This window comes from Lactuca virosa, chromosome 1 (genome assembly GCF_052849685.1).
Source record: "Lactuca virosa cultivar CGN04683 chromosome 1, Lactuca_virosa_CGN04683_v6, whole genome shotgun sequence".
In the NCBI taxonomy this organism is placed as follows: Eukaryota; Viridiplantae; Streptophyta; class Magnoliopsida; order Asterales; family Asteraceae; genus Lactuca; species Lactuca virosa.
Window position 1 is genome coordinate 72,610,677 of NC_136426.1, and position 65,435 is coordinate 72,676,111.

At 40.5% G+C, this 65,435-nt stretch overlaps 2 protein-coding genes across 3 annotated transcripts; one reads left to right on the top strand and one right to left on the bottom strand.

The window, feature by feature from the left end:
- Positions 1-24,418: 24,418 nt before the first annotated feature.
- LOC145105163 (dormancy-associated protein homolog 4-like) lies at positions 24,419-25,714 on the bottom strand. Its single transcript, XM_079042298.1, has 3 exons — positions 25,160-25,714; positions 24,961-25,054; positions 24,419-24,872 (listed from the first exon to the last, which is right to left on the bottom strand). Exons 1-3 carry the CDS (start codon positions 25,404-25,406, stop codon positions 24,845-24,847), a joined length of 369 nt encoding a protein of 122 aa, XP_078898424.1. The 5' UTR covers positions 25,407-25,714; the 3' UTR covers positions 24,419-24,844.
- A 32,606-nt stretch (positions 25,715-58,320) lies between these two features.
- Positions 58,321-60,387, top strand: LOC145145753 (uncharacterized). 2 transcript variants are annotated; one of them, XM_079074957.1, is made up of 6 exons: positions 58,321-58,613; positions 58,706-58,799; positions 58,958-59,025; positions 59,267-59,323; positions 59,793-60,014; positions 60,115-60,387. In XM_079074957.1, exons 1-6 carry the CDS (start codon positions 58,509-58,511, stop codon positions 60,199-60,201), a joined length of 633 nt encoding a protein of 210 aa, XP_078931083.1. In that variant the 5' UTR covers positions 58,321-58,508; the 3' UTR covers positions 60,202-60,387. The 2 variants fall into 2 exon arrangements, with proteins under 2 accessions (XP_078931083.1, XP_078931084.1); XM_079074958.1 differs by having other exon boundaries at positions 58,361-58,613; positions 60,119-60,387.
- Positions 60,388-65,435: the final 5,048 nt, after the last annotated feature.

Genomic DNA, 65,435 nt, shown 5'->3' on the forward strand with positions numbered 1-65,435 from the left:
AGAGTTTCTGTCTCTCAAGCAGAAGACAGAATTAGTGACTGAGATTTTGAGGATGTTCCATGAGAGGGCAATGTTTTGCCCTGAACACGTGTCCACTGAGCAGGCACGTGTGAGCCGATATTTGAGCATATTGAGGAGGGACATACGAGAGTTCGTGGCGAACTCGTCGTACCGGACATTGGCCGAGCTTCAGTCCAATGCCAGGAGGAGGGAGATTGAGCTTGAGTTGCAGACCAGGGAGGATGAGGAGGAGTCCCAGGGTAAGGACCGGAAACCAGTGCAGTCGCAGCCGGCGACGAAGCGGGCCAAGCCCGCTGATTCCAGAGTTGGGGGCCAGAAGGGCCGCACTTGTGGCAAGTGCGGAAAGAGTCATGAGGGTTCTTGTCGTTCGGGGATTTGCTACAAATGCGGCAAGGAGTGGCACATGGCGAAGGATTGCCCCAAGGGATTCTCGGTTTGCTTTCATTGCAACCAGACCGGCCACCGGAAGGCCGAGTGCCCTCAGCTCGTGCGGGGATCAGCCCAGGGATCTGCACCTACTTCTGTGCGTGCTACTGAGATTCGGCCAGCGAAGGCCGAGACACCGAGGGTTCGTGGGAGAGCCTTTCAGCTGCCAGCAGAGGAGGTCCGCGCAGCACCTGATGTTGTGGCTGGTACGTGTTCTTATTATATTCCTTTGTGATATTTTGCGCTTATATTGTGATTGTGTATAGGTGCTTTTCTTGTGAGTTTTGTGCCTGCCTTGGTGTTATTTGACTCGGGTGCGAGTTGATCCTTTGTATCATTAGCATTTAGTCGTCATATCAGTATCTGACGAGAGACGTTGAGCCGACCTCTAAGAGTCTCCATAGCCGATGAGCATGCGATATTTGCAACTGATGTGATTCGTGGATGTGTGCTTGAGATCTTCGGAGTTGAGTTTCCGATAGATCTGGTACCGATCGCGATGAAGGACGTCTGTGTCATCGTGGGCATGGACTGGTTAAGTCGATTTGGAGATATGATCGACTGTGAGCGTCAGCTGGTGACCATACGAGACCCTAGTGGGGGAGTGCTTACAGCATATGGCGAGTGTACCCGATCTGGGTCGACATTTTGTTCAGCCGCCAGAGCGAGACAGAGTCTACAGCAGGGTTGTATGGGATTTTTGGCGTATGTGATGGATACGCGGGCTACTGCAGAGAGATCGAGTTCTATCTCCGAGGTTCCGATAGTGCATGAGTTTCCAGATGTTTTTCTCGAGGAGTTGTCGGGAGTTCCTCCCGAGAGGCAGGTAGAGTTTCGGATCGATTTGGTGCCGGGGGCGGCGCCTATTGCCAAGGCACCTTATCGCCTTGCGCCTCCGGAGATGCAGCAGTTATCCTCACAGCTGCAGGAGCTGCTGGGGAAAGGGTTTATCAGGCCGAGTAGCTCGCCGTGGGGATCCCCGATCCTTTTTGTCAAGAAAAAGGATGGTTCACACCGGATGTGCATTGATTACCGGGAGTTGAACAAGTTGACGGTCAAGAATCCTTACCCACTTCCGAGGATCGACGATTTGTTCGATCAATTGCAGGGGGCATCTTGGTTTTCCAAGATCGATCTGAGGTCTGGGTATCATCAGATGAGAGTCCGCGAGGAGGATATCCAGAAGACGGCCTTCGGGACACGTTATGGGCACTATGAGTTTGTGGTGATGCCTTTCGGGCTCACCAACACACCAGCAGCGTTCATGGATCTCATGAACCGGGTGTGTAGGCCCATGTTGGATCGTTCGGTGATTGTGTTCATCGACGATATTTTGGTGTATTCGAGATCCAGAGAGCAACATAAGGAGCACCTGAGAGAGGTTCTGGGTATACTGAGATCGGAGAGGCTCTATGCCAAGTTCTCCAAGTGTGATTTCTGGTTACGAGAGGTCCAGTTCCTGGGACACATCGTTAACCAGAATTATATTTTGGTCGATCCGGCCAAGATTGAGGCAATTATGAGATGGGAGGTGCCGAGATCCCCCACCGAGATCAGGAGTTTTCTAGGACTGGTCGGATACTATCGGAGATTTCTCCAAGATTTCTCCAAGATTGCTGTCCCTCTCACCAGTTTGACCCGGAAGGGCATTGCGTTTACTTGGGCCCCCGAGCAGTAGACCTCATTTGAGACCCTTCGCCATAGATTGTGCGAGGCTCCTGTGTTGGCCCTTCCGGAGGGAATGGAGGATTTTGTGGTTTATTGCGATGCATCTATTAGAGGCATGGGTGCGGTACTGATGCAGAGAGGGCACGTGATAGCGTACGCATCGAGGCAGTTGAAGCCTCATGAGACGAGATATCCCACCCACGATCTGGAGCTAGGGGCAGTGGTGTTTACCCTCAAGATCTGGCGCCACTATCTGTACGGGGTTCGGTGTACCATATACACGGACCACAAGAGTTTGAAGTATCTTATGGATCATCCCAACCTTAACATGAGACAGAGGAGATGGTTGGATGTGGTGAAAGATTACGACTGTGAGATCCTGTACCATCCGGGCAAGGCTAATGTGGTAGCCGACACCCTGAGCCGTAGAGCAGAGAGTACCCCGATCCGAGACGTGTGTATGAGGATGAAAATGATGACTCCAGTCTTAGATATCATTCAAGAGGCCCAGGCGGAAGCCGTGAGACCGGAGAACCGCAAGAGGGAGCGGGTGATTGGGCAGGTGTCCGAGTTTGTGACGGACAGCCGAGGACTTATGACCTCTCAGGGGAGGATTTGGGTGCCCTATACGGGCGGAGCTCGACATACACTGATGGAGGAGGCGCATAAATTGAGATTCTCGATCCACCCCGGGGCCACTAAGATGTATTTGGACCTGAAGAGAGATTATTGGTGGCCCTGTATGAAGAGGGACGTTGCGTGGGTAGTCGAGAGGTACTTGACCTGTCGCCGGGTTAAGGCCGAGCACCAGCGTCCTCATGGTATGTTGCAGCCACTGGAGGTTCCCCAGTGGAAGTGGGAACAAATTTCTATGGATTTTATCACCAAGTTGTCGAGGACCGTGCGGGGTGTCGACGCGATTTGGGTGATTGTGGACCGGTTGACGAAGAGCGCTCACTTTTTTGCTATTAGTGAGAGCTCTTCTGCAGAGAAGCTGGTAGAGATATATGTGAGAGAGGTGGTAGCTCGACATGGGGTGTCGATATCTATAGTGTCAGATCGGGATGTGCGATTTACTTCCAGCTTCTGGAAGAAGTTCCATGAGGAGTTGGGTACGCGATTGCATTTTAGCACAGCCTACCACCCACAGACAGACGGACAGAGTGAGCGGACGATTCAGACGCTCGAGGACATGCTTCGAGCATGTGTTATGGACTTCGGTGGAAGTTGGGACACATACCTACCCTTGGCTGAGTTTTCTTACAACAACAGCCACCATTCCAGTATCGGCATGCCTCTTTTTGAGCTTGTTTATGGGAGGAGGTGTCGAACCCCCATCTGTTGGGGAGAGGTAGGGCAGCGAGTGATGGGTGGCACTGAGATAGTGCTCAAGACAACTGAGCAGATTCAGTAGGTCAGACAGAGGTTACTGACAGCTCAGAGTCGCCAGAAGAGTTACACGGACAGGCGACGATCCGAACTCGAGTTTCAGGTTGGAGATTTCGTTCTCCTGAGGGTATCCCCGTGGAAAGGGGTAATACGGTTCAGGAAGAGGGGCAAGTTGGGGCCCCGATACATCGGTCCTTTCAGGGTGACCGCTAGAGTGGGTAAGGTAGCATACCGCTTGGAGCTACCTGCAGAGTTGAGCCAGATCCATAACACCTTCCACGTGTCTCAGTTGAGGAAGTGTGTGGCCGATGAGACGGCAGTAGTACCACTAGAGGACATTCAGGTGGATGTGAGCCTGAATTATATCGAGAGACCGATCGCGATTATGGATCGAAATGAGAAGGTTTTGAGGAACAAAAAGGTGCCCCTAGTTCAGGTTTAGTGGCAACATCGGAAATGGTCCGAGATGACTTGGGAGCCGGAGTCCGAAATGTGGGAGCTGTTGGATTAGTGTCTAAGTCCATAACTATTTTGGTATGTACTTGACCCGATTATGAGCATGATCCTTTTGGGTTGCCTTCATCATAGCAATATGTAGGATGAATTAAGGAGAGAAAGGTTTAATTATGATTTATTAATATATTATGAGAATAATATATTAAAGGAGAAATCATATAGTTTAATTAATATTAGTCAAGAATTAATTAAGAATTAATTTTGTGGCTAAAAGAGATTAATTAAATTAAGGGGACTGATATTGTAATTATAAGATAGTTACAAAGTTGGGTTTTGGATCCATTAGATGGCAATGGACGAATTCTATATGGAGGTCCATAAAGAAATCGTCCAAGGGCCTTCTGGAATGGTCCATTGGATTGCTTAAGGCCTAAGCAGTCAGATTAGGGTTTCCTAGTTGTAAACCCTAATAGCCTACATGTATATAAAGGACCCTTAAGCCCCAAAAACGTGGACAAGTAATCCTTTAGGGTTTCCAGCCGTTTTGGTGCCTCCTCTCTCCTCCCTCTTCATCCAAGTTGCTTAGAGGTGTTTTGTGACTCCATTAGAGGTGCAACACTTGAGGCACTAAGCTTTCTGAAGCCAATCAAAGCAAGGATTGATTGTTATTGCTATATAACAATCAAAGGTAATTACTAAACCCTTATTCCAGTTCTTATTTGATAGATCTAGGGTTTGTAAGTCTTGGATTCATTGCATGTACAATAGAGAAACCTAGATCCAAGCATTAAGGTTTGTATGAGCACATAGGATTGTTCTTATGCTTAAAACCCATCAGTAGTATCAGAGACTTGATTGGTTTCTGTTGTATGTGATGCAATTGTCGTTTTTCTGCTGAAAATCAATTTTTTGCCTCTGCCCGACTCAACTCGGCGAGTCAGTATCTGGACTCGGCGAGTTGGCCCTACTCGGCGAGTTCAGGACTGACTCGGCGAGTCCGGGATTCTGACAGAGTATATTTCGGGATTTACTTGCTGTTTTGCTGTAGGATTGATGCCAAAATCGTTTTTTGATAATAAAATCCGAATTTTATTGTATGTAAATGATTATCCTTACCAAAACAAAAGATAATTTCAAATCTTTTGAATAATAGTTTCTTTATATGATAAATATAGATTATTCAAATTATTTGGTAATTATCTTGTGACTAAAATTGGATTAGGTCAAATATAGATAATCACTAAATTAATTGTTTGATTTATATTATTTGTTATTTGATCCCTAGTAAGTTTGAATAGTTTCAAATTACTCCCTTTAGGTTTTATAGTTTAAATTTGAACTTAAAAGTTTTGTTTTTGAAATTTAAATAGTTAAACCCTAATGTTTTGAAAAGTTTCAAAACTTGCCCTCAAGTTTTGGAATTTAAAATTTTGATTAAAAGTTTAATGTTGAAATATTTAAATTCTAAAAACCTAATGTTTTGAAATGTTTCAAAACTTGCCCTCAAGTTTTGGAATTTAAAATTTTGATTAATAGTTTAATTATGTAATATTTAAATTCTAAAACTCTAGTATTTTGAAAAGTTCAAATTACACCCTCATGGTTTTGTTAAGTTAATTAAAAGTTTAATTAAAAGAGAAAGTTAATAAAACCACCTAGTATTTTAAAAGTGTAAAATACACCCTATACTATATATATGTAACATTAAAAGTCTAATATTATATATATGAGTAAAGAGTCAGTCTTACCGTTAGTAGGCCTCATTCACGAAGCTGGTCTATAAGGGGTGTTTAAGGAAATTGCCTAAAAAATGGCGATTGAATGGGTATCCACTCTTACCCACCGCACTCTTGACTAGTGGAGGGTCGTTAGCCGAACGGGTAGGATAGGACGAAACCTTCCATTATAAGTATAATGAAGTACAAAGTAACTAAATGCTTTTATAAATTCTCTAATCATAGTTACTTTAGGAAATATGTGAAATTGTATGCTAATCCATGGAATTACACTTCACACCCTTTCCAAACGTTAGTGAAGCGTGCGTGGTTAACCGGAACACTAATTTGGGGTTGACATTGGTTGTGAAGGGTGGATCGATGTTTATCATAGATCAATGGAGCGTGTGTGGTTAACCAGCACATTGATTAGGTGATAGTAGCAATTGGGTGCACCACGTGATTCGTATGGTTATTCACACCTTGTTTGTGATCCTCGGCATCCCAGTCACAACAGAAGGGCATAATCGAGATTAAACATGCCATTGAAAAGTTCAATGAATCTCAAAAGATCTAGGAGTTTCAATTCATTTAAAACTTAAATTTCTTTTTCGTTTTTCATGGTGGGAATTGGTAAATCGTCATTTACCTACCTTCAAATATTCTGCAGCTAGATTACGGCATCCCTCTTCTAGGTTGTAGAATGTTGTGTTGGATCCTAGCCTTGATGTTTCATGTGGGTGTTACATCAAGGATTCTTATCAACTAACTTGAGTTTTCTCCCGTTTTGTAGATGTCTAAATCTTACAATGATCTTCCCAAGTCCTTTGGAACAAGCTTTCCAAATGAAGATGACGTTCCACGATACGATCAAGGAAATGAGAGTCATGATTCACTTCCTCCACCTCCTCCAATTATTCTCCCTAACCCACAAGTTCAAAGTCTTGAAAAGTTCAAGCTCACTCAAGCCCTTTTGGCAAGTAAACACGAAGATGGGAAACCTGTGTGTGCACACGTCTTAGAGATGAAGTCACACATTGATAGGTTAAGGATGATGGGTGTCGATATCTCAGAAATATTGGCTGTTGACTGGGTTCTTCAGTCACTTCCTAAATCATATAGTGAGTTTGTTAGAGAGTACTATATGATGGACCATGACGCGACCCTCATTGATTTGACCTATTTGCTTATAGCTGCTGAATCAGAAATGATTTGGCGTGTTGATCAAGCAAATTTGTCTGGCAAATCAAACTCCGAAACTTCAATGGACATTGAAAATGGTGACATTGGAAATCCGGAAAAGGTAAATTCTGAGAAAGTTCCTTGTGCCATTCCAAAAGAGTCCATCTGCTTCTACTGCCAAGAGAAGGGGCATTGGAGACGAAGCTGCCCTGTTTACCTGAGAGATCTGAGAGATGGGAGAGTCAAGACGTATGGCTCTACTTCAAGTAAAATCTATTAACTAACTCTATAAGTTCCTATTCGTTGATTCTTAATACATGATGTGATAAGATTACATTTTGATGTTTTTGCAGGATCGAAGAAAAGAGAGGAAGCTTAAGGAAGAAGCATGCTGAATCTGATCATGAAGAAATGGATTTCGATCGCATGGACTCGAGGATCAGATTTTTGAGCTGCTACTCTAGAGTTAGGATAGAATGATAAGAAATATGAAATAGCATAGTTTTTCAGTTGAATTGCATTCTAAGGACAAATTTTTCCGCAATAAAATAAATTTTGATTTTGTCTTATTTATTTATCCTTGCAATGGTGTGTATGAAAAATTGATGTTTGATTGTTTCTGTTATTAGCAATAATGGATTCTTAATTATTTTGTTTGTGGAAATGTCGAGAATTTGCCAAATAAGGGAAGATTCTCATCGCCCAAGTTTCAGTTGGACAGAAACTTGGAATCATACAACTAGGTTGCGTGATGAATGAGAAACTTCATATTTGGAAATTAGACTAATTTTGACAAAGTGTCAAGAGAAGGACTAGAAGATCAAGTACACTAGGTTGTGCGTTGATCAAGTCCACCATAAGAGTAATAAAGATATTCATCATGATTTACTAAAGTTTAGTAAATATGGTTATACTTATAAGATTAAGTATAATTCTAAGTTGATTGAAAGAATTTCAATCAATAGCAGAACGAATAAGAAGAATCAAGTAGGCAGAAAGATAAAAGTTTCTCCATTCTAAGAAGAAGGGAGAGTACCTTTTATTGTGTTTTATGATAAGTCTTAATGATTAAGAACCATATCTCAATTGATCCTCCAAGTGAGTCTTAGTGCATTTGTATGTCTAAGAAGAGGAATCGAGAATTGTAGAAATGGTTAAAATCAAGAAGTCAATCATACTTCGTTCCAATATCAAGTCTTAGAATTATATTCCAAGATTGTGAATTGAGTGACAAGTCTTAAGTAGGTTTATAACACTCATCAAATGTGGAGTTTGGAAAAGGTTTTCTTATTCTTGCACATTTGAAATCGGTAAGTTATGCTGTCTTGGATAAGACAAAGACCAACTAGGACCAATTATGTGAAGTGTTTTGTCTTGATAAGAACTACACTAACTCTTGAATATTTGTTTTGTCAAGGAATGTTTCTTGACAATTGAACCCTATATGTCAAGGAGTCAGTGGGAGTCTTAATGGTCTTGAAAAGTTTCAAGAACAAATCAAAAGTAAACCTAGTTAATCATCATTAGCGCATGACTTGAAGTTTATAACCTATCGTGTTGACATTATTTGTTTCTGTGCCATTCCAATTAAGCTAAATATGTATGTGAGTTCTATGAGTTCTCATTTGAATGCATAAAGACAAAGCACCTTGATCAATGGAAAGTACATTGATATGTAAGGATGAGTTGCTAAACCACTTGGAAGACATGGTGGGCACTCGTGTTACCATGAGGCAAGAAATCAAGATTGAACAAGTTCAGTCCATATGGTTTTGGATTTGTCGCAAACTTTCGTTTTGACAAATTCACATGGATAGGAACACATACATCATAAAATCTAAGTGTCATAAGGTTTTCCTCCTTCATGAAAATGATTGTGAGGAAATGCTTTCACTAAGAGAGATTTTAAGAAGATAGCAATTGTGAAAATTGTATTCTCAAATTCGATTATGATTACGGCATCCCTTTTCATAGTTCGAATTGTGAGTTTTGGAAATTGATCTGAACATTTGGGACTTAGTAACATAAATTCTGAATTGTTTAGACACACATGTGACCTATCTAAGGCAAAGGTGTATGAGCTTAAAAAGCTTAGATAAAGGCTTATCAAAGCATTAGGTATTAGAAATATGAACTTAAGGAATTCAATAAGCATTGTTTCTAGAAGTTCAGTTGTTTTCTGAATACATGTCAAAGCTAGTGGGAACATAAGTGTTATGCTGGTAAGAAAATAATCATCATGTTAGTGGGAGCATGATTATTACGGTAAGTATTGCAAGTTAGCAATATTAATTATAGAAAACAAAGATTCATTTTGCAAAGTTGCAGGGGTTGAAAAGTTGTTTTTCTATAATTAAGGGAGAGAATATTATACTTCGTTTCAAAATTCTAAAGCTTAGATCGAGAAATGTTAATAAATTTAGTCAAGGATACATAGTGCATTCTCAAAATTCGATTATGATTACGGCATCCCTCTTCATAGTTCGAATTGTGGGAACAGGGCACATAAAATATTATGGCAGAAGGATGATGAAGTATCATGTCTTTATGTGAGACATTATGCATCGTGTCCAATACGCTTCGGGTATAGGATCGATTGCATATACTATAATATTTGACCATTCTAAAATTTTCCAAATGCCTAGGGCATTAAGAGGGAAAAGGGACTAGAACTGGTTTTGACTAAAATAATTAAACAACTATCAAAGGACGATCTGAGGTTCACTGAGGATTTGTCGCTTGTGAGTAGTTGGAAGTATAGTACTGGATGGACTATATTGACATTATTATGAATATATAAGATTTTATTAAGAATGAGTTGTCATATGACAAATATGGAAATGTTTCCATTAATGGGAGTTGGATATTAAAAAATATGTCTAGATTAGAAACTTTTATGCGAGAAGGATGTTCAAAGGAATGTACTTTGAATGTGAGACTTCACGTCTATGGAATTGTCTTGTAACAATTTCCGATAGAATACCTTGTAATTTCATTAGCCGGGTCTTGGTGACTTTTGTGCTATGACATTACGAAAGAATCATTGCATAAAATGTTAGAATCTGACATATTCTAAAAGTGGCAAGAATTTGGTATTCTTATACTAATAATAAGGATTGGGGATTGTGAAATGAGTTTCATTGGAAAAGTTTTCAATTGATCTATTTCACAAAGTATGGACCATAGGAAACCAAAGTGTGTATGCTTGGAGCATGGGACAATTGTGGTTATAATTCGAGTAATAAGTTGATTTTCTGAAACAGTAAGCAATGAATAATGAGTAATCAATATGGTGTTTAAATAAAAGTGTTTTTATTTACGCTCAAAAGTTTTGGGACCATATAGGATTAATATTATTATTGCGTTTCATTTTGCATGTTTTGACTTCCAGAATAACTAGGTTATTCGAACCTCCACAGTCGGCCATACGTTGGAAGTAGGTATGAAGGAAGACTGTCATGAATCTGTCTGTAGATTGTCTAAAGTGTTTAGACATAGCACAAGTTTGATGCAGAGTTCATGAGTGCTTTGATAAGATTAAAGTGTTGGATTAAACCCACGCTCACTTGAATCACTTCATGGTTTTATCACGAGTGATTGGTGAGACGATAACATTGTATATTCTTGAAACCGAGACGTGTGAGTTGTTATTTGATGGTCGGTTGCACATTGATGATAAGGTGGTTTGGGCATAAATAATCCTTTCTCCAATAATTCCTTCTTGGGTTATATTGGTACCCGAAATTTGTTTTTCTTTAGAACCTTTTTTCTGGGTTTCAAGAAAACTTGGTTTTCCTTTACTAAAGGCTTCAGTAACCTTTTTTACAATTACCATATCGTTGTTAAGATGAAAGGCAATTCTATCTATCCATTGTATAAATGGTCCATAGACTTGGCAGAAGTTGTTGCCAATTCAATCTTCTGGGAGTCTTTTGAGCTACCTAAGTCTGGGTTTCCAATACTAGGATTGGGAGGTGAGTATTTCTTAAGTCCTGAGTATTTTCCCGGTTTGGTTTTTTGCTCTATAATGGAAATATTCTTGATGTGTTCAAGAATGTCTTTATTACAAGGGCAAGAATCAATCTTTTCAGACAACTCTTTAGTAATGGCTGCAATAATTTACAAACTGGTATCAGAGCCTTGTTAAAAATGGCATTACATTATAATAAAACACTTTACAGTGAAGTGTTTGAAGAAATTCAAAATATCGAGGATGAAATTTCTCATCATAAAGAAATGATTTTCAATAATAAGAAAAATTTAGTGCATATAAATTTCAGAATTCTACAAGCACAAAATAAACATACTCACGAATATATACCAACCATGGTTACTATACGTAAGTATCTCCTTCACAGGCAAAAAACATATCAAGAACACCTTGATAGAGCTTTAAACTCAGTTTCAGAACTCAGAAAGAGGATTTTGACTTGCTAAGCATCTCTTAAAATGAATAAAGAAATTTTCAACAATTCTGAAGAAAATAATTCAGAAGAAAAACAAATCTTAACTTATGTTGAGGATGAAGACGGCTTTCATGCAAATCTCTTAATAAAACAAGACCTTCTCTCTCGAGTTAAGAAAACAGATTTAAAAATAAAGAAAGAAAACATTTTCAAGAATGTTCCTTCTAAACTTAGTATTTTAAACCCTCTCAAGAGGAAAAATGAAATTTTCTACTTTGTTAGTACTAAAGAAATGTCTGTAGACATAAAAGATATAATAGGAGCTGTTTTCCTACCCCTTTTAACTAAGGAACAAATAAACAATAACTTGAAAAATATTCCAGTTGAGATTAGATCAAAAATAAGAATGGTCCATATCGGAGCTGTAAAAATTTTGATAAAATCCCAATTCCAAGCAGGAATAAATTCTCCCATAAAAATGGCCTTAATTGACAACAGAATCACTGACCGACATGACTGCATCTTAGGTGCTGCCAAAGGAAACCTTGCTTACCAAAAGTTTGTGTTTTCAGTCTATCCAAAGTTTGCTCTGGATTTAAAATCTGCAAATATAGATAAAACTTTATCTTTTATACATCACTTTGAGAGAAGTGACCTTATGAGTCCAGGTGATAAACCATTCACAATAACCTATCTCATAGGATATGCCCTGACCAATAGTCACCATAGCATAGACTACAAGAAAGACGAGTATATTGAACTTGACGACGTCTTCTCAGAAATCGGTCATGTCAAAGATAAGCAATTCTGCGACATAAATCCTCAAGAAAACTCTTGGGTTTTAAACATAGCTAGAAACAAAAAAGCTCTAGGAGAAACTCTTAGACCAAGAATTTCTATGGATTCACTTCACATAGGAAAAAGCTCAGAAAGAAAATATAGTAACTTAATAAGAAACATGTCTTTAAAAATTGATAGCCTACGTCAAAATATCAAACAAATCACTGAGATTGTAAATGAGTAATAAAATAGATTTTCCTCATTTTTATAAAAAAGGTAAAACAGTCAAAATTAAAACTCTTGACGACAATACTGAAAAGAAAGAATACGTTTTCTCTACTTCTGGAAAAGCTGGTATTCAAACAATTGTAAATCATTGCAATAATCTCAACCAGATCATTGCAAGATGTCTTTTAAAGGCTTCAAAAATAAGCCATTACCTTGGTGTTTCAAAAGATATTTCTACAAATATTTCAAAAAATAAAATACCTTTTAACCAATTTAAAAGTGATTTAGCTTTCCTTAAAAATAATCTTGACAAAAAAGATTTTGAAAAATTATTCGAAACAATCGAAAAACAAAATAGGTTGACTATTAAATTAACCCAATCTATTGATAAACATTCTATCCTCCTAGAAAACTCTTTAAAAAATAATCAGTTTGTGGAAGAAGTTGCCAGAAAAGCAAATATTGAAGGCACTCTTAAGGAAACCAACCTTAAGATCACTAGTATACAAGACCAGTTAAAACAACTGATAGGATGAGCTTAACCGAGCTCAATAGATCGATCAACCTCCTTGAAGAAAAAATAGCTGGGCTGATCATAAACCTCGACTTAACAGTCAATAAATACGTAACCACTAACCAGTTAGAAGTTGCATCTGCAAAAATTATTGCAGACATTACTAAAGAGTTGTCCGAAAAGATTGATTCTTGCACTTGTAATAAAGACATTCTTGAACACATCAAGAATATTTCCATTATAGAGCAAAAAACCAAACCGGGAAAATACTCAGGACTTAAGAAATACTCACCTCCCAATCCTAGTATTGGAAACCCAGACTTAGGTAGCTCAAAAGACTCCCAGAAGATTGATATCTTTAGGAAGGAGAAACAATGAAAGAAAAAGTCTCCGAGCAGCTCGAGAAATATTTCTTTAATCTTCAGTATGAAGACTATGATAAACCTGACCAAAAACTCATTCAGCTTCTATCCTTGGAAACTGAAGAATGCGAAGAACTATATCAAAAAGAGCCACAACTTTTTGATCAATACTTTAAAGTAGCTAAAGCAAATGAACCTGATACCGAATCAGAACAGGAAGACAATCCTAACATAAACGCTGTCAAGTTCGAATACTCAGATAGCAACGAAGAAATGGAAGCAGAATCTTCATATATGGCCGCAAACAGAGGCGAGATAAAGAAGAAAAAGAACTATGAGTTCAAAATGCCTGTCCATAACGGTATTCCAAATAGTGGTAAAGGACCCAATATGATCAATGTCCTCAATATTGATTGTATCCAGGACTTAAAACTCAGAGAAAGAGTTATAGAAAAATGGGTTACTGAGATTTGACTAATCTTACAAACAAACCCAGATGAATTTGGAAATGCAAAAAATGTTCTCCTACTTTTAGAACACAAGACTGATGGAATTGTGCAAAAATTCCTTAGAAATAATAATTGGAATGAAGAATTACATGGATTAGACCTTTTTGATAATCTTATAAATGTCATTTACACTACCTTCTTAGGACTAGATTATGTCTCCAATAAAGACTTCACTATAAATAAGAAAGTCGACATAGCAAGAGTCTCAATGACAAAACTCCAGTTACATGATATTTGTCTCCTTGACAAATACACATGTAGATATGAATCATATCTTTATGATATTCCACAGAGATGTGAATATTCACAATGGATATCTGCTTATCTTATGAAAATACCAATCATTGGAGAAATCTGTACTGAAAGATGGAAAAAAGAAGCCATTGGAGAAATTCAGCAAACCAGTCTTTCTTATGCAACAAAAATTGCAAAAGAAGAAATTGACAGAATATGTCAAGACAGGTATAAACAACAAAAGCTTAAAACTATAAGCAAGGATTGTTGTAACATTCTGTCTGATTTCAAAGATTTTGATATCGGAAGAAAAACTTATACTAAGAAAAAGTATAAAGATAAAAACAAAAAGAAATACAAATCTTTTTGGAAGAAGAAAAAGAGAAGATATTCTCCAGGAAAATACTTCAAAAAATCTTCGAAAGAAACACCTAAAAAGAATACTTCCTACCCACAAGGAAAGAAAAAATGCAGGTGTTGGATTTGCAACGAAGAAGGACACTACGCTAATGAATGTCCAAATAGGAAAAAGTACCCTGACAAGGTCAAAGTATTACAAGCCGCTAATAACGGAGGCTATGAAGCTCTTGAAGAAGAATACGACGGTATACAACGTGTTTTCATTCTACATGTTGATACTAATTCCTCGTCATCCTCAGAAGAAGATGAAACAACTACTGATGACTCAGAATAGCCTTAAACAGACTCCGGCTTTTAAGACGGGTGAGGTTAACCAAATTTTGTGCAAACCTCCAGAAAAATAATGATTCTCTCATGAATCTCACTAATCCAAACTCTATTTATGTTTCTACTTTCCTTAACTTCAAAGGATATAAGAAATTTAGGGTACACTGTTTTGTAGACACAGGTGCATCCTTATGTCTTGCAAGCAAGTTCATCATTCCTGAAGAACTATGGGAAAATGCTCCCAAAGAAATTGTCGCTACTATTGCAAATGGTGACACTATAAAAATTAATAAAGTTTGCAGAAACATTAATCTCGAGCTTTCAGGAGAATATTTCAACGTTCCCACTATTTATCAACAAGACTCAGGAATTGATGTTGTAATTGGCAACAACTTCTGCCAAGTCTATGGACCATTTATACAATGGATAGATAGAATTGCCTTTCATCTTAACAACGATATGGTAATTGTAAAAAAGGTTACTGAAGCCTTTAGTAAAGGAAAACCAAGTTTTCTTGAAACCTAGAAAAAGGGTTCTAAAGAAAAACAAATTTCGGGTACCAATATAACCCAAGAAGGAATTATTGGAGAAAGGATTATTTCTGCCCAAACCACCTTTTTCAAACAGATAGAAGATCTTCTTGAAAAAGTTTGTTCTGAAAATCCTATTGATCCAGAAAAAACCAAAGGATGGATGAAGGCTTCAATCAAGCTCATTAATCCTAAAACACTTATCATAGAAAAACCTATGGTTTACTCTCCACAAGATAGAGAAGAATTCTCCAAACAAATCAAAGAACTACTTGATATAAGATTAATCAAAGAATCAAAATCTCCTCATATGTCCCCTGCTTTTCTTGTTAACAATGATGCTGAGAAAAGAAGAGGAAAGAAACGCATGGTTGTCAACTACAAAGCAATCAATGATGCAACCATTGGAGATTCCCATAATCTCCCTAATATGCATGAGCTCTTAAACCTGTTACGGGGAAAAAATATTTATTCAAGTTTCGACTGCAAATCTGGTTTCTGGCAGGTCCTACTTGATGAAGAATCGCAGCTACTCACTGCTTTTACATGTCCTGATGGACTCTTTCAATGGAAGGTACTACCCTTTGGGCTTAAACAAGCTCCTAGTATTTTTCAAAGACACATGCAGAACGCCCTACGAGGTCTTGAAAGTTTCTGTACGGTATACGTTGTTGATATCATGGTCTTCAGCAAAAATGAACAAGAACACTATGTTCATGTTACCCAGGTTCTCAGAACCATTTTAAAATACGGAATAATACTTTCAAAAAAGAAAGCTCATCTTTTCAAAACAAAAATTAATTTTTTGGGTTTAGAAATAAATGAAGGCACTCATTGTCCCCAAAAACATATTCTTGAACATTTACATGATTTTCCAAATGTTTTAGAAGATAAAAAACAACTGCAAAGATTTCTTGGTGTTTTAACTTATGTTGAAACATATATTGAAAAACTTGTAGCCATGAGAAAGCTCTTACAGGCAAAATTAAAAAAAGATGTCATTTGGAATTGGTCAAATACCGATACAGATTATATCAAAATGATAAAGAAAATTTTAATCAATTTTCCAAAGCTTTAGCTTCCGAATATTGAAGACAGTTTAATTATTGAAACTGATGCTTCTGATGAATTTTGGGGAGGAGTTTTAAAAGCCAAAAATTCCAAAAACGAAGAACAAATTTGCAGATACACCTCTGGCAGTTTCAAAACAGCCGAGATAAACTATCATAGCAATGAAAAAGAATTACTTGCTGTAAAAAGAGTTATTACAAAATTCTCTGTATATTTAACACCGGTAAAATTCCTGGTCCGTACAGATAATAAAAATTTTACTTATTTTCTCCGAACTAAGATCGCAGGAGACAACAAATTAGGCCGACTAATACGTTGGCAATAGTGGTTCTCTCGATATACTTTTACTGTAGAATATCTTGCAGGAGATAAAAATGTGCTGGCAGACTGTCTCACCCGTGACTTCAGGTATGTCTTACATCATCCATGATCTCACTTGCTCCTCTCGAGCCCTATAAAAGGATATGATCCCCACGACATATTCCTTACAAACTTCACTCACAAAAAGAGAGGGGAAGGATAAAGAGTAAATTTACAAAATGGAAGACCTCAAATCCCTGAGGATGAAGTAACAAATGCTCCTCATAGAGCTATCAGCAATCGAACAAAAAATCAACTTGTATGAACAAGTAACAACGGTCACCGATGTACCGGAAAGCGAAAGCTTAAAAACAAAGGCTATTCCAGTGCAAACGACATCTGGTAAAGAAACAACAAATCCGTTGAAAGCTGATGCTTTGCTTAAAAGCATAATAAAGGAGACAGCTACTCCTCTTCCAGAAGGAAAAACTAGCTTGTTGGTTAATTCCAATCCTTGTACTGAAGGAATCAGTAAAATGACAATTTTGTCACCCACTAACGAATCTGTGCAGGAGCTTAAACCAGATTACAAAAAGGCTCTTAACAAAGAAGCTGAAAGATTCTATGTAATCTACAAAGGGCCACACGCCGGAATACATACAGACTGGGGAATTACAGAGACCTTCTGAAAGGTCGATAAAGTAACATGCAAAAAGTTCAGAAATGAAACAAGTGCACGACTTAGTTTTGCCACCTTCAATGACGAAGCCAATCAAACCAAAAAACCTCTTCTAAAGCCGAAAGTCCGAAAGATCAAAGAAGAACACAGAGACCAAAGATTTGACATCCCAAATGACGTCGAATATGAAGCCAACAACCCTGCAATCTCCTTTGAAGATTTCAGAATAATCTGGAGTAAAGCTAGAGCAGCATGCCCAGAAGATCTTATCCACGAGAGATTTTTCACAACAGATAAGAAAACCAAAAGTCTGTACAACTTCCTTGAAGGAGCAGATCCAAGATTAATCCAACAAGCCTTTTCAGCAGGATTAATAGACAACATCTATCCAAGCTGCAATTTGCAAGAACTAAAGTTCTTCCCATCCAGCATGATAGAAACCATTAAGAACTTCCGAAAGAAAGTTCTCAAAGCAAGAGATGATCCAATTTATATCAGAGTCATCTCCTCTCTTCCAGATTAGATTCAAGGAGCAACACTTGCCCCTTATCACTATCTAGAAATTGGCTTAGCAAAAGCCAAAAAAGACATCGAACAATCTCGACCAACGGAAGACAAAGATCTCCCGTTCGAAGAAATCCTTCATCAAAATCGTATCTACGGCCTTAGAAGAATTTCTGAAAAGATCATTGAGATAATCTCAGGATCAAAGAAAAAAGTTAATTATACAAATTCACACTGTATAATCACCAGCTGGAGCTATGGCAACACCAGCAACGAAGACCTTGAACGAGCATCCAAATTCGGAGAATAGTTCATGAACAACAACTTTGATGCATCTACCACTACAAGACAAATTTTCTGTAAGCATGCGGAGCAGTTGTTTGAAGACCATCATTGCAACTACTGCAATTGCAGTGATTCCACGACAAAGGAGGGTCCCTTCTCTGAAGATGACAAATCTTCATCATCTTAAAGAAAGATGCTTCACGCGTCAAATGGCACCCGCCACTCAAGAAAATAATGCCTCCTACATTATTAGAAGCTTTCCAGCTGTCCATAATAATGTAATCGTTAGTGGATAGAAACGTCATGCCTGACATAATAGGCAATTATCAGACCCTCTCAATGTATCTATAAATTGAGAGTTATGTTTTCATTTTAGGATATCGCAAGAACGAGGGCAAGAAAAACACTCCCTATTCTGTAAATTTTTAATGTCTTGTGAGTAAAATCTCCCTTAGAAGGGAGAAGATGTAAAATATTGTAAGAGTACTTCCATTTCGGGAGCTCTTTTATCAATAAATCCATGTTTTGTTATACTTGAGTGTTCATACAAAATAGATTCATGAAACCTATAAGTGACAGAGTGTCAGGTCGACGATGGTCAACAGTACCGCAGGCATAAGGCCAACTGGGAAAGCAACCACACAGACCAACGGATGACACAGGCTGACTTGAATAGTTTCCATCTATGTAAGTAATACTCCTACTCCAAAACACTTATTGATTAATGAGTTTTCTCTTTACAATTTTTATATCTATTCCCTTCTTAAAATCCCACATACATACATTTCAAATCCAAACAAACCCACTTTACAAATCCTAACTGGTATAGTAAACGCACCAGTAACTTGGTGTTATAAAACTTATTGTTGTGTGTGATTCGATTAGTAGGTGCAAGCAAGCATTTGAGCCAAAGTTTATCCATTCCTTTTACCCAAGGTGGGATAAAAGCGATATTTGTGGGCCCCTCGATGATTTAGTGATGACAAAGGAAAGTGCTCGGCCGGGCCAGGACTGATTTGATTTGTTCAATTAGTCAGTCGTCATAAATCGGAAATTGGGAAACGACACATAGACTGAGAGAATGATTTCAATCCATGTCTCATGTCTATACGATATCTTGTAGAATGGAGGAATATATGATCCCTTATCTAAAGGACACGCGTATCTGATAAGATCAGAGTTGACAGCGGCTTTTGGAAGCTACGATTGCTGATCAGGTTCTGAAGTCATACGCAGAATAGTTATTAGACTTATCCAAGTGGGAGACTGTTGGATTAGTGTCTAAGTCCATAACTATTTTGGTATGTACTTGACCCGATTATGAGCATGGTCCTTTTGGGTTGCCTTCACCATAGCAATATGTAGGATGAATTAAGGAGAGAAAGGTTTAATTATGATTTATTAATATATTATGAGAATAATATATTAAAGGAGAAATCATATAGTTTAATTAATATTAGTCAAGAATTAATTAAGAATTAATTTTGTGGCTAAAAGAGATTAATTAAATTAAGGGGACTGATATTGTAATTATAAGATAGTTACAAAGTTGGGTTTTGGATTCATTAGATGGCAATGGACGAATTCTATATGGAGGTCCATAAAGAAATCGTCCAAGGGCCTTCTGGAATGGTCCATTGGATTGCTTAAGGCCTAAGCAGTCAGATTAGGGTTTCCTAGTTGTAAACCCTAATAGCCTACATGTATATAAAGGACCCTTAAGCCCCAAATCTAGGGTTTGTAAGTCTTGGATTTATTGCATGAACAATAGAGAAACCTAGATCCAAGCATTAAGGTTTGTATGAGCACATAGGATTGTTCTTATGCTTAAAACCCATCAGGAGCAGCATCCAGAGCTATTTGAGGAGCATGACTTCGAGGGTGAAGTCTGATTCTAGTGGGGGAGAATTGTCACATCCCGAGTCCAGGTATACTTCGAGAACCTTGATCTATTGAGCTATTGTCATTTTTGGTCCTTATTATAAAAAGAGTGAAAAACGAGTACGCGGGGCATACATGAGGTGTACACTTAGCGTAATCGTCAGCGTGCTTGTGACGCGGAGGCCACCTAGTACGCTGGGTGTACCCGTGAGTATGCCGGGCGTACTAGGCCCAGAGTGCAACCCTAATTTGGGGTGAGTCCCCTATATAAGGGATATGATGGCCTCATTTCTGGCCACCATTCCCAGAGAGAAAACCCTAAGAGTGCCCTAACCTCTGTTCTAGAGCTTGTGTGTGTGTTTGATCCTTGAGAGTGTTTGTGTGGTTTTGAAGAGAAGATACAGTCTTGAAGAAGGAGGAGTTGGAGTCCAAGCTTCTAGATCCGAGCAAATCTGAGTGGGAAGCTTCTTATTGAGGTATAAAGCTTCAGACTTTGCATTTCCTTTGTTATGAGCATGTTATTTGAGCATTTTAGGGTTTTGTCCCATAAAGGTGGAGTCTTGATGAGATCTTGAACTCCAGAGTCTAGGACCAACCCCTTTTGAGTGTATGAGTAGTGTTATGTCATAAAAATCCAATCTTGGTTGGTGAAATCACTCCATGCATGAGTTATGAGATCCTTGAGATAAAAGAGTGTATATTTTGGAGGATGGTGCCGAATCAGCCATGCAAAGGCTTAAAGTCGATGACTTTATGGATTAAGAGACATTAGAGAGTCTAGATCTGAGATATGAGCCTATGTCTTAACTGATTAAGACCAAAATCGTGAGAAGGGTGAATCTGGGGCGTACGCTGGGCGTAACCCCAGTACGCGCAGCGTAGGGGTCGAGCATCCCCGATTTCTGTATCGCAGCCGAGTACGCCCAGCGTAGGGAGGTGGAACGCGCAGCGTACTCCCAGCCTTGACTTTTGTTGACTTTTAGGGTTTGGTCAATTTGTGAACTATTGAGCCTTTGGAGGGGTAAAATGGTCTTTTACCCTTCTGTGAGTGTAGAAGGATGAGTCTAGCTTCTTGAGGACCAATATTAATTAGGGATAATTATTATGTGATAGGCGGAGGCTAGACCGGTGGGTAAAGTTCTGGATTTCCGAGTACGAGGTTTTCACTTGTTAGCTTACGAGGTGAGTCTTCTCACTATACTTACCTTGAGTGGTAATTTTATGTGTGACCAGAGGGTATTATGTGAATGAGATGTGTATTGAGATATCCTGCTATTTGTTATGTGATATGTTTACTGTGTATTATATTAAGCTGCTGTGTTGAGGGACCAGAGGGTCCATCTGAGTTGTGGTACCGGAGGGTCCCACTGAGACACATTGACCGGAGGGTCTTATTGAGTTATAACCTCGAGTGGATGATGTGTTGTGTGTGGTATTTTGGGGAACTCACTAAGCTTTATGCTTACCGTGTTATGTGTTATGTGTTTTAGGTAGTTCCGAGGATCGCGGCAAGGCACCGTTATGATTGTACACACTAGCGAGAGATTGTTTTATGATTCTGGGATTTACGTTTTATTTGTTGACATTTGAGACATATGTGATTTTGAGAATTATGAAATGAGTTATATTATGTTTTTAAAATGAGAAAAATTGTTTAAAAATTTACGTCGTTACACCACCGCTGAGAGAAAGTATGAACGTCAGATTGGTAAGAGGAGTTAAAATATTACTTGAAAGCCTAGAACTGGGGAAACACTCCCAGGGTTCGACAGGCTATTTCGAAACCCACTATATTGTTGACGGCGTTCGGAGTCAGATCATCCACAAAGAAGCCGTATTGCCGCATGATCTCGTCAAAAAAGTCGGCTGTCGGTAGCCTTAGACCTGCCTCGATGATCGGAATGGGGACTCCAACCTTACCCTCCAGCGGGCAAGAAATGATCGCTCCCTTTCTAGGATATTGCACCTCGTGCTCAAGCAAAAAGCTAAATCGAGCCTGTAAGGCCTCGAATTCACTTGATGCTAGCTCAATCGCGGTATTCGGTGTTGCCATTACTTCCCGATAACAAACGTGAGATGGGAGAGAAAATAAGTGAAGAGAAGGAAGAGGCAGTTGAAGAATAGGAAGCGTAAAAAAGAAAACCGTCCATGATAAGGAAAGTTTTAAATACAAAGTAGGAAAACCGAACAGTTACAATGATGAAACCGTCTGCGCAGACGGCTTCATCACATCAGTGGGCGTCAGAGCCATCTCCGTCGAACATGTGTCTTGATCTAAGCTAGAGCAACTCTGCTAGACAGGCTAATGTTGACGTTTACTAACCTAGGGGACTTGTTGACGTATCCCTTTAGGAATACGTTAAAGATAACAGAACAGTTATCCAAAGGACGACCTAGCTAATGGTCGCTACCCAACTCAAGTGTCAGGTCTGGGCTCTCGCCCTCGCGACCTCGCACCTAGACCTCGGCGCCCTAGCGCTAAGGTCCAACTCAGAACGAGAAACTTCGGTATATACCAAGCCAAAACAGTACTAACTGCTTCCAAGAGCGACAAGTGTAGCGCTCAGAGCATTGTCCTTTGGTAGTTCTGCACCAATAACAGATGACCGATAGTGGTGCATAATCCGCCGATGGGACGCCTCCACGTCCTGTCGGCCCAGATAAGACAAAAGGTATTGTCGGGGACATGCTCCTACGACAACAGGTATGAAAGAAACCCTTCCTCTTCAGAAGGAGGGATCGCTTAATTCTCTATCTTAGTCCTAAACCTAATTCTCTCATACAACCACTAACTAGACCGTCGGAGCTTCGTTCCGGTACCACCTCCCGGACGATGATTGACGTCGGTTCTTTCTTTGTTGTGATTCTCAGGCTTAACACAAACGAAGCCATTCCTAGACGGCGTTAAGCTCGGAGCACATATCACAACAATGGACATGATAAAGCTTTCAATTACACTTACCCATCTGTTCGAACAAGCCCTGAACTTTTTCTCTGGATTATCCTCCCTTCTAAATGTCCAAATTCGTGAAGGGCTTCCACATCCACATTGATTTGCATCGTCAAATATCGTCTTTGTAGATCTTGAGTTGGATATCAACGATTAAGAGGAAGAAGAAGAAGAAGTAGTCATTATAAGAGATCAAATACAGACGTCGTTTGTTTTTCTCTTCTCCAAGCGCTAAATCGATATATAAAGGGCAATTCTAATATGTTTATTCCATATCATTAAATATAATGTCATGTTATTTGTCAACTAATTGTAGACCTAATGAATCTGATTGCCTCTAATGAGAATTGAACAAAAGCATAAGTTCGCTGGATTTTTCTGAACAGACAAAACATGATTGAGATTTTTTGAACGGTTTCGAAACTTCTTTGGTCTTACAAGTCGTTTTCCCGATATTTAATTCAACGTCATAACCAATGTCATTTGTTGATTTTCATTAGCTGGTTGACCCTAATAAGAATTGAACAAAAATTTAAGTTAGTTGGGTTTTTTAGACAAAATGTTAAGTTCGTTAGATTTTCTTCAACAGACAAAACATAATTGGGTTTGTTAGATTTTCTTGAACAGACCGGGTTTTTTTAAGGGTTTGAAAACTTAGTTGTACCAAGTCATTTTCCATATTATATAATATATATGTACATGGTTTTGACCGCCCAAAAGATACTGCCTATATATTTGTGCATGAATGACACATCAATCGATCTTTGCGTCAACGGACTAAGGAAGCCAGTTCATTCATCTAGCTTCTTCTCGACTTCCATCAATGGCGTCCCTTTTTACAACTTCAGTCACCCATCTTCCATCTAGGCTCACTTCCACCCAATTCACCATGGTAATATATATGTCCATAGACATAGTCTCCGTAATTTTCTGGGTATGAAACAAAATAACCATAGTAATTGTTTCTGAATTCTGATGCAGGGTGGACAGAAAGTCGTGATCTTCAAATCACAAAGAAGATCATTGCAGATCTCCCACTGATTCAAGACCACATTTTCATGCTCAGCCGTAAGAATTTAATCACGTTCAAGTGCTCCGTTCAATCTTCACTGTAATTGTAGCAAATTCTACATCGTTATCTTATGTTCTACAGGCTGAACCAGAGACTCTGAAGATAGTGCAGACCACCATTGCCAAGCAATTGTCAATCGATGACGATGAGACTACTGTTGCCCCAGCAACCAAATTCGTTGATCTTGGTGCAGATTCCCTTGACACCGTAAGTTTTTTTTTTCCTTAAGTTTTCTTATGATGATGATGATGATGATTATTATCATGGAAGTATGGTTGCTTATTTTATTGATTCGTTCAAACAGGTTGAGATTTTAATGGCTTTGGAAGAACAGTTTGGTGTGTCGATCGGAGAAAGTGGAGCTGAGAACATCTCCACAGTTCAAGACGCTGCTGACCAAATTCAGAAAGTAAAAGCAGCTGATGCTTAATTAACATAATTTCGTTGGAATTTTCTGATTATTTTTCTGGGTGTCCATCTAGACCTCCCAAATAAATGCAGTTAGTTCAAATCTTAAAAATTAAAATGTCACAAGTTAATTAATAACAGATATCGAATCTCATGGTTAATTATCATACAAAGATGGAAGCTTCATTGACATTATCAAAATTGTAATATTTTACAAGATCACATCGGAGGTGTTCAAGAACCATGTCCAGTAGATGCCTGGATCATCTATCTACGTGAAACAAAATAATAACATAAAAAGATCCAAACATAAGCAGCTAGAAGCTATATGGTTTTCGTCTTTCTAAAACTTGAAGCAGCAATGTCTCCATTGATCTGCAACTTCTGAAGCATCTCATCTTATTAAATACTACTATACTACATTACCTTACGCCACATATATTATACAAATCACGGGCTGCATATTATACACAGATGTTATTTTTATATATGTCTGTATAAATACATATATATACATATACACATATACACACACAAAATTGAAAGATGTTACTGAGAACGCATTGGTCGTCTGATTGGGTCTTCATTTAACGATCCAAAGAACTCAAAACGATCCTAACCAAAATTAACGTTTTTTTCGTAAACATAGTAACGATTAAAGGTATTTGTAATAAAAGAAATCAGAGAGAGAAAGAGAACAAACCAATCATAACCAGTAGGACTTTTGGACTCCCTACGGGCTTCGGTAGTAGATTTCCTCCGTGTTAATTTCCTGAAATCCCCGCCGGGCGACGTCGCTGAACACCGTTAATTAATTTCCAAACACACACACACAAATTATATGTCGACGTCGTCGATCGTATGTATGTTTAAGAATTAAGAAGAAGTGTATAATGAACTACCTGAGAAAGGGGAACCAGCAGCGCTGGATCCAGCCGGAGACGACGGGGTAGAAGGGGAAGACGAGAGGCTGTTGGTCCGGAGAATAGTGATGCTGCGGGATACGGGTGTGGTTTCGTCGGCGTGTGCGGCGGAGGGAGGAATGTTTGAACGGGAGAGGAGAGAGTTATATCTGCGAAGCTTGCTGAGGCCGGAGTCGGAGGTAGAGCCGGAGAGGGCGTCGTCCCAGAGGTTACGAAAGAAACCCATGATTGTTATTAGTAATAATAATAGTGGCTAATTAATTAATTAAAAAACTAGTTGTTAATTTCGTTTCTTTCCTGTAACAACCGGAATTAGGTGGGTTAAGCAAAAAAAAAAAATAAGTCCGGCGGTGGCGCCACCCGAATGCGACTGTTACGAATAGAAGGAGAAGCGTTAACTTATTGAAACAAAAACTGGAGGAGAAGTTCTTACGCGAGTAATTGGGAGTCATGGGGGATTTATATAGGTTTGATGATGAGATTTGATGGTGGCCGTTGGATTTGCTAGGTGTGTAGATAATATCGCAGGGATTAACGAATGAAAAGCAAACCCACCAAATGGCCCATGCTCACTTGCTCAGGCTGTGATAGTTGTCACTCCTTTGTGTATGCACGTGGATAGGCAGATGAGTCATGTCCACCTCTTTCATTAATGTTGAGTTTTTAATTAAACATATCGAAAGATTTCGTATATAACCTGGAGCTTGCAAAAATCGATTCAACCCGTCAATCCAACCCAAACCCAACCCAAAATTAACGAGTTGGGTTGAGATTTTCAACTCATTTAAGTTAAATGGGTCAACCTGTCTAACCCATTTAATTAAAGAGGTTGGGTTGGATAAAAGTTATCAACCCGTTTTCAACCCACCAACCCATTTAACTTTAATATATGTTTAATTTAATATTATTTGAATATTATCATGTATTAATCGAAGTATTAATTTATAAATAAAAATGTTGTATTATTATTTGTGTTTTAAAAAAAATGTAATCTTAATTCCCATCTTTTCTCTTATCTCCAAAAATACTAGTCACTCTCCAAAATCTCTTTGAAATTAATATTTTTTATGTTATTTGATCAATTTATTCAAATTTGTAAATTGTAATTGTGTTTTTGTTATACTTTGAAATTTTATTTATGTTTGAAACTGATTTATAGTATAATCTTTAGTTAATGTATATAATTATTTGATTATAAATAAGTAAACCTAAGTTTAACTCATTTATTTAATATGTTGGATCGATAAATACATAAATTGGTCAACCCGCTGGTAACTCATTTATCTATAAGGTTAGGTTGGGTTGGAAATATCAACTCATTTAAATAAATAGGTTGGGTTGGGTTGATATCTTCAACCCAATTAATAAATGGGTTGAACCCGAACCCAACCCAGGTCGACGCATTGTCAGCTCTAATATAACTTTGCTAAATATTTAAATATCGTATTTGTCCGGTCTAAATTCTAAATATCGGATTTGTCATTCTTAATGTTTTTTAATATCATATATACCAAATCTATTTTTTTTATAATTTTTATTAATTTATAATTCTTTTTCATAATCTTAAATCACTATAATTAAAAAAACATTTTAAATGGACAATATTGCCCTTAATTCTAAATTTCAATACAATACAACATATCACGTTTTATTAATTACAAAATTCCGCTTTTTGTTAATTACGATTTACGATTGCATGCTTCTTCCCAATAGAGGCGTAAATCCCCTTCATTCTTCACACTTTTCCCATTCTTTCTTCTCTCTACACTCTTTTCTAACCTCCCCCCCCCCAAAGCCTAGGGTACCCCCTAGCACTAGAAGGAAGCCCCAGTGCTCCCGAAGGCTCCGAGAAAAAGAGATTTTCGGCTCGGAAACGCTGATTCAGCGAAATCCAGTTTTTGATAAAACCCGCTGTAAATGAACTACGCCTACACTATTTTTAATATAACTTTTATTTGAATATAATAATGTTATTAGGACCTTATAATAAATAATTGGGCTATTATTATGAGTTATATAAGTGTCGTTATAATATATTTTTTAACCACTCGCGGTACGGGGAATCTGGTTTATAGGGCCGCATAGGGTTGTTGGATTTCAGAAGTGCTATATTCCAAAATGGTCCTGCCCTCCGGTGTTTTATGTGTAACACCCCGAATTCAGAAGACCTTGAAAGGGAAGAAAACCTCAAAATGAGGAAGCGACTCGTCGAGTAGATGGAGTGACTCGACGAGTAGGATCGCGAATTGGGTCGCAGGTTAAGTGACCTACTCGACGAGTCAGAAGACTGACTCGGCGAGTTGGTCAGGTTTGGGGAAAACCCTAAATGCGGGCCTTGTACCCTATTTAAAGAACATTATAACATTCCCTCAGCCTCCTTACTACCCCTCAAGTCCAGAACGAAAACCCTAGAGCCTCCCTTAAGTTGTGAGTCATTTTGAGAGTTTTGGAGCATTCTTGAAGCTTGGAGGAACAAGTAGAAGGTTGGAGGTTCAAGGAGGAAGAAGTAGATCCAGAAGATTCATTCCATTAGCTGCTCATTTTGGTAATCAAGTTCCCTCCTTGACTTCTAGTTTGATAGATCTCTTTATAACCCTATTTATGAAGTTTATAGACCAAGAATGATTTCTTGTGGGATTTGGACGTCCCCAAGATAGATCCTTTCAGATCTGGGAATATTTAGAGTAGTAAAGGCATAAAGGTGGAAGCTTTATGCCAATAGAACTCCCCATGCAAAGTTTAAGTGGTTATTATGGCCTTTTGAGCAAAAAGGGCAATGCAAGGGTGCAAAGGTAGCAGCTTTATGTGATGTCCCGACTCTAGGAGGCCAGATCTGGGTCTTGGATGCCTTGAGCTTGTATGAAATCGTCTAATTAGTGTTGGACATAGAGAGACTCGGCGAGTCAGTTGTGGCACTCGGCGAGTCTGGCCAGTTCTTGCCCCAAAACCCTTCTGTTAAGGGTATGAGTTGAGATTGGAAAGGGACTCAGCCAGTCTGAGTCCATAATGGTCATGAAGTTCATCGTACTCGACGAGTTCAAGGAAGAACTCGGCGAGTCTAAGGCAATCTCCTTAGTTATGAATATGGACTCGACGAGTTGCTCATACAACTCGGCGAGTCACAGACTAGACACATTCATATGTGGATGATGAACTCGACGAGTTCAAGGATGAACTCGACGAGTCGGTTGAAGATGGCCCCGATATATGGTTGAAGGAGGACCCATCGAGTTCTTGCTAGACTCGACGAGTTGAGTCGAGGGATGTATTGGGTTGTAGGGGTATGGACTCGACGAGTTGGTAGACCAACTCGGCGAGTCAGGTCAACTGGATGTTGACTTTGACCGTTGACTTTGACTTTGTCCCGAGTTGACTTGGTTTGACTTCTGGAGGACATTTTGGGACTAAGTGTTATGTTGGTATTGGTAGCTCGGGGAGCTGGAGGAGCAGCAGTTCGGGGAGTTGTCAGATAGTTGTCAGAAGGGTATCAGCAAGAACTTCAGCAGTGCAAGGTGAGTCTCCTCACTGTGTGCATGGGTCTACGGCCACAATGTCGGCCCATTATGTTTATGCTTATGGTTATGTGTAGCAGGAAGACCCGGGGGTTAGCCCTAGGCACTTATTGGGATATGTTCGGATTTAGATCCGTTACCGGGGTTAGCCCGATGCAGTTTATATGTTCCGGATTTCGGTCCGATGTCGGGTGGTACCCGAGGCAGTAGTGTAGGTGTAGTTATACTTGTTGTCTTTGTGATACTTGTATGTGCCTGGTAGGGAGGTGAGTCGGGCGAGGTCCCGTATCTCATCACTAGCCGAGTATGGATGGGGTTTCGTATCTCATTAGTAGCAGAGTAGGGGCGAGGCCCGAGTTAGTAGGGAGGTGAGTCTGGGCGGGGGCCTGTATCTCACTATCAGCAGGAGCGTGGACGGGGTTCCATGACTCACCAGTAGCAGGACAGGGGCGGGGCCCAAGATAGGCGAGGCCTTAGATCAGTAGTACAGTAGAGTATGTTTAGCTTTATGATATGTGTTATGTTATATGCTTGTATTTGTTGGTAGCGGGCGAGGCCCAGAGACAGGCGGGGCCTAAGAGAACAGATCTGTATACCGAGCGGGGCTCAATGCCAGGCGGGGCCCGATGCAGTGGGCGGGGACCAAGTTAGTCCGGACTTTGGTCTGATGTCGGGCAGGGCCTGATGCAGTAGGCAAGGCCCAGTATGTGGTTATGTATGTGGTATGTGGTAGGTTGGGGAACTCACTAAACTTCGTGCTTACGGTTTTCAGTTTTGGTTTCAGGTACTTCCGGTAGCGGAGGGAAGAACTCGGGGTGATCGCATGGCACACACACACACCAAAGAAGTTTAGCCTGGGATGCTTACTCTGGTAAAATGGACAAGTGTTTTGAAAAGATACTCTGATTTGTTATATAACCCTTCTAGTATGTTTGAAATGATTTGATTCTATGGTTTATTAATGTTTTAAAAAGAAATTTTTGGTCATGATTTTTGGGATGTTACAAGTTGGTATCAGAGCCTTGGTTTGAGGGATTCAGATACACTCTTGGGCGTGTCTGAACTCAAACTGAGGACTTGGTATGAAAGTTTTCAAATGGAAATCATTTTTGTAAAAGAGCTTTGAGAAAAAGAAAAAAGATTTTGAAAAGAGAAAAGAACTTTGAAAAAGAGCTAAAGGGTGTAGTGCATGCAATCAGCCGAGCTCAAGTAATTACCCCAAAATACCCGTACAAGTTATGTTATGCTATGTTTATTAGAACTGCATGCTAGATTAGGACTAAGGATCTAGGAATATGTCTTATGTGCCTGCTTTATGTGTATGAGCTTTATGAATTGCATGCTAGTACAGATTCCTGATTTGAGGAGAGAACAGCTTGATTGGATTATGTGGTTAGCTTTCCCAATGCCCGAATGTTGAATGCTTTGTGCTATTAGGAGTTCTAGTTATGTCTAATTAACTAGTAAACAAATATGCTAAGTTACATATTGCAAGGACTAAATAATTTCAGAAGGTTAGGTCTAGCCCTATTTCGCAACTCTCGTTTGAGTCTAACTGTTATAGGGTAGGACCTCTCATTCGAAGAATTATCTAGTCTAAGAAATATGTAATGGCATTCGCGAGTTAGTTAAGGGGAGATAACAGGGACTTCTTATGCAGCTGATGGCAGATAGTGAGTTGGATGTTACCCTAGGGCAAGCCTAGGATGAGATTAGTGATGGGAGCAGTGTTAGTAGAAGGGACTTGGAGGAGTCGAGGCAATTCTTGAGGAAAGTACGGATAGATGTGGAAGGTAGTAGGGGCCCATACTACTGAAAGCAGAGGATCCGTACTCGATTCAAGAAGGGCTGAGATAAAACCGGGGAACTTGTAATAGGGGTGTGATCCCTCAGTAGAGATGTGTATTCTGATGGTAGTTATGATATGTTGTAGAATGGTGACACTACGGGGTAGACCAGTTGGTGGATCAGGCGCCGGAGAGGGATCAGGCTCGGGTTCAGGGACCGAGCAGCTCGAGGAGAGGATGAGGGAGTTCGTAGCAGCCGAGGTTACGCGCAGTATTCTAGATCAGACTCCTGTGATCTTTGGCACGGTCAAGGAGGGCATACTGGAGGTATTGGATGAGAGGCTGAGAGCCTTCCGCGCGGAGATGGTGGCCATGATGGGAGCGTGTACTTTGACGTTTAGAGAGTTCAGAGCTTGTGGAGCTCTAGATTACCATGGGGCTCGTGACCCCATCACTAGCAGCAGGTGGTTGGCCGATGTTGCCAACGCTTTTCGTACGAGCCGATGTCCCGAGGGGGACAAGGTCCAACTTGCCTCCTGTCTTCTGAAGGACAGAGCACGAGATTGGTGGGAGGAGGTTGGACATGCCATTGGAGATGATGTCGCGTTGGACGCGATGACATGGACTGACTTCTCGACCCGATTCAGGGCCGAGTTTGCACCAGTGATCGAGGTGCAGCAGCTAGCACGAGAGTTTCAGGATTTGAAGCAGACGACTGAGACTGTGGCGGAGATTACCGCCAAGTTCAGGGAGAGGGCTCTTCTTGTTCCGTAGTATGTGGCGGACGAGGAGATGAAGAAGGCCCGATATCACGAGATGCTGAGATGTGACATCAGGCAGTTTGTAAGCAGGTCCATCTGCAAGACACTGGAGGATATGATTGCTTGTGCCAGAGAGAGAGATATTGATTTGGAGTTAGAGAGGAAGAGGAAACTGGATGAGAATCAGGTAGCCACAGGTTTAGGCAAGAGACCCAAAGGGTCAGACTCGAGATCGAGGGATTTCCAGAGCCGCAGCCATTGTGGCAAGTGTGGCAGGACGCACGAGGGTGCGTGCAGGAGTGACAGTGGTGGTGATTCGGGCTGCATCAAGTGCGGTCGGACGGGCCATTTTAGCAGAGATTGTACAGCTACCACCACTCAGGGATCAGACCTAATATGTTTTCATTGCAGTCAGAGGGGCCACAAGAAGGCCCAGTGTCCGAGTTTGCTTTCAGCAGGACAGGTGATAGCACCTGCCCCTGCGACTTTGAGGATCACCGACGGTCGGCAGGGTCGGGCAGAGGCGCCTACGGCACTGAGCAGGGCGTACCAGTTGGTTTCAGATGACATGCAAGCAGCCCCGGATGTGGCAGGTGCGTATCCTTTATCTGCTTGACAGTTTTATTTACGATTTATTTGCTATGGTATTGCATCGGTATTAGTGATAGTACTTTGGATTCTGTTTCCTGCTTACGATTGAGTTATATGCCATCTGCATACCATGGGTTTTAGAGTAGTAGTCTGCAGTTGTACCCTTTTAGAGTAGGTTACTCAGGATGTGGTCGTTGTAGCAAGCGTGAATTGGGACTCTAGAAGTATTTTGCCAGCGCTCGAGTACGGTAGCGTCACGGTATTGGTTAGCTTTGGAGCACTGGCAGCGGTGAGCATCAGTTTTTAGCAGAACGATCATGGAGTGGTAAGAAGGATTGGGAATCTTTTCCAGATAGTAAGATGTAAGGAGCTAGTTGAGTCAAAGTGGGGGAGAACTCTCCAAGTATTCAGGAGCAAAAGTAAGTGAGGAGTCGGAATGAGTTCGCAACTCTGTTGAGCAGGGTAATAGTCCGAGTGGCTGTTCGGATTGAGAAAACGCGTGAGTTGGGAGTTTAGGAAACTTCCCATTGTTGAGTTCGTGTAATTGCGATTAGTAGAGGATTGGTTTGGGAAACTAGGTTGAAGATTTTCTTAGCAGGACGTGATTTTAGCCAGGATGTAAGACTACGGGATAGCCGTAGCATTCACCAGTAGGTAGATAGTACGGGAAGTGTAGTGAGGCTACGGGACGACCGTGGTAATCACTTTAGTTGATAGCTGACTTGGAAAACCAGATTGGAGGATCGCCAGTAGGACTCGGGTGAGTCAAGGTGCAGATAGAGTGAATGTCCGGCATGGGATGCTTTCGGATTAGTAGTCAGGGTAGAGACGGAATGGAGAGTGTAGTAAGACTGCAGTATAGCCACAACATTTGTTGATAGCCAACTAGAGGAGTGTGTGCGAGGGCCCGTATCTCCTAGTTAGCGGAGTGTGGGCGAGGCCCGTATCTCCTAGTCAGCCTGATAGAGATCGAGAAAGGATAGTTCGTTGAGGATTCAGGATGGTTTAGGACCCGCGTAGCCCTAGATAGGTGAGACCGGGGGCAAGGTCGCTCAGTAGTATAGTTGGGTGAGACCCGTGGGCGAGGCCCTTGGGATAGTAGCAAGACAAGTAATACTTGAGGGAGAGACCGCTCTAAGATATAGTTTGGGTGAGACCCGTGGGCGAGGCCCGTGAGATTTTAGCAGTGCAGGTGGAACCTGGTAGAGACTTTAGAGTCAAGATAGGCGATCGAGGATCCCAGGATTTAGAGAGCCAGAGTGGCAAGGTAGACAGAGCAGTTTTAGTTAGTCGAAGTTTTCTTCGGAAGTCTCTGAGAGCGACTGAGAGATGGAGTTTGAATTCAGTAACCGGTAGGAGTCTGGTGGTCAAGATGAGGGCAGAATAGTTGGGACCGGGGTGGTCTCGGTTCATCCGGAGAGCGGATCAGGGACATCAGAATCTTCAGACAGGGATAGCGATAAGAAAATTCCTGGTGGAGCAGCTAGTTGACTGAGAGGTGCTAAGTCACTAACAGCAGGACTAAATAATCTCAGAGTGAGTGTTTTGATTCTGTTGCGCAGCTCTCGTTTGAGTCTAACCGTTGCAGGGATGAGTCTATTACTCAAAGGATTATCCGGTCCATTCGCTGGGAGGGGTTTTTAGCATCAGTATATAGAAATAGAAAGCACTCAGTAGGTATTAGTGAAGTGACCAGCACTGGGAGTGGCTGGGAAGGTAGGTTCAGCGAAGGGTATGTCCTTCACAGAGGAAGTAAAGGTTGTTGTTTTTGGGAAGTTTGCCTTGGGAAGGCCAGTGAACGCGCAGGAGAAAGGGGTGAACCCCTAGGATGTCCAGCATAAGTACTCAAGGAGTACCGAAAGGATTATCAGTTGGGAAAGAGTCGTGTTCTCAGGATTATTGGTGAGCAGAGTGCTCTCGAGGTTCTTATCTTCAAGGATTAGTTTTGGCTGAATGACCAGGCGGAAGGTCAATGAAAGTGATCTCTCGAGGATCAGACTCAGTAGGAGATGGATTCACCGGGCAGAAATGTTGTGAGCAGATTGCAGGATAGTTGGTCGTAGCGGACTTCGAGCACGAAGTCTAGTTTAAGTGGGGGAGAGTTATAACACCCCGAATTCAGAAGACCTTGAAAGGGAAGAAAACCTCAAAATGAGGAAGCGACTCGTTGAGTAGATGGAGTGACTCGACGAGTAGGATCGCGAATTGGGTCGCGGGTTAAGTGACCTACTCGACGAGTCAGAAGACTGACTCGGCGAGTTGGTCAGGTTTGGGGAAAACCCAAAATGCGGGCCTTGTACCCTATTTAAAGAACATTATAACATTCCCTCAGCCTCCTTACTACCCCCTCAAGTCCAGAACGAAAACCCTAGAGCCTCCCTTGAGTTGTGAGTCATTTTGAGAGTTTTGGAGCATTCTTGAAGCTTGGAGGAACAAGAAGAAGGTTGTAGGTTCAAGGAGGAAGAAGTAGATCCAGAAGATTCATTCCATTAGCTGCTCATTTTCGTAATCAAGTTCCCTCCTTGACTTCTAGTTTGATAGATCTCTTTATAACCCTATTTATGAAGTTTATGGACCAAGAATGATTTCTTGTGGGATTTGGACGTCCCCAAGATAGATCCTTTCAGATCTGGGAATATTTAGAGTAGTAAAGGCATAAAGGTGGAAGCTTTATGCCAATAGAACTCCCCATGCAAAGTTTATGTGGTTATTATGGCCTTTTGAGCAAAAAGGGCAATGCAAGGGTGCAAAGGTAGCAGCTTTGTGTGATATCCCGACACTAGGAGGCCAAATCTGGGTCTTGGATGCCTTGAGCTTGTCTGAAATCATCTGATTAGTGTTGGACATAGAGAGACTTGGCGAGTCAGTTGTGGCACTCGGCGATTTTGGCCAGTTCTTGCCCCAAAACCCTTCTGTTAAGGGTATGAGTTGAGATTGGAAAGGGACTCAGCCAGTCTGAGTCCATAATGGTCATGAAGTTCATCGTACTCGACGAGTTCAAGGAAGAACTCGGTGAGTCTAAGGCAATCTCCTTAGTTATGAAGATGGACTCGACGAGTTGCTCATACAACTTGGCGAGTCACAGACTAGACACATTCATATGTGGATGACGAACTCGACGAGTTCAAGGATGAACTCGGCGAGTCGGTTGAAGATGGCCCCGATAGATGGTTGAAGGAGGATCCGTCGAGTTCTTGCTAGACTCGACGAGTTGAGTCGAGGGATGTATTGGGTTGTAGGGGTATGGACTCGACGAGTTGGTAGACGAACTCGGCGAGTCAGGTCAACTGGATGTTGACTTTGACCGTTGACTTTGACTTTGTCCAGAGTTGACTAGGTTTGACTTCTGGAGGACATTTTGGGACTAAGTGTTATGTTGGTATTGGTAGCTCGGGGAGCTGGAGGAGCAGCAGTTCGGGGAGTTGTCAGATAGTTGTCAGAAGGGTATCAGCAAGAACTTCAGCAGTGCAAGGTGAGTCTCCTCACTGTGTGCATGGGTCTACGGCCACAATGTCGGCCCATTATGTTTATGCTTATGGTTATGTGTAGCAGGAAGACCCGGGGGTTAGCCCTAGGCACTTATTGGGATATGTTCGGATTTAGATCCGTTACCGGGGTTAGCCCGATGCAGTTTATATGTTCCGGATTTCGGTCCGATGTCGGGTGGTACCCGAGGCAGTAGTGTAGGTGTAGTTATACTTGTTGTCTTTGTGATACTTGTATGTGCCTGGTAGGGAGGTGAGTCGGGCGAGGTCCCGTATCTCATCACTAGCCGAGTATGGATGGGGTTTCGTATCTCATTAGTAGCAGAGTAGGGGCGAGGCCCGAGTTAGTAGGGAGGTGAGTGTGGGCGGGGGCCCGTATCTCACTATCAGCAGGAGCGTGGACTAAGTTCCATGACTCACCAGTAGCAGGACAGGGGCGGGGCCCAAGATAGGCGAGGCCTTAGATCAGTAGTACAGTAGAGTATGTTTAGCTTTATGATATGTGTTATGTTATATGCTTGTATTTGTTGGTAGCGGGCAAGGCCCAGAGACAGGCGGGGCCTAATCTGTATACCGAGCGGGGCTCGATGCCAGGCGGGGCCTGATGCCGGGCGGGGCCCAAGTTAGTCCGGACTTCGGTCCGATGTCGGGCAGGGCCCGATGCAGTGGGCAAGGTCCAGTATGTGGTTATGTATGTGGTATGTGGTAGGTTGGGGAACTCACTAAGCTTCGTGCTTACGGTTTTCAGTTTTGGTTTCAAGTACTTTCGGTTACGGAGGGAAGAGCTCGGGGTGATCGCATGGCACACACACACACCAAAGAAGTTTAGCCTGGGATGCTTACTCTGATAAAATGGACAAAAAGATACTCTGATTTGTTATATAACCCTTCTAGTATGTTTGAAATGATGTGATTCTATGGTTTAGTAATGTTTTAAAAAGAAATTTTTGGTCATGATTTTTAGGATGTTACATTATGTCTGGCCCCTGTATGTACATAGTGGTTGGAAAATATTGTTTAAACGCTTATATAATAATAATAATGCTAAGACTAATAATTAGTCACGGTATATATTAGACTAAAATCTAGTGGTAATAATACTAGGTTTCGTCGAAGGAAATTATATTGTTAAGAAGCGAAGCGTTGTCCGAGTTTGGAATCATCACTTTAACAAGTGAGTGCATAGTTACTTTCATCTTACACATAGATATGAAGTATTTTATATAAATTATGTGTTATGTGTGCATATTATCTAAATACTTGTTGTCTATGTTGAATAAACGATTTTATATATGTTTTAAATGATTTAAACTGTATATGTATTTTATATCTACAAAATATGTTGGGTAAAACATATGTAAATGAAATATGAGTTGGATGATGAGATAAGAGGTGATATAGACCATGAGATTAGGGTGAGAGGTGAACAATAAGAGAAGCCTTTTACCCAAGCGTTGGCCCCGTCATCTAGCAAAGTATGGATGACAACCACTGACTATTCTTGACAGTCCAGTGGAACACTAGCAGGCTCGCAATCTGTAGGTGTTGTGAACGATGTGTTCACCCGGTGTACTAAAAAAACCCATTGACATGTATTACGAGTGGACTCTCGAAAACAATATTGTCAATCCCTAGCGACTATGCAGACTTAGTGCCTGAACCCTAGCGACTATGCAGACTTAGTGCCTAAACCCTAGCGACTATGAACTTAGTGCCTGTTGTATAAACCCTGGCGACTATGCAGACTTAGTGCCTAAACCCTGGTGACTATGGACTTAGTGCCTGTTGGATAAACCGTGGCGACGATGGACTTCGTGCTGATTCCTTAGGATAATCCTTAGGAAAGAATGAACGAGGAATAGCTGATTCTTAGGTTAATCCTTAAAAGTAAAGAAGATAATGGGGATGGGTAATTGGGTTAATTGTTTGATGATTAAACATAATATTTATATTATTGTGGGTTGAAAACCCTATGTACTCACCAGGTTTCCCAACCTGACCCACTCAAGCTTATTTGTATCACAAATGTCGATATGAAGCTACTTTACACTAAGAGATTTAAAAGAGATGTAGATCACTAGTGTAAATGAATGTAAGTTCTGTTTATGCTTATGTTTCTGTATTGACGATGACATCCCTAATGCTTTAAAATGAATAAAAGTACATTTCTTCGGAAATGCTTTGATAACGTATTTATCATGTTTTCTGGGAACAAATTCCACAACATTTTTATTAAAAGGAGGTACTCTGATTTTTATAAAGCATAAACAAAAATCGGTCTTTTCTGGCCGTGAAAATGGGAATGTCACAGATGTCAACGGGGGCAAACAGGACGGGGATTGCATCCCCCGCCCCCGAAATTTCCAGCCTCCCCACCCGCACCTGCGACCCTGAATTCATGGATTACCATATGTTTTATTGGGCTAAAAGAAGTTGTTTTTTTGGGCTTAAAGAAACTATTTTTTTGGGTTAAAGTAGTTATTTATAACATAATTTTACATGTTAAAAACAAAAATGTTATCACACCTCAAAAACGTTATACTAACAACTTAAAAACATAATTTTATTGTTGAGTTTTGGAAACTCAAAATCATTGCTATTATATATATATATATATATATATATATATATATATATATATATATATATATATATATATATATAATATTAACGGGACCCTCATGGGGGCTTGGGACGGGACTGCCTACCCCCGTCCCCGCCCCCCGAAATTAAAACAGGGGTTAACCTTGCTCCATTCCCGCCCCCGCCCCCGATTTTCTTAACAAATATTCTACATATGAGATCGGGGCCCCACAGGTTCTAGGTCCCACAAGACTTTTTGACATCCCTAACAGTATTCCAACTATTCAAGATAGATGAACAAGCTATTGGGGATTTGGGGGTGGAGAGAACTATGACCGATGTATCCAGGTAGTCAAAAGGGATTAAGATTAAAGGGTTTTATGGTCCATTTATTTTTTTTATTTTAATTTTAATGATTTAAGAATATAAATAAGGATTTTTAAAAGTTAAAAAATATCTGAAAAAAATAGATTTGGGTATTTATGATATTAAAAAACATTAATAAGGGAAAATCTGATATTTAGAGTTTAGGCTGGGCAAATACGATATTTAGATGTTTAGCAAGGGCAAATACAAAATTCTGCCTTATTTGAAAATAATATTAACCAAACACGTTGGCTTTAAAATTAGTTAGGCAATATGGTGTCATGCAATGACACTGACGTTATGCTGATGTGGAGGGTTTCACCGGCGGTAAACACTGCGTCGGACGTGCTTTTTCACCGCCGGTACAATACCAATGATAGGTTTCCACCGGTGGCAAATTGGACCGATTGTGACCGTTGGGAAGGAATGGAATGTTGGCAAACAGTTTTTTGATCATTTTCTTCTTCTTCTTCTTCTTCTTCTTCTTCTTCTTACAAATTTACCACAATATATATATATATAGCGTCACTATACTCGAAAACATACCAGCACAACCTTCATAATACTCATCATAACTCGAGGGATCTCACACACTACAAGTTCTCTGGGTTCATCTCAGCCTTCCTTGATTCGAGTACGGATCCTCTGCTTTCAGTAGTACGGGCTCATACTACCTTCCACATCTATCCGTACTTTCCTCAAGAAATGCCTTGACTCCATCAAGTCCCTTCTACTGCTACTGCTCTCTACTACTCTCATCCTAGGCTTGCCCTAGGGTAATCACCAATCCACTCTCCGCCGTCAGCTGCATAAGAAGTTACTGTTATCTCCCCCTAACTAGCTCGCGAATACCATTACATATCACTAAGACTAGATAAATCTTCGAACGAGAGGTCCTACCCTACAACGGTTGGACTCGGACAAGAGCTGCGAAATATAGCTAAACCTAACCTTCTGAAATTATTTAGTCCTCGTAATATGTAACTCAAAATATTCGTTTACTAGTTACTTAAAGATAACTAGAACTTCTAAAAGCACAAAGCAAGCAACATTCGAGCATTGAGTAACATAATCAAGCATGTTCTTCTCAGACTATCATATTACTGACTAATCAGTACTAGCATACAGTTGAATAAGCTCAAACAGTAAGCACATAAGGCATCCTTCTTAGATCCTTAGCCCTAAACTAGCATGCAATGCTCATACATATAACATGCATATAAGGCATCATTCCTAGATCCTTAGCCCTAATCTAGCATGCAGTTCTCATACTCATATCACAACATAAACTTGTATGGGTAATTTGGGAGTACTTACTTGAGCTCGGCTGATTATATGCACCACACCCTTTTCTTTTTTCAAAGTTCTTTTGTCTTTTCAAATTCTTTTGTCTTTTCTAAATTCTTTTTATAAAAATGATTTCCTTTCGAAAATTTTCATACCAAGTCCTCAGTTTGAGTTCAGACACACCCGAGAGTGTGCCCGAATCCCTCAAACCAAGGCTCTGATACCAACTTGCCACATCCCAAAAATACAATCCAAAAATTTCGTTTTAAACCATTAATAAAACCATAAATATCCTCATCATATAAAAATCATAAGTCATGTATCAAATTCACATGTCAAAATATATCAGAGTATAAACATCCCAGGCTAAACAAATGGTGTGTGCACTGCAGTCAACCCGGGCTCCTCTTTTAAAACCGAAATACCTGAAACCAAAACTGAAAACTGTAAGCACGAAGCTTAGTGAGTCTCCCCAAGCTATCACATACCATACATAGAATCACATATTGGGCCTAGCCCACTGCATCGGGCCCCGCCCGGCATCGGACCGAAGTCCGGCATAACTTGGGCCTAGCCCACTACATCAGGCCCCGCCCGGCATCGGACGAAGTCCAACATAACTTGGGCCTAGCCCACTGCATCGGGCCCCGTCCGGCATCGGACCAAAGTCCGGTATACATAGCATATCAACAAGCAAAACATAAAAACATAACATAAAAGCTAAACATTCATCGGGCTTGCCCCACATCGGACCGAAGTCCGGAACACATAACATATAACATGTATGCTAAACTTTCCTCGGGATTGCCCCGGCATCGGACTGAAGTCCGGAACACATAACATATAAGCTAAACATTCCTCGGGATTGCTCCGGCATCGGACCGAAGTCCGGAACACATAAACAAACACATGCAAGAATCACGAAGACATCAAGCATACTAAAATTCCTTGGGATTGCCCCGGCATAGGATCGATGTCGAGAAACATACAATCTACATCGGGCTAACCCTGACATATACTATCACACATAAACGGGCCGGCCTTGGTGCCTTAGACCCGTTCCTATAGGAGAAGACTCACCTCACGCTGTTGAAGTCCCGCGGACAAAACCCTAGCTGCTGGATGACAGATTCCCGAATCTGTCACATCGAAATAACACTCAATTAATAATTGGGTCCCAACACATATCCATAAGTCCGTGCTTGGGGGTAAAAGACAATTTTACCCCTAACTTCGCTTGATTCAAGCCCAAGGCCCAATTCAAAGGCCCAAAAATCTAATTATGAACCAAAGTCCAACATATGGCCCAATTTTCCAAATTGGGCCCAAACCTCTACATAGTCTTCCCTTAAGGCCCTACCATTTAGTCCAATCCAAACATTTGGTATTCTAATGGCCCAATATCATATAACCGTCAAGGCTCAAACTATGGCCCATCTATGGCCCAATTTTCCAAATTGGGCCCAAACCCTCATATGGGCCTTACCCTAAAGCCCATCTAAATATTCTAGTCCATATGATCATTCTTGGATGGCCCATTATTGGCCCAATTACTAAAACCCAATAGAAAGGCCCAACTCAAGGCCCAGGTGAAATTAGGGTTTCACATAAAATGACAATTAGGGTTAAGTGTTTATCACTTAACCCATTAAGGACTTAATCCATTAAGTCCATCACTCTACTAGATAAATCATATGGTGTGATTGGGTGTAATTCACAATTCCATTCCAATGGCCCAAATGTGGGTCCCAATAAGTCCAAGGCCCATATATCCAATATTAGGGTTTTCTAAACCCTAATTAGGGTTTCCCACCCAATCATAGCCCAATAGGCCCAAAACTAAATCTTTAAGCCCATTAGGGTTTCATTAGGTCAATTAGGGTTTTGCTAGTCGGGCACCACCCACTACCACCTCGGGTAGTGGCGGTCAACGGCGGCTCACGGCGGCGACCACCACCGTACGGTGGTGGTTTTGAGTTTCTTTTCATTATTCTTTTTGTTAATTACAATTACAATGCTTTAATCCAAAAATAAACACACACACTAACTAACATAAACACATACACACACAACCACCTTTGCGGTGGCCGGTGGTGGTACATGGCGGCCGAAAAGGTATAACCGGCGGCAACCACCATGGTTAGCTGCCATGGTGGTGCTCTTGCTTTCCGGCGACACAAACACACACAATAGACATTATGCCGAGTACATACATGTGTGAAACCTACAGCCAAACTGAGGCTGTCACACGCCGGAGGACTTGACAGAGTGAACCAGCCGTAAGGCGGCGACGGTGACGGCGAGCCACAACAACATCAGTGGCGGACGGCAGTTCGTAACTGAGAAATGGCAACAGGAGAACGGGTGAGGTGAACGGCAGCTTGTCGTCGATGAAAATGGCCAGTGGTGGTACTGGCACAACGGCAGGTGGCGGCGGCTGACCCGACTGTGGTGGTGGCGCTTCAATGACAACGTAACTAGTGGTGGAGCAACGATGAACTGAGGTGAACGATGGCAGCATCAGCGGCAGAAGGAATAGGAAATAATGACGGAGGAGGGTGGCAGCGGGCGTTCATCGCAGCAACCGCGACGTCCGTCGTCGTCGGTCCTCGTCTTGGTGGTTCCCAGCTTCGACGTCGGCTGATATGGCGGTTGCTCCCATCTCCTGCCAGTCTTCAATGCTTCCGGTGACGAGGACTACCCTGATGGTGCTAGGCGGTCGGAAAAGCGAACAAGGTGAATGGTGGCGGCGGCAACGGAGATAAAGAGGGAGGCATAAGGGTGGGTGACGGCTGTAACATGGATTAGGGTTAGGGTTGATAACCGGTGATGTTGGGGTTATATACCCGGAATTAATAACTTACTATTATTGTTTACAATGGCATGTACAATCGAATGAGGCTCGAACGTGCAAACACAAGCCAATGTCAAATATCTGACCTTTCTCACTCCTCATATTTTCTAAAAAGGGGGGAGTAGAGGGGCTAGCACGACACTACAGAAGTGTTGTTCCAAGCAAAGAGCTAAACTACATAATAAACGGACATGGTATGTGGGCATGCATTCCCAGGAAGACATTAGTGTTGTGAAGGAAAGAGCAGTCGTAAAGCCTACTCCTCGGCGGTTGCGCTTCCTAGATGCCAATAGCCGTGCCGATAAGCCCTTGGTAGTCTCTTTGCCTAGCCCTCGGTAACCGCGCTACAGGGCTATTAGCAGTTGTGTTGACCAACTTCAAGCATTCTCGCTACTCACCTCACCATTCATGTTGACCGGCCCTCGTAGTCTCACTGCTTAGCTCCCAGCAGTCGCGCTACTTAGCTCTCGGCAGTCGCGCAACCAGGTACTTAGCAGTCATACGACCCAGCTCAGCAGCCGCAAAGCCCAGTCATTAGCAGCCACGATTATCCGACTCCCAACAATCGCGTTGCCCAGCACTCGGCAGCTGTGCTACCCAGTTTCATCAGCACATGTGTGGCCTAGCCTTCTCTGCAGCTGTGTCGTCCAGTTTCCAGTAACTGTGCATCCATCTTCCCTTTATTCGCCTCCTCTAAAAATAATAATAATAATAATAATGATAAAAAAACGAGGGGGGGAGGTTGGCATGACACTATGTAGAAGTGATTTTTATTCCGAAGGGGCAGAGTTAAAGTACATGAAGAGCTGATGCTATGCATGATAGCGCATTCCCGAGGTGACATTAATACTCCGGATCAAATGAGCAGCCTCATGGTCCAACCCTCGATAGTCTCGTTGACCAGCTCTCAGTGGTCGTGCTGCTCATTTATTGCTAACAACTCGATGCTCAGTTCCCAGTGGCCCTGTTGCTCTACTCTCGACAATACTCCCACTACACACCTCTTGACAACAGTTCCACTACCCGGCTCCCAGTAGCCTCACTACATGGCTCTTGACAAAGTCATCAGAAGAAGAGGCATTAGTCGTCACTACAGCTAATGATGCAGCAATGCATCAAGTGTCATCATACTTCGGCCCGGGCCGGACACATAGATTGTCGGCCGCTATACCCAATTCTGTAAAGTTCGGTACCTTTGCTTTGAGTCATCTGGCTTCTCAGCCCGACTCCATTATAGCGGCAAGCTCTGCATGCGAGGTCCAATACCCTCGCCTTGAGTCGTCTGACTTCTCGGCCCGACTCCATTATAACGGCAAGTTCCGCATGCGAGGTTCAACACCCTCGCCTCGAGTCGCTTGGCTTCTCAGCCTGACTCCATTATAGCAGCATGCTCCACATGCGAGGTTCAACACCCTCGCCTTGAGTCGTCTGGCTTCTCAGCCCGACTCCATTATAGCGGCAAGCTCCGCATGCGAGGTTCAACACCCTCGCCTTGATTTGTCTGGCTTCTCAGCCCGACTCCATCGTAGCGGCACGCTCCGCATGCGAGGTTCAGTACCCTCGCCTCGAGTCGCCTGGCTTCTCAGCCCGACTCCATTATAGTGGCACACTCCGCATACGAGGTTCAGTACCCTCGCCTCGAGTCGCCTGGCTTCTCAGCCCGACTCCATTATAGCGGCACGCTCCGCATGCGAGGTTCAACACCCTTGCCTTGAGTCGCCTGACTTCTCAGCTCGGCTCCACTGTAGCGGCATGCTCCGCCAATGAGGCTCAAAGGCTCGCAACCTGCCTATATGAATCCACATGATGCTTTCCCGCGTGATCTACTTACGATTGCTGGCAGCCAATCCTGATCCATTCCGCGCGATGCTCTCCCGCGTAACATCTCCATGATCGTTGGCTGCTAAGCCCAAGCTATTCTTCTAAGCTGCGCAACATAAGTCGCGCATCGTCGCGTACCATAAGTCGCGCATCAGAAGCCTATTCCACGCCTAACACCGCGCTCTCGGTGCTCCCTCTCTCATAATCATCATGGTTATCTTGTGCTCCGTCGATTGATGAAGCGTTTTCCACACTACATCCTGCTATAGCGAGGTTATTCTCCAACAAGAAGGTTATCAAGACAGCATCCCTGCAACCTACAACTTCTCAGCATCTCTGTTGACTGGCCCTTGGTAACGGCCTCGCTGCGTAACTCTTACCTGTAGCCTCGTCGCGTATCCCTCAGCATCTTCGTTGCCTGGCTCTCGACAACGGCCTCGCTGCGCAACCCTTACCTTTAACCTCGCCGTGTATCCCTCAGCATCTTCACTATCTGGCTCTCGGCAACAGTCTCGCTGCATATTTCCTACCAATAGCCTCACTGCCTATCCTCAACAATTCTATTGTCTGGTTATCGGCAATAGTCTCACTGTGTGACCCTCGCTAGCAACCTAATCGCACAGCTCTCGGAATCTCTGCCACTTATATTATGGTCAACAACCTTACGGTTTATTGGTTTGACAACATAGTCTGATGCGGCTACCTACGCTACCCACATCAGACTGGGGGGAATCCAGCTAGGTGTAGCCCAAGCAAGAAATACCTTCAAGACGGTTATTAATGCAGACTATGTAGACGGATATCAGTGACATTCCATATGTGCATGACTACCACAACAATCGTTTCGAGTAACAGTCTCAGAGACTGAATGGCGAGCTTACGCTCCTTAGCTGCCCCGGCCCGACATTTTGTTGACATCAGCGTCGCGTAACACTCTTCAGCAGCCTCACTCTGCATAACATTGTCGGCAACAGTTATGCCGCATCTTACCGACGGATCACACTTTTCTAAATGAAGGAGTATCAAGTCAGCTCAAGCTACATAAGCAATGTTCGGCTCGTCGCACAACCCCACGGATCTCGTGGGCGAGGTTCAGTCGTTCTCTCTATTATTTAATGTATTGGTGCTTTCTCTAGTCCGACCCGATTGTCAGCAACCCAATCGCATCAGACTAGGGGGACTTGATGACGCACAGTTCACATGACTAAGTCCAGTCCAATGTCATTGGATGTGTACCAATAACATCGAACTGGGGGGAGTTGATGATGTATGGTCCATTAGCATGACCTGGACCGCTCTAGTGTGCCAGCCTTGCCCGGTGCGCTCCCGCCAGCCCTACCTGGCGCTCCCTTACCAACCTTGTCGGGGACTCCCTTGCCAGTCGCGCTGGGGACTCTCCTGTCAGTTTATATGACTAAGTCCAGTCTGATGTCATTGGCCGCGTACCAATAACATCAGACTGGGGGACTTGATGATATATGGTCCATTAGCATGGCCTAGACTACTCTGGCGTGCCATCCCTGCCTGGTGCGCTCCCGCCAGCCTCGCTGGGGACTCCCTTGCCAGCCTTGCTGGGGACTCCCCCGCCGGCCCAGCCTGGCGCTCCCTGGCCGGGCTCTCCCTTGCCAGCCTTGCTGGGGACTCCCTTGCCAGCCTCGCTGAGGATTCTCCTAGTGCTCCCTTACCAGCCTTTCCTGGTGTGCGCCCGTCAGCCTTGCCTAGTGCGCGCTCGCCAGCCCCGCCCGACGCCTCCGGGCGGCCTCGCCCAGCTCCTTGCTATCTGGGCCTGAATTGGGCTGGCCCAAGGCCTGACCTAATTCCCCTTGACCTAATTATCCCCTATATAATGAATAGTATCTCCTCCATGGAGGGGGATCCTTCCCTGAGGGCTCAGCCGCCCCCTAGACTCCGGCCGGGTGGCTCAGCCGCCACCCTCCGCCGTCAACCACCATACACCACCATCACCAAGATGGTTCTCTCTAGCTAAATAGAACCATCTCAGATCTACCAAATGATCTAACTTGACCGTCGGAGCCCTCTCCCGGGGCACAGTCCCTGGGGCGGCTCTAACGGCCTTGTCTGTTGTGACCTCGCAAATCTCTCCGCTCTAGCTGCCATCAAGAGAAGATAAGAGAGGCTCAGAGGTGGTTCAGATCCAGGTCGCATCAACTACATAACAAGCAAGGTAAACATCAAAACCCTTTTGTTATATAATTTTCGAAATTGTATGCTAGATCTAGGGCTTATTGCTTTGGTACTCAATTGTATGTTCAACTAGTGAAAAACTTAGATCCAAAGCAATTAGGGTTGCATGTACACATAGGTTATTGTTATGCTAGAAACCCATCAGTGATATCAAAGCCTATGATGTTTTTCAATTGAATTTGATGCATTGGTGAATTGTCCAAAGGAGAAGGGAACAGATTCGTCAATCTGTTCATCTGACTCGACGAGTTCATTGCAATAACTCGACAAGTCGGGCTGTCAGATCCCTGATTTTTCGATTTTGATATCTTTGTTTGATTAGGATTATTACCAAATTCGTTTTAACTGTTTAAAATTGAATTTTCTCGAAAGTTTAATCTATATCCTTATCAAATTAAGAGATTTGGTCAAATTTTAAGATAAAGACAAAAATTATTTGATTAATTTTATTATTTAAAATTTAATCTAGTATTTTTGAAAAGTTTTAAAAATATACATTTGGTTTCGGAATTTAAAATTTAATTAAAAGTTTAATTTTGAAATCTTAAATTATAGAACCCTAGTATTTTAAAAGTTTAAAATACACCCTTATACTATTATAAAATTAAAAGTTTAATTTATATATATATATATATATATATATATATATATATATATGTATAAGAAAAGTCAGTTTTACCGTTAGTAGGTCTCATTCACGAAGCTGGTCTATAAGAGGTGTTTATGGAAGCAGCCTATAAAATGACCGTCATTGGGTATCCATTTTTACCCACCACACTCTTGACTAGTGGAGGGTCGTTAGCCGAACGGGTAGGATAGAACATTAATCTCTCATTAATAATTATAATGATATATATATATAAAGTAACTAAATGTTTTGTACGAATTCTCAATCTTAGTTATTTTAGGACAATGTGAATTTGATGCTAATCCATGAAATTGCACATTGCACTTTGTAAAAGTCGTTAGTGGAGCGTGTGTGGTTAACCGACACACTAACTTGGACTAACAAAGGTTGGCAATTGGTAGCTCGTAAATTATCATTGATGAATGGAGTGTGTGTGGTTAACCGACACATTGATTAGGTGATAAATGACATCGAGAGTACCAAGCTAATTTGCATGGTTATTCACACATTGTTTGTGATCCTCAGTATCACAGTCACAAATTTGAAGGGCATAATCGAGATTAAACATGCCATTGAATAGTTCAATGAGTCTTAAAAGATCTAGGAATTTCATTTCATTCAAAAACCTAATTCATTTAAAATTTTGTTTTCATGGTGGAATTGGTAAATCGTCATTTACCTACCTTCAAATAATTTACAATTGGATTACGGCATCCCTTTTCTGAATTGTAAATTATTGTGCTGGGTCTGTGCCTTAATATTTCATTTTGGGTGTTATATTAAGGATTTCCTATCTAATCAAAACTTGTCTTTCAGATGTCTACCTTAAACAATGCTTCCGGTTCCTCCAACAGCAACTCTGCTAACTCCTTCGCGCTCTTCAGCATTTATGCCAAGGTAACATTCGATGGAACCAATTTTAATGATTGGATTCGTAACATCAGAATGGTCTTGCGATTCGAGGACAAGGAATACGTCCTTGACAAACAGCTGAACGAGATAGACGAAACTAAAGCTACTCCTGAAAAAATAGTTGAGTATAGGGCCCAATGCAAAGATGCTACTAAGGTGTCATGCATTATGGTGGCAACTATGACTCTTGAGATACAATGGTTCTATGAGGACTATTGGCCTTATGAGATGTGTCAGGACTTGATGGAGAAGTACCATCAAATAGAACGTCAAGAAAGGTATGAGATAGCCAGGTCACTCATAACCACCAAGATGAAGGATGAAGAGTCCATCACGACCCACCTGCAACGCATGCAGAGATACGTGGATCGTTTGCTCAAGCTAAATGTGAACTTCGATGAGGAGATGGCTATTGAAATAGTCTTGCACTTATTGCCTCCTTGTTGTGATCAGTTCAAGATGACTTATCAGCTGAGAAAAGAGGAAGTTACATTGAGTAAACTTCAAGGCTTGCTGAGCACCGCTGAAAATGGATTGAAAGGAAAAGCTGTTGAATCCACTCCTACTGCTGCTGCTCTAGTCCTGGCTATTGGACAAGGAAAGGGGAAAAAGAGGAAAGCTCCCTCAAAGCAAAATTGGAAGGGAAAGTCTCATGATGGGTCTTCTAGTAGTGGGCACAAAGGAAAAACCAATCCTGCTCCCCCTGCCTTAGATCCAAAGGATGCAACGTGCTTCTACTGCTAAGACAAGGGGAATTGGAGGAGAAGCTGCCCCCGAGTACTTGCATGACATTAAGGATGGCAAGATCAAGCCTACCTCGGCAGGTATTTACACTATTTTGTCTAAAAATTCACCGCATTCTAATTATTGGGTCCTTGATACAGGATGTGGTTTTCACATTTGCTCTGACTTGCAGGGACTAAGAGAAAGTAGGAATGTGGAACTTGGGAAGATGAACCTGATAATGGGCAATAGGAGATCGTCACTTGTTAGCCTGTTACCAAGATCGGTGTTTATTCTTTAAAGCTTAGTAGTTGATTATGTTTAGACTTGAATAATTGTTGCTACTCGTCATAAATGACGAGGAATATTATTTCTTTTCATGTTTTGTACTGAAAAGGCTTTAGATATTCTTTTAATAATGAGAATGGATCTATTAATGCTTATTATAATGGTGTATTTTATTTTAATGCATTGCCTTGTGATGGTGTATATGAAACTGTGATGGTTGTAGACAATTTAGGAAATAGTGTGTTGCATATTGATTCGTCTAATGGTTTAGACAAAGCATGCTTGTGGCATTGTCGTCTTGGAGATGTCAACAAGAAGCGCATTGCCGAACTCCAAAAGGATGGAGTGTTGGAATCATTTGACCTAAGGTCGGATGATACATGTGAGTCTTGTTTGCTTGGAAAGATGACTAAATCACCTTTCACAGGTTCGTGTGAAAGAGGTGATGGATTTTTGGATCTCATTCACACCGATGTGTGTGGGCCCTTCAGATCCACCACAAGGGATGCAAGTCGATTTTATGTGACTTTCACCGATGATTATAGCAGATATGGATATATCTACTTAATCAAGCATAAGTCATAAACCTTTGAAAAGTTCAAAGAGTTTAAACATGAAGTCGAAAATCAATTGGGCAGGAAGATCAAGATGCTCAGATCCGACAAGAATGGTGAGTATCTTCGTATCGAGTTCCACGACTACCTCAAGGAATGTGGAATTGTTTCACAATTGATACCTCCTAGGATACCACAACTTAATGGGGTGGCTGAGAGGCGTAATCGAACCTTGTTGGACATGGTTCGTTCCATGATGAGTCGAGCTTCGCTTACAATATCGTTCTGGGGGTATTCCTTAGAGACTGCCACCCATATCCTTAATCTAGTCCCGACAAAGAAGGTTGCCAAAACACCTCACGAGATGTGGACATGGAAGGTTCCCTCGTTGGCACATATCAAGGTTTGGGGTTGTGAAGCTTTCGTTAGACGAGAGACTCACAACAAGCTTAAACCTCGAAGTGAGCGGTGTATTTTCATCGGTTACCCACATAAGTCCTTTGGATACTTGTTCTACAGACCTAGTGAGAACGTGGTCTTCGTAGCACGAAGGGGAGTCTTCCGCGAGAGGGAACTCGTGTGCATAGAGGACAATGGGAGTAAAATTGATCTTGAAGAAATTCAAGAGTCAAGCGTGAAGGAACCTCTAACACTAGCGCTCAACCCAAGGAAGAAATTCCTGTTGAACCAATTGACGAGTTGTTGCCTCTTAGGCGTTCCACTCGAGTTAGAATGACACAAGATTTTATGGTTTTTATATTACTACGGATGGTGATACGTTTATCAGTGATAGTACACTGGTAAATTTGGATGAGCGTTCTAACTACAACGAAGCCATGGCGGGCCCTGAGTCTTCCAAATGGAAAGAGGCAATGGACAGCGAGATCCAATCCATGTATGACATTCAAGTTTGGAACTTGGTTGACAATGTACCAGGTCGTAAGACAGTTAGGTGCAAATGGATCTTCAAGAAGAAGACCTACATGGATGGAAAGGTACACACGTTCAAGGCACGACTGGTTGCGAAGGGCTTTACTCAAACGCCAGGGGTTGACTATGATGAGACCTTCTCACCAGTGGCCAAGATCAAATCTATTAGGGTTATGCTAGCCACAGCTGCGTTTCATGATTATGAAATATGGCATATGGATGTCAAAACCACTTTCCTTAATGGAAAGTTGGCCGAAGATGCTTACATGAGTCAGCCTGAGGGTTTTGTAGATGCTAAGTACCCCAATAGAGTGTGTAAGCTTGAGAAATCAATCTATGAGTTGAAGCAAGCGTCTCGCAGATAGAATCTTTGCTTTGATGAGAAGGTTAAAGAGTTTGGCTTCTCTAGGAGTGAGGATGAGTCATGTGTATATGTCAAAGCAAGTGGGAGTATAGTTAGCTTTCTAGTATTGTATGTTGATGACATACTGCTCATAGGAAACGACGTTCCGACTTTGCAGGAAGTTAAGTCTTGGCTTGGAAAGTGCTTCGCTATGAAGGATCTAGGAGTGGCTGCTTATATTCTAGGAATAAGGATCTTGAGAAATAGGAGTAGAAGACTAATTGGACTTAGTCAAAGTACTTACTTGGATAAAGTGCTGAAGCGTTTTAGCATGGAGAATTCCAAGAAAGGAGAGTTACATATCCAGAGCAATACCAAGTTGAGTAAGACTCAGAGTCCGAGTATTGATTCCGAGATGGCAGAAATGAGTCGAGTTCTATATGCTTCCGCCGTTGGCTCTATCATGTATGCTATGACATGTACTCGCCGTGATGTGGCTTTTGCTTTGAGCATGGTCAGTCAATATCAAGGGAACCCGGGTAAAGCTCACTGGATAGCAGTTAAGAATATTCTTAAGTATCTGCGAAGAACTAAGGATTGGGTCCTTGTACTTGGTGGCAGTGATGACTTGAGAGTTACTGGTTATAGTGACGCCAGTTTTCAGACAGACCGAGACAACTTCTGTTCTCAGTCTGGTTGGGTGTTTACACTCAATGGAAGAGCAGTGACTTGGAAAAGTTCCAAGTAGGAGACCGTGGCTAATTCAACATGTGAATCAGAATATATACCTGCGAGCAAAGCGTCAAAGGAGGCTATATGGTTGAAGAACTTCATTGGAGACCTTGGAGTTGTGCCAACCATAAAGGAGCCCATGGAGATTTTTTGCGATAATGAAGGAGCGATTGCCTTGACCAAGGAACCAAGGGATCATGGAAGATCCAGACATATCGACATAAAATACCACTTTATCAGACGTCGGGTAGAAGAAGGACTCCTCGTCGACAAGAGGGTATCATCAGAAGAGAATCCTGCATATCCCCTCACAAAGAGTCTGAGTAGGATTAAGCACGTTCAGCATGCGAGGAGCATTGGTCTAAAGGATGTATTAGTTTTAGTGATTAGATAGATATTTTAGAAACTTGTAATAGATAAATGTAACTGACATTTGATGATTAAGTAATAGAGATTTATTTATGAGTATTGTTTACTATCTTTTGTCAATTGTTTATCTCATGTTTCAACTTTGCATGTTTTACTTCCAGAATAATTGGATTGTTCAAATTATCCACAGGCGATCATACTTTGGAAGTAAGTAATGAATTAAGACTGTCATGAATTAGATTGTAGATTGTCTAAGTGTTTAGACATAGCAAATGTTTGCTGCAATGTTCATGAGTACTCCTGAAATGGGGATTTGAGTATTGGATTAAACCCACGCTCATAGAATTACTTCATGGAATTTATCACGAGTAGTTATGAGACGATAATATCGTATAGTCTTTAAACCGAGATATATGAGTTGTTGTTTACGAGTTGGTTGTGCATTGATAATGCGCAAACGCATCAGTAACTTGATGTTATAAAACGTATTGTTGTGCATGATTTGATGAGTAAATAGTACAGGCATATAAGTCAAAGTTTATCTTTTCCTTTTATCCCAAGGGGGTAAAAGAGATATCTCATTATCTTGGGCCCTTCGATGATTTTGTGTTGACTTATGTGTCGGGCCCGGTCAGGACTGAATTGATGTGTTCAATTAAGTTCTTCGTCATACAAATCAGAAATCGGGAAACAAACTGTTGGACAATGAGAATGATTCTATTCCATGTCTTTGTACACATGATATCTTGCATAACGGAGGATTATATGATCCCTTATCTAAGGACTTGTAACCGACTAAGTTAGAGTTCGACAACAGCTTTTGAAAGCTACGATTGCTAGTCAAATTTTGAAGTCATACTTGCAATTATAGTTATTAGACTTATCCAAGTGGGAGACTGTTGGATTAGGTGTCTAAGCCCATAACTATATTTGGTATGTACTTGATTTGATAGTAGCATGGTCCTTTTGGGTTGCCTTCACCCTAGCAACTTGACAGGATGACTTTTGGAGAGAGAGAGGTTGAATTTATTATTTGGAATAATAAATTGATTTATTAATGTATTATGAAAATAATATATTAATTAGAAATCGTGTTATTTAATTAGTATTTAATCAGAAATTAGTTTGGAATTAATTTCGGGATTCAAGGAACTGGTTAAAGGAACATGGGTTGTTTTGCAAATCACTGATAGTTGTGAAACTAGGCCAATTGACTCCTTCATTAGGAATGGACGAAATTCAATAGGGAGGACCTATAGATTTCATCCAAGGCCTATTGATGGGAGGTCCATGGGCTGCTTAAGCCTTAAGCAGGAAATTAGGGTTTCCTCCAGAAACCCTAGCAGCCCACGGCTATATAAAGACCCCATAGGCTTAGGATTTTCGGTGATTACTTGCTAAAAGAAACCCTAGCCGAAATTCTAAGTGCTTCCCTCCTCTCTCCTCTCATCCTCTTGCTAGTGGTGTTTGTGAGCCATCAGAGGTGCAACATTTGAGGCACTAAGCTTTCAAGAGTCAAGGATCTACAAGGAGTTCTTGTTATTACTACATAACAAGCAAGGTAAACATCAAAACCCTTTTGTTATATAATTTTCGAAACTGTATGCTAGATCTAGGGTTTATTGCTTTGGTATTCAATTGCATGTTCAACTAGTGAAAAACTTAGATCCAAAGCAATTAGGGTTGCATGTACACATAGGTTGTTGTTATGCTAGAAACCCATCACATGCAACCTAAAGATCTAAGTCATAACACTACTGATGTAAAATTATATTGAACAACAAGAACACTCTAACCCTAGGTAATTTCAAAAATTATAGAAGGAACAACATACCTTTTAATTGTTGTAGTAAACAATCAAGAATCCTTACTTCAATAACTTGGAAGCTAGCACCACAAGTGTCGTGCCTCGGATGGTTCACACCCAATACTAGCAACAAGAAGCTTTTGAAAGAGGAGAGAGGGTATGATTTTCGGCCTTGGCTCTTAGAATCAAGTGGTAACCGAAAATTGAAGGCTAGGGGTCTTTATATAGTGCAACTTGGAAACCCTAGATAACCCTAAATGAATAAAATAATATTTATTCAATTTGGTAATTATCCAGCTTCCTATATATCTGCAAAGAATATTCCAGATGCATTGGAATAACCTAGAATTCGACCATCTCCTTCCAAGGAAGGTTATTGACTCTTTCTTGTTCAACTATTGAACAGTTGCACTTTAACCCTTGTTATTTTAATTAATACAATTAATCCTATAATCATTTAAATTAATTTCTGATTAATTATTAATTAAATATTACTATTTCTAATTTATATATTATTTCCATAACATATTAATAAATTCATTTATTGCTATTTATTAATCATATAATAAATCAATAAATCACTCTCTCTCTCTCTCTCTCTCTAAAAGTCATCCTATTCAATTACTAGGTTTGAGGGCAACCAAAATGGACTTTGCTAATAATTCAAGATTATATTAATTCAGTTATTTGCTTAAACATGTAATCTAACAATCACTGCCCGACCCAACTCGCCGGTCACTAAGCCCCCCATTGACAACACTATAATGCTCAATACCCGTCTGCGACATACGTTAAACAAAATAATACACGAATCTCCACTATACAACTACTGACCAACCATACACATGAAAACTCCCATCCAACATCCAATGGGCTTAAAGTCACATTGTCATCATCCCACTGACCGTTAAGAACCCAGTCAACACCTCACTCAACATTTTGCCGGAAGATATTTTTTGTTTTTTTTTTTCTTGAGGTCAAAGATTAAGTTAAGAATTTATGTAAATCTGATTAGATTTTTAACTTTTTTACGGGGTTTAAAAAATAAATTTCTAGTTTTCTTAATTTCCTATTGATCAATGTGTTTTTAGATTTTATCGGTGATTTCCAAATGTTTAGTTACTTAGTTATTTACATTCTATAGCTAGATTTTATTTATTATACTTCAACCTTAGAACAGGAGGCCTAATTATCCATTTGAATTGATTATTAGATTTATCCATAAATAAACAATATATAAAGGTATTAGGAAGCTTAAAAGTCGGGGGTCCATGACCCCTCCTGGCACCTATTGCCGTCCACCACTGTGGAGGACCAATGGCGTCACCATGAGTCAGCTTCTCCAACATACGTGACTATGCAGCCGAGGAAAACATCATTTCTCTTTCTGTTGTACAATATCAAAATATAGAAATACGTTAGTTGTGAGACCAATGTACTATATGAGTTTATTTAAAAAAAATATGAAGGTCTAAATATTTGAAAAGTTTGAATTTATAAGAAAAATGAAAAAATATTGAATTATTATAAATAAGTTTTTTTTTTTTTAATTTAAACAAATAATTTAGATAAATAACAAATGAAACTAATGATGCTTTAATTTAGAAATTTAGAAATTAGAAGGTAAGTCCTTTAATAAAATTGATATTAATTTATTATTAGATTTATTGCAATTATTATATATAAATATTATATGGAATTTAATAAAATAAAAAAAACTATAAAATGACATGTGGAAAACAGTTAATTTAAAATAACCACACAAAATGACGTATGACAAAATGAATGAGAGTGTAGCATGTAATAAAAACACAACCACATCGCTTTACCTGGTAAAAAAAATTAGACTTCAACTTTCATAATGCAGACAATTATGTAATTTACTCAAAATAATTATACAAATGAAAATTCATTAGTGTAGGTGTATTCTAACATTCATCTCCAGTCATCTATCTCACACAAACATGCATGTTCTTCTTTCATTATTAACCACTCTCTTGTGATCCTTGATTCATTATTTTATTTTTATCGAAAACGAATTTTTTTTTCTGGATTCTTCCGAATGCTATATATGATCCTTATTATTCATATACGAAATATCATATGGAGGGACATTTATGTAATAAGGCCAACTATTTCCTTTCAGCAGTTGATGGTTTTTGAGTAGTTAACTTCAGTTGTGTAAATCAATAGGTTCAACGAGGTTGCTGATTTTTTTTCAACTGCATTAATTAATATCATTCAACAAAGCTTATATATACTCCATACTACAAAGAAAATGAAGGGGGGGGGGGGGGATTATGAAATGCAAAATTATATACTCCATATCCGCAGATATGCCTTCTGAAGTACCTTATGCATTAGTAGTCACTTCAGCAAGCATAACAATTAACATGACAGGTGGATTGATAGAGGCTGGACAATACATATTGATATATTGTTTCCTTCTTTTATAAAAATAATAGAGCATGTAAGATCTAGACTACTCAAGAAATTCTGTATATGCTAAGAAGCTGAAATATCATTTTACTTCTACTTTTAAGGATCCGTTCAGTTTGTCAGACTAGCTGAAAAACTAGCTGGTAATTGATAAGTTAACTTATGAATTGATAATGTTTGGTAAAAAATAGTTGATAAGTTAGATTATAAATGTAAAATGACATAAATACACATTTAGATACATAATTAAAAACTAGCATTATATATAACTAATGACATATTTGAAATATTTTTGAAAAAACTCTATAAGCTTCTTTAAATCTATTTCAAAATAGTTATAAAAAACTAGCTTATAAGCTAGTTTATAAACAAGTTATTTTTGTGGTTTTAACCATAGTTACATGGAAACGGGATCGTTCCGGTACGTGGAACGAAAACGGGACCGAGGATCGGTAATCTATAAAATTTTGTACGAGGGGGGTAGTCTTCTCCGGAACGTAATTTCGGTACGTGGAACGTTGTACCATGTACTTTGGTACGATGTACCATATATTACAAAAATATATAATAATATAATATAAAAATATACTAAACACCAAAAGATCAATACTTCAATTATAAAAGTATACTATAAGAAACGAAGAACTTAAAAAATGGAGGACTGAAATTTTGAAGATGTAGAACAGTACAATGACGAATTAGGATCCTGATGTTGTGAAATAGAGTGATAAAAAAGGATTGGGTGATTGATTTTGGGTTCCCCATACGTAATGATCATTCTTTTCTTTTTAGCAGTTTGGGTTCCCAAGTCTAGAACCAATTTTTCACTTGCCGATGCTTTTTTTTTTTTTAAATCTGCAATTTTCATAATCATGTTCCAGAAATTGATGGGTCGTCGGATTCAATCAATGGAAATCGCGTTCCACACTGATACAGGATTGAATTTTAAGTGATTTGGGATCGGCCTATTTTGCAATTGCATTACGATCTGTTAGGCGATTGGATCGCTACTGTTTCCGATTCCGGATCGTGCGATCTGGAACGGAAAACGTGAGGGGGGAGCGATCCTAGTAACTATGGTTTTAACAAACAACAATTTACAATAAACTAGTTTATGTTTTAATTAAAAGTTATATTTTTACCCGATCAATTAACAACAGTTTTTCATATGAACATGATTTTGGGTAATGTGAGGAGTGTCTAAATCAGATGCATTTGTAGCTTGTTCGCAACTTGCGGATTGATAGCTGCATATTCAAGTTGCATCATACTTTTATTTCTTTTATTTTCCAAAAAGGAAAACCACGTACGTTTCTTTATTGGCAAGTGGGCTTCTTCAAGTCTCTAATGTGATCGACTTTATACTATTTAAAAACAGAACTTTCTAGTCTCAAAAGTCAAGACAAATTATTAGGAGTAAAAAAATTGCAACATCAATTATTTCAAAATAAAAGGTTTACTTTTATTTATTGAGTATTATTATGTTAGATTATTAGACTATAATATCCAATTCTAGAAAAACACATACGATCAAAAGAGCTCAAAATCCCTTTTTAATCATCTGAACAGTTTCTTGGTTAAGAAAATCTTGATTTAATTGGATGATGTTAACTGATTGATCATTTCATAGGCTTATTTAAAATAAGAGAAATTTGGTTGTTCAATTTGATTAAAAATTTAAGAATTCTAAAAAAAGCAACAATTGATATATACCAATTATAATCTTTGAAAGTTCTGTGTTTTATTATTAAACAATTAAATCTGATATCTAAATACATCATCAGATGATTCACCAGGATCATACTTCAAGTATTCTAATCATCGTTTCATTTCAAAATAAAAAACAACTAATAAATTAGTGTCTCCTATCAACCTAGGAATTCAACATTCATGTCAATCACTTTAAATGGCCCTACACCAACTTCCAACCTTTTCCATACAATTAAATTAAACTCGGTGAAAACAGAAGTTTCTCGAGAGAAAGGGGCCCACGCAATTACACCCCAAAAATATCTAAACCCCCGAAATCAACGCAAACCGTTGATCTATTCCAATCCAACAGCCCTAATCCTACACAAATTGCAACCTTTATGTACACTCTTCTCTTCTGCAACTTGACATATATATTTATAGCTTCTTTCTCGAGTGTTCTTGCGACATTCAGCGTACATACCATTCATGGGTGGTGGGTTGGTTGACGCTGACTCATTTCGTCTGCTCTTTATCCCCACATAAACTTTCCATTGTTTCCGTGTTTTACTCGGTCAAAGATGCTCAGCAGCCTATAACAGCTCTCTGTTATTTCAAGAAGCCAAACGATTGAATTCTGTATCTTTGTATTGATTTTTAAAATGGGTGAAAATGGTGTAAAAAGTAGTGATTTTTATCAAGTTTTGGGATTAGAGAAGGGATGCACTGAAGCAGAGCTCAAGAACGCTTACAAGAAGCTTGCACTGGTTAGAACTTTTATTTTCGATATATTTTCTCAAATAAATCTTTTACTTGAATAGTTTGTATTCTTAAATTATGTGTTTTTTTTTTTTTACAGAGGTGGCATCCAGATCGTTGTTCGGCGTTTGGTGATTCCAAGCACGTGGAAGAGGCAAAGAAGAAGTTCCAGGATATACAAGAAGCCTATTCTGGTAAATTCCATATGTACTCATTTTGCTCATGATGTTAGAGTTCGATTTGGATTATGTAAAGATGTTTGTACTTAACAAAGATGGATTCTTTTTGAGGTTTTTATAATTGAGTTTCCTAAGTTGTTGACTGACTTCCCTCATATTTTTCTGTTTCATAGTGCTTTCAAATGCCAACAAAAGATTCATGTACGATGTAGGAGTTTATGATAGTGATGATGACGAAAATGTAAGTTCCTCGTTGGAAACAATTCATACACAATGTTCCTTTAACTTTTTACCTGAAACTGGGCCACTATACAAAAGAAAGAATTGTTTAATGAGAAGAATTATGATTGGATCTCAAAACATTTGATGCAAGAAACTTTTCATTCGAGTTACATTTCCTAATCTTGAAATTGGCCATAAGAATCAAGATTGTAGTTTTATGACCCAATCAAACTTATACTCATAAATGAAACTGGAAACAGGGGATGGCTGATTTCTTGAGCGAAATGGCAGTGATGATGAGTCAAAACAAACCTGCGGTAAGTTTACTTTTTTCTACCACTTTTACAATTGAACCTTTTTGGAACCAAAATTAATGGTGGAATAAGCTTCCCACACTTTAGTGATGATAAAATGGTCCTTAATTAGTTGTCCAAACTTAATATAAAGATGGAAGGTGAGGGTAAATTGGTCCAAAACTCCAAACTTTTGGTTCATTGGAATCTTAGTTTTGGCAGCCCCTTAAAGGGAAGTGGTTGGTGTATACCTTTTAGCCATTATAGTATGGTAGGCCCTTCTTGATGTTAACTCAAACTATTCATGTCTCTTGCCTGTTATGTTAAATCAACTTAATTTGTAAAACGAATATATTGTGGTCCAAGAGGGTGAGCCTGTATTCTTCTAGTAAACCCTCTTGATATGAAAGATTGAAAGTGACGTTCTTTTGTCAAAATCTTGATTTGAAAAAAAAAAATACAAAATTTGAAATTAGTTTATGGTGTAAAACAGGAAAATGGGGAGGAGGCTTTTCAGGAACTAAAGGATTTGTTTGAGGAGATGTTTGAAAGTGATATTGAATCACTTAGCTCTTCTTCTCAATCAGGAAGTGCGACTTCTCATTCATCTTTGTTTTCAAGTTGTGGTGAAAGTTTGACTTCTAACAAGCGAGGTTCCTCAGAGATGTCAAATACCAAGGTTGAAGATGCTCAGTTTGAAGGATTTTGCATAGGGGTTGGTGTACACTATTCTTGGTTTTTTATAGTTCAAATCTTGAATTTGATGTGTTAATGAATCTAACAATGAATGGTGTTTTGTTTGTGGGTGTTTGAAGACAGGCGGGTTGCCACCGGGAAGGTTTGAGGAGAGAGGGAAGGGGAGGAGCAACAGAAGGGTGTGTTCAAGAAAGGGGTGGCGCTAGATAGCTATGCTAGCTTCTTAATTGTCTGGTGGAAGCTCAAAGGAGCATCACTTTAGGCGAATCTTGGAGTCGACTTAGTGTTGACTAATTTCTTGTAAAGCTTGATTGAGATTGAAAAACTGGCTGCAAAGTTTATGTTTGTAATTTCATTCGATGCAATAGTAGTAATTGGTGCGATTTTGCTTATGTCTCAAGTTAGTAGCAAACAATTTGATCCTATTAATCTAGGCGGCTAAACGTGAGACTCTAAATGAATAAAAAATTTGGGACTTTTGACTTTTATTAGGCTTAATATCATAAACCTTCAATAATAATAAACTAAAAAGTTAAGTTTATAAATACTAAATAGCAGAGTTAATTTTTTTTATTATGTAAATGTTTTTTGTGAATATATTTATGACAATTCTCTGGAAATTCTCCACTGGTCATGTTCGGCACATAGCGTTTGGTAGCGTTTGAGAGCTTCAAACTTTTTAGTTTCTAGCGTTTGACAAAACGCTCCATTTTGAACAGAAAGTGTCGTTTGGCACTATAAGCTTCTAGCGTTTAGTTTAAACAAAACGCTCAAAATCCAAATGCTACTTTATGTAGCGTTTAACAAAACGCTACAAGCTACCCGTTACCAGCTAGTTTTGCTGAACACGCCGTTAGTCTTAAATTCTCTAGATTTTAAGGAATATTTCAGCGAAGCCCTAAGTTGCTAGAGGGTACGACAAATAAAAGCTCTCGGATCGGAGTTATGTCTGCAAACTTTTTGAACTTTCTATCAGGAAACTGTGTAAGATAAGCTGCACTTATTTTATTTCAATTTAGGAGAAAACAAAAGCATCCCTTTACCCACACGATCCGTCATCGTAGGAAACCAAAGGAAAACACCAACGACTACACATCTGAAGTTTTCGGTCATGATTTTTTGTTTTTGTGTTTCTCGTCGGAATTCGTAGCGTGCAGCGGATGATCAGGGTCTCAATTCTCTTGTGACAGGAGGCTATGGCTTTGTGTTCCTTGCTGGAGATCGCAGCAGCGAGGTCGCCGGAAACGCTGTGTCTGGGGGCCGTTGATGCTAAAACGATTGACGATTCGAGGTCGTCTGGTGGCTCGGAGTTCACAGCGGCGAAGGTACAACAGCCGACGACTGGGGGTGTGGTTGACTGAGACGACTGGCGGTGGTGTTGATGTGTCGGTTGGCGACTGCAAGTGGACCGGTGGTGCTATGGTTCCGCTATGGTGAAGGAAATGGTGGTGATCAGGTGATGGTGCTAAAGATTATTGGTGTTGGAATCGTTGTCATTGGTGATGGAGTAACAATAGTCAACCAGTGAGATGAGGCGGTGGTGATGATGATTGGCTCTTGAGCCATTATTGCCTGAAGTCGATGGGTAGTGATTTCAGCCGCGCCTCTCCTCATTCTCACGATTTGTCATATAAAACGCCCTAAGGAACAACATAGCCAACTGGATATTTGGAGTTCTTCAATGGCGATGACTTGGTGGGTATACTCCGGAGTTCGTAGCCTGTAGAGTAGAGAATCGGAGTGGGGCTATTCGGTGACGTCGGACTGATGGGTCGACGACAGTGAAGAAGTAGTGGGCAGTCGCCTTTGGAGATGCTTCGTTGGGGCTTGGAAACGATTGATGGGCTTCGGTGGTCGTGATGGCGACTGGTGATGCCCGGGTTCCGTTTGCGTTGGGAGGAACTGGTGTAGCCACCTTACTGCATTATCTCTTGAATGTGTTGTTGTTTCCGGAGGTTGCTGGGTCACTTGTGTAGCGGGCGAATGAGTTGCGGGTGGTTTGCTCAGGAACTGGGTTTCTCCAGTGAACTGGTGGAGCTTTAATTCCAGTTGGAGATGACTGATCGAGTAAACAGGAATCGACGATCGCTACCAGTGGTTAGGAGTGAACGGTTCTATCTAATTCTGTTGTGTTACTGGTTGTAGTGGCTGGCTTGCTTGTCGGTGGTTCGTTGTGGTGCTTTGTTGGAAGAAACGTGGTGGCACCAACGAGCTGCTGCTGTTGAGAGTTAATCTGGCGGATGGAATGGGGGTGCCAGGTATGTTTATCAATCGGAGATGTTTTGCAGATGTAGGCGATCTTCTAATGAGATTCGTTGACCAGAGAAGGAGGTTGGAAGAGTAATCGCGATTTCCGGCCGGAGGTTAGATCAATTTTCCATCCATCTGTTGGGTTGCTGGTTCTGGCAACCAGTAAAAGAAGGCTTTGCTGTAGGAGAATGGTGGTTGTGACAGCGAACTGCTGCCGGAGCTGGTCTATCGGAGACCCTGCTGGATATCCAGGAAAGGTCGACGGTTGTTGGGTCCTGAGGTGAGTTGGAGTTGGGGTTTGAAGGAACAGTCGTCTAGCTTTAACCGGAGAAGGTAACATGGTGGGATCCGAGTCCTCCTTTGACTTTCGATGATGACCATGGGGACCAGGTGGGTCCACTGAAAATGTCTTTCAAAATGCGTGGGACCCTCCTGATGTTGCTTTATAGACAGTAATGTTGCTTTTATAGCCAGTATGTAGGTGTAGGTGTTGACCATCTTCTCTCCCCCTTTTTTTTTTTTTGCTGTGGTGAGACACAAATACCCATACTTGTAGTAATAACTTTTTATATATATATATATATATATATATATATACGTCTTTGTGGACAGATCACTATTCTCGTGATTGTTTTTTTTTTTTTTTTTCTATTTAATTTTCTAAACAATTTATTGGCATAATGAGCTGTAAACTGTAAAAGTGGTAGCATAGGGTGTAATTTTCGAGTATGGTAAAAGGTAACGGATATATTGGTAAAATAGGTAAATATCAACAGATTGATTGAGATTTTTTGGAGTTTTTTTGGAATGTACAAGTAACACATCACTGTTTACAAACAATTCCTTCAAAGCTGTAAATCGCCATCTGAGAGGATTTTATTGGATTTTATATGAGATGTACAAGCAACAGAGCATTGCTTACAAACAATTTTTTTTTAAAAGAAATAGTATTACTTATAGAAGCCTCAACTAGAATTGATTTTCTGATAATACGTGAAAGAAGGAAAAGGTAAAAACTCATACAAACTTATTTCTTCCTCCAAACTTCTATATAGTTTTAATAGACTTGTAAACATAAAATCCCGAACTAAAGAGAGAGTTTTCTAAAAAATATATGAACTGAAAGTGAGGTAAAAACCCATGAAGTTTCTTTTCTTCTCAAATTTTGCTGAAAAACCCTAAAATATAAATAAAAGTGCATCTGATTTCTTTTCTTTTCAGCTTAACAAGCCATCAAAACATAGACCAAGAAACAGATCTGAAGAAATTTTTTGTTTTCTTTTTTTAAACTTCTAAAGAGAACACTAAAAAAAATATGAACAAAGGTGAGTTAAGAACTCGATTTTTTTTTTTTTTTTGAAAAACCATTTACTGAAATGATAACTAAAATGTTGGAGTAACTCTAAAATGGGTTGAAAATAACTAATCGGTGGAAAGCATACGAAAATTAATATACATTTCCCTTTCTTTTTATTTTTTGTTGGCTCAAAAGAAACATTTATCACCACTTTTCTATAGCTTTGAATGGTAAATTGTAAGGGTAAAACTAAAGTGGTGATCAAAAATATAGTCTGTTTGGTTTTTATATGTACAAGAATAACTATAGTCTGTACAACTTAAACAAACTTGTATATGGAAAATCATAAATTAGATAAGATTTTCTGAAAATATATTAACTAAGATGGGTAAAAACCCATAAAAACTTCTTCATTTTTTTTTGTGCATTCCCAAAGTTTAAAGAAAATACCAACTAAACAACTTGGTAAATGTAAAGGCATCCCAGCCCTACACAAGCTTCTTGCCCCCTCAAACTTTTGAAAAAACCCCAGAAAACTCCAAGAGTGTAAACAAAAAGGGATGTGGTAGAGTTTTCTTCTCATAAATTTTTTTTCTCTTTCCAGCTTGTTCAACAAGCTTTCAAAATATGAACAAGAACAGATTTGGAAATTTTCCGTTTTCTTTCTTTAAACTTAGGTGGAAAACACCACAAATATGAACAAATATGAGTAAGAACTCGAAATTTTTTGTTTTGAAAATATACGAGTGTTACAGCTTTGTTTACAAACAAGTGTTGCAGGGAGTGAGGTGATACACAAAAAATCTTAACTAAAAACCGATTTTTTGGTATTATGAACTTCATAAAAGGAATAAAAACTTATAACAATTTCTTTTTCTCCTCCCTCAAGTTACTGAAAAACAACCAAAGTGTAAACTAGAGTAGATCCAAGATATCTTTTGAAGCTTCATGTATGCTCAGATGAGCTAAAAACTTAAACAAATCTTGAGATCAGATCCTAAAAACAAAAACAAATTTGGAGATCTAAACTGAAAAACGAAAACATATCTAAGATCTGATCAGAAAACGGAGTAGATATTGGCATCTAAAATATGGCAAAACAAATCTGAAAAGATCTTGGTAAAGACCAAATGGGTCTGAACAGGTCTTGGCAAAACCCAAACAGATCTGAACTAAGGAATGTAGAAATTAATAGATCTGAACAAACCTTAGGTGGAAGCACATCAGATCTGTTCAGATCTGGGCAAGAACGAGCTTAAGACCAACTGAGATGGTGGCTACTCGTTCAAGTCCGGGATGGCGCCAAATGATGCGACCTGGATCTAAACCACCTCTGAGCCTCTCTTCTCTTCTCTTGATGGCAGCTAGAGTGGATAGATATGCGAGGTCACAACAGACAAGGCCGTTAGAGTCGCCCCAGGGACTGTGCCCCGGGAGCGGGCTCCGACGGTCAAGTTAGATCATCTGGTAGATCTGAGATGGTTCTCTTTAGCTAGAGAGAACCATCTTGGTGCTGGTGGTGTATGGTGGTTGACGGCGGAGGGTGGCGGCTGAGCCACCCGGCCGGAGTCTAGGGGACGGCTGAGCCCTCAGGGAAGGATCCCTCTCCATGGAGGAGATACTATTCATTATATAGGGGACAATTAGGTCAAGGGGAATTAGGTCAGGCCTTGGGCCAGCCCAATTCAGGCCCAGCTAGCAAGGAGCTGGGCGAGGCCCCCCGGAGGCACCGGTCGGGGCTGGCGAGCGCGCACTAGGCAAGGCTGGTGGGCGCGCAGCAGGAAAGGCTGGTAAGGGAGCACCAGGAGAATCCCTAGCGAGGCTGGCAAGGGAGTCCCCAGCAAGGCTGGCAAGGGAGAGCCCGGCCAGGGAGCGCCAGGTTGGGCCGGCGGG

Coding starts and splice junctions, on each gene's coding strand:
- LOC145105163 (XM_079042298.1), bottom strand. CDS start 25,406: ATGGGTTTCTTTCGTAACCTCTGGGACGACGCCCTCTCCGGCTCTACC. Junction 25,055..25,159: donor TGCTGGTTCCCCTTTCTCAG/GTAGTTCATTAT, acceptor AACGGTGTTCAG/CGACGTCGCCCGGCGGGGAT. Junction 24,873..24,960: donor AGTCCTACTGGTTATGATTG/GTTTGTTCTCTT, acceptor AATTTTGGTTAG/GATCGTTTTGAGTTCTTTGG.
- LOC145145753 (XM_079074957.1), top strand. CDS start 58,509: ATGGGTGAAAATGGTGTAAAAAGTAGTGATTTTTATCAAGTTTTGGGA. Junction 58,614..58,705: donor CTTACAAGAAGCTTGCACTG/GTTAGAACTTTT, acceptor TTTTTTTTACAG/AGGTGGCATCCAGATCGTTG. Junction 58,800..58,957: donor TATACAAGAAGCCTATTCTG/GTAAATTCCATA, acceptor TCTGTTTCATAG/TGCTTTCAAATGCCAACAAA.